The following is a 60948-nucleotide window of genomic DNA, read 5'->3' on the forward strand; positions in this document are numbered from 1 at the left end:
GCCGAAATATTCTTTTGACAATCGATCCACCATCTGATATGAAACCCAATCCAAAAATTTTCACGAACTAAACAAGCCACTGTATACATTACATAACATATTTTTCGGCTATAATTTTTTATTGAATATAATAATAATAATAATAATAATAATAATAATGCTTACTTTTAGTAAAATACTATTTAAATCTCATCTTTATTTGTCTTATCATTTAACTCAATATATACAATTATCAAAGTATAAGAAAGATACGAGCCAACACTATTCTCCAACAGTTTACTAACTGGGACAGAATTAATCTCCGTGATTGGATTGTAATACTACTGTACACATAACGGGAAGAGTAGTGATCACGATTCCATATGGCTCATATTGCAGGAACTGGTGCCACTCCTGTTTTTATCGTTCCTCTGGGCTTAGAGATATTGCAGTTGTAAGCAAAGGATCTCTCCATGATACAAACACTCGCACTGGTCAATGTACGCATGCACAACAAGACGAAATATTCAATCATCAAACTAAAGAAGAAAAGAATCAGAGTGTGACAGGAATTAAAGCAACAAAAACGGCCGACGACATAATCTGGCAAAACTAACAAGCTAGTAGTAGTTTTTTTTTTTTGAGAACAGGCTAGTAGTAGTATTTTGAACCACGGCAACACGAGTAATCTGGTCTAAGAAAGAAACATGGTCCGACGGGATTGACGAAACATTATCTAATTTTTTAATAGCTATTTGATTATATAAATGATAAAAAATACTATAAAATTAGAAAATATATTTTATAAATACGAGAGAATAAATTATAAAAAATATGTCGTTTGGCGGTTCAAAAATGTGGCTGCAAGAGTTAAAATAATAATCTATCTCAAATGAACACAACGATAGCACTTAAACATACATATAGTCATGTCAATGATCTTTAATTAGTTGAAATCATGGCCTTTTCGGCTCGATCACTCTAGCTTAATTATGTGTACGCACTTGCCGTTATGGACTAAAGCTATTAATTACTCACTTCAGATTTAACATTTAGATTTAGATTACGATTTGATCAACCTTGAACCAATGATCTTAATTCTATATTAAATAAGTTTATAAAGTCTAATAAATCTATGTATTAATATATTTTAAAGGTAAATCTGTGCATGTTTTTAACCAAACAATTACAGTAGTTTTTAATAGTTGAAGTTTCAAGAGTTTTACATAGTATTATTTTAAACTTCAAATATTTATGACCAAAAGTAAGTATAGCAGATTTAATTTGCCTGAGCCAAGAAAATACATGCAAGTTCCATATTAGGGTAAATAGATAAACAACGGTGTGACATCGCTGTATTAGAGCATATTCAAAGGTAGAGCCTAGTATTAACTCTTACCTCGTTTATATCAGCGATACTAACTCATTTTATAAGCGTATGTTTAAAGGTAGAGTACTTGTACTTGCCCTTAGGGTCATTCTAAACAGAGGTCCCAAACAACTAATTAGCCGTAGAAACAGGATCGACATATGAATAATTGATTATTAATTATTTAAAAATATGAAAATTAGATTTATTTATTATTTTAACGGAAAAATACCGTACAGTAGTTGAAAAATATGCCAACAAAAATCAAGAAGTAGGATTTTTTAATGTACTGCCGTCGCATAAAATATAATTATTTCTAGGATTTAAATTTTGTATCCTAATATATACATTTTTATACTAATTTTTATGATTTAATTATTCTAATAATTCCAGAACTAATCAGATGTTTATAAAGGAAATCGAATTAATTTAAAATTTAAAGATTGACCACTAAAATGATTAAAAAGGACATTTTGACGTAGAACCTAAAAATGCTTATCTTTTTGAACAGATGTAGGATTAGTTATCGGAGGGTCTAATAAACAAAATAAACAAATAAATCATCAATTATATTATGGATAATATGTTGTATGAGTTGTTTGCATATTATCTAGATATGACGTGGAAAATTGGGTGTGTGCAGGGCAGGTTATCAAATTCCAGTCGCTCATTGGGTGTGTAAACTTAAAGCTGTTTTTAAAAAGTTATGTTAATATATTTTTCAAGTTTTTTCATAGCAAATATTTAATTAATTTTATGTTAATCCATGTTGTGTTCTACGTGCCGGGAGGTTCCCCAACCCTCAAAACGAACACAGCTCAACTGTTGTCCAAAAAAAATCTCCCTACATAGTTAAAAACATCAGGTTTTTTTTTTTCTAATTTCAGGGTGCATTTCCAGAAAAATATTAATAATGGGATCAGAGATTGAGACCTAACTGTTTGGTCTTTTCTTACATTAAGACAAGATATGAGATCTCCCGCTTCCTTTCATCCTCCCCTCACTAGTCTTCTGAATTTGTTCTCCTATTATGTGAATTAATATACATGAGGGACTGTGGTTAAGAGAAATGACGTCTATTTTAACCAGAGTACATCAATAAAGTTGGTAACTCCTCTCGACATCGATCCTTGTACTGTTGTGTATTCTTTGGTTTGCATCGACTACAGAAGCAGAGTTGTTTAACAATTGAGTCGTGACAAAATCTATACTCCTATAAATATTGTTAGTGGTAATGGTTAGCGACGGTTAATCCACCGAAACACCACATTCGCTAACATGTGGGCCATGGATGCCAGCCGGATCGGTTGGCATCCCCCGGCCCATGTCCCAGTCAACACCGTTTCTTTCTCTTTTTTTTCTTTTTTCTCTAGTGATACGTTTGACGAAAGATTGGTTTTAATTTATAGTTAGTTGGCCAGTATTTAGCTCTATTTTTTCCTTTTACAAATGCTTTGGATAGAGGATAATAATGAAGTACTAATTATAATCACATATACATATTTACATTGTCAAAAATCTTAAGTCACTTTTGCGCAAGTGTTAACCAACAAATTCATAGATGCATGATGAATTCTTTTATTGAAACCTCATTACAACACATGAGCATTTAGCTAGAATAATCAAATGTTTGTTTTTGAGACAGGGATGCATAAAAAAAACGTGTTACATGGAAAAGGAGCTGCAATGGCATGAGTGACCCATGCGTAGACTAGATGTGTAGAGCAAATTGCAGTGTATCGACCATTGAAGAGCTCACAACCACAAGCAAATGACCTGTTCGATAAGTCATGATACAATGCGCAGTTAATGATGATAGGTAACGGTACATGGTTTAGACGATTCCTATCGGTATATAGGACTACCTTGTCTATTTAACTAGTGGATTTATAAATACAATAAATGATTTGATTATAAAAGGTTCATAGAATATCATACTCCCTACGTCCTATAATATAAGGTGTTACTACCCCTAACACAAAGATCATATAATATCATACTCCCTCCATCCTATAATATGAAGCGTAACTACCCCTAACACAAAAAATCAATAAATTTGGTAAAAGTTAAAGAAGTTTGGTTTTACAAAAGTAATAACATCTTATTTCCTCCGGTTGCATAATATTTAGCGTTTTAGATAAGGCTAAAGTTAAACATAACTCTAAAATATTTAATTTAGAAGTATAAGCATGTACTTGTAGAGATTAATCTTGAAAGGTAATTCAATAAATTGATATGTTTGTTGGCATTTATATATATACAATGCTATTTATTTGGGATTGTGACATTGTCCAAAATAACAAGTATTATGGAACATATATAGGAAGTATAATATAAAAAATGGGATGGAGTATATTATATGGGATTTTAGTATATCCCTATGGCTACTTCTGAGCCATTTCAGAAACCATGGAAATTTGATTGTTACATGATTGGTATGTCTGCATATGATTTACCCTGTCTGCTATTATGTTGTGTAAGTGATTCCTCTCTCATATGCCACATGAAAGAAAACCAAAGTAAATTAAATCTTCAAACATATAAATAACTTATATATCGTGCAAGGAGACTACAAAAAATTCATATTGCTTTGTTATTTTTATTAGGGCTAATCAATTTTCATGCCTTACATGTATATAACGGTATTTTTGAAAAATAGCTGTACCAGTGGTATATGGTAGAAACAATTAATGAACTCAACAACATACTATGGTAAGGGATAATGTAAATGTGAAATTATTGAACCAGAGCAAACTCAGTGGCATACCTAATATCCAACTAACACTATTCCATACTATAAGTTATTTTTAATTTTGTTCTAAGCAAAAAATCTATAATTTTGACCAACTTTATGAAAAATACTCTAACATCTACGACACTAAATTAGTTTATATCTAAACCAAACATAAAATATTTCTTCATATTGTTTTTATTATAGATCCTAATTTTTCTATAAAATGGATACAAGTTAATTAAAGAAATTCAATTTAGGACAAAACTAGATATCGAGTAATATTTGTCTTGAAAGTGAACCTGCAGTTGTTCTCATAGACACTTAATGAAGAAGGAAGAAAACGAATACCAATTTCCAATAATCATGCACATGTATATGGTTTTTTTTTTTAAGAACCACATGTATATGGGGTTGAAAAGGGAGAATATGATAGATAAAGGGGATGGGCGTGCAAAGTGATTGCAGAAGGACAAGCCCAGACCAAGAAAAAATAAAATAAAACTACGGCCCCATGCTCCCAAAAAAGCAAAGCAATCATCGGTCTACAAAAGGTTTTCCCACTCTAGAAGGAAAGAGCCGGCTGGCTGTATGGCAGATTCTTGTCCCTAGCTGCACAGTGGTCAAGCATTTGAGATTTGCTTCAACCAAACAAAAAATATTTTTAGATATCGGTATCTTACGGTATTAAATTATTTCTGATTGTTGTATCTAACAGTGCATATCCTACTCAGCTAGATCTAATGGTAGGAAATGATTTGGTACTTCAAGGTATCGGTACCTTGAGATGCTTTTTGTTGGACCGGAGCAAATCACCAAGTATTTACATGTCATCTGTCTAAGCATAGTGATTCACTTTTGAAGAAAAAACTTTGAATCAATATCGGAATCGGATGAGCTTGCTTTAATCAGGAGAAAGAAAACCTGGCAGAACTTTTTGGACTCCTCAAGGAACAAAATCAGGTGCAAATTAAACCAATCATGTGGCACAAATGTATGTATGCATGCATGCATGAAAAAGAAAAGTATATTGTTATGCGTATACACAAAGATGGCACATATATATATAATAACTCCCAGCTACAAAACCGAACGATGCGAATTCATGATCCTAACCTGAAATTAATGTGTAAAAGTGTTGGTATTGTCCACAATTTTGCCTTGGAGAAATATGATACTTGCTCACTATAAAATCCCCTTAGCAATGTATTTCATCTGTTTGAAACATATTTCCTAGCTCCCAAATATTTGAATTCAATTCGTATCTTCTGCTCCAAATGGTCCCTAGTTGGATTTCACCATCAGAGAAAACTTAGCAAACAAGTAGCTTCTCGAGAACTTTGAGCCCATTTTCTTTAGGTTCTGCAAAAAAAAAATAGTTCCATACATTCAATTGTGAATAAAGGTTTAAATTGCAAAGCAGCAAAAGTAGATATATACGAGTATATAGTGGGACAGGTGTACAAAGACATTGCAAAGAAGAACCTTACATGTGTACTACTGATTGAAAACTACACTACTGTGACATGAACCCAAAGAAAATGAAAAGCAATCACTGTACCGGTAAAGTTATTTTCTCAGGACGAACAAGTGTTGGCTACGGCAGATTCATCTCGCCCTTTGGAACTATAAAACCATCAATAATAAAGTTGTAGTATCAAGAACTAAGCTACCATCACTTTACTTTTAATGTCTTAATTAGATACATGCATCAAGATCTATTTCTGGATTAGAGTGCTGAACCTATAGGAGAGAGAAAGCAGCACTACATCTTTCAGAGAATGATCCAAGGAAGGAAGATCCGATGGAAAGCAATTCATTCAGAATTTTCTTTTTGTTAAACTGCAGGGTTGGAATGTCACAGTCGAGACACCTTGCGGTTGCAGCAGAGGTTAGTTGTCTCCAAACGACTGGACCTCACAGGCTTGAATGGATCATAATGCTTACACTGTTATAATAAAGAAGAAAAGTTGGTACATGGTTATTATCTACTACTTAGTTATTGTAGAGTGTTAAAAATGCTTGCAAATTGTAGTATAGATGTATATGTTTTTCTCGTGGCACTATAATGCAATCAAACAGGGAAGCAATATGATTTTAGAGTTATGGATGTATGACTATGTCTGACATGGTTTAAATTCTAGTATCTACAAATATTATGTATACGCGGTTGCGTTTTCAATAGGAATTTGCTCAAGCGAATAGATTTACCATTAGCCAATGTCTTGGATCTTTGAGTATGTACTAGACGACATATTCATGAATGTGTGGATGGGGTTCATATATCAACGGCGGTAACTGGACAATCATCCCTGCAGTACATCTAAATCCCACCTCTGTGTTACTTCTCAAGGACTGCAAAGTGTAAATTTAACCAGACTAACTGCTAATCACTGCAAGTACAAATAGGGCTACGTTTACTATATACCACAAATTAAAAAGAGTTTCTAGTAATTCATAGTTCATCTTTAGTGTGAAATCAGTTTGACTTCAAGATGTCCAGCGTGAAATCGATCTACAACAAGAGACGATGGAACAGATTGTGGCATCACATTACTGATCTCTATGACATGAATTTACAAAAGTACCCCTGTAACATAAAAAGATAAATTTAACCATTATATATTATAAAATAGTTAAGTTGAAAAATCAAATCATCTACATCCTTTTTATTCTTTATATGTAAGTATATATTGCTATTATAACATACTACTCTTATACGATTGTCGTGCATAAAAAAACTGAAACTTACTGATTTTCGATTTATAGGAAACGTTTCATTCCACCTCCAAATAAAAAAAACCAAGCGTTTAATCCCAACACTAATAATTTGAAAGCAAAATAAAGGGGGCTAAAATCATTTGTGTGCATTTCGAGGACTAAGCCCATGTTCGGTAGCGAGTACTATTGATCATATTTTCTCTTTTTTTATATACATGTTTCCTAAATTGCTAAAGATATATTTTTTAAAAAATATATATAAAAGTTACTTTAAAAATTCAGATTAACTCATTTATATAATCTTTTTATAGTTAATAATTATTTAATCATATAATAGTCTATTACTATGTTTTTTATACCAGTTACGCCAGCTAATAAACCCAGTGCCAAACGGGGCCTAAAACAAATACCTAATTAGTCTGCCATAAAAACGACACACATAAAAAAATAAGAAAATGAGATTAAACAATAATTCAGCTAGTGTATGGACCGACCGGCCTAGGAATGATGGCATGGGCCATCCAGGCACCAGCAGGATGTTTTTCCCAACTCACACATTAAATTTGAAAGCTCAGTGGTTCTCCCAATAGTTTAAATAGTGTAACCTTCAAGCATCAATACGAGCTTGTTGCTTACCAGCAAAATAAGAAGAAAAACCTGGCATCCATCCCAACCATACAAAATCCAACCAGCCACTGAGTACTCCTTCCGTCCCTAAATATTTAACGTCATTAACTTTTTTATACACAATTGATTACTTGTCTTATAAAAAAATTACATAATTAATAATTATTTTTATATATTTTTATTTATTGTTAAATATACTTTTATTCTTATATATATATAACTTACATATTTTAAAAAAATTAAACAAAATAAATGACAAACACAAACATAAGTCAAAGTCAGAAAGTTAATGGTATCAAACGTTTAAATACGGATCGGAGGGAGTACTGCAGTAGTACTGTAACTATAAATGATCCTCTATTTCATTACATATATTTTTTTTCCTTCAAGGGTGAATTAATTAAACTTTCTCTTTCTATATAAACGATGAGCCTTCCCGGCCGGCTTCCCCCACGATTCTGCAGATACGAGAGCTAGCTAGCGATCGAGCACCCGGTCTCTCCCTCCAAGCAAGCAAATAGTTAGCCAGCCAGCCTAGCTAGCTTGCTTCTGATTCAGGCCGGCCTGTTGCAGCGAGAGCTCGAATCAGTCGGCCGGCCATGGGGGTGTTGGACAGCCTCTCCGACATGTGCAGCCTGACAGAGACCAAGGAAGCGCTCAAGCTCAGGAAGAAGCGGCCACTGCAGGTGAGCTCAGCCTCGATCAGATGTATATCTATAGCCTTTGGTCGTAGTGATCATCGATCTGATCATGGAAGAATGAATTGATGGATGGATGCATGTATGTATGCAGACGGTGAACATAAAGGTGAAGATGGACTGCGAGGGGTGCGAGAGGAGGGTGAAGAACGCGGTGAGGTCGATGCGAGGGGTGACGAGCGTGGCGGTGAACCCGAAGCAGAGCCGGTGCACGGTGACGGGTTACGTGGAGGCGAGCAAGGTGCTGGAGCGGGTGAGGAGCACGGGGAAGGCGGCGGAGATGTGGCCCTACGTCCCCTACACCATGGCCACCTACCCCTACGTCGGCGGCGCCTACGACAAGAAGGCCCCCGCCGGCTTCGTCCGCGCCGCCCCGCAGGCCATGGCCGACCCCTCCGCCCCCGAGGTCCGCTACATGACCATGTTCAGCGACGACAACGTCAACTCCTGCTCCATCATGTAAATCAATCAATCAATCAATATATACAGCTCGCTCCGGCGACATGCTTGCTTGATGATAGATCATAGATGAGGTATCTAGCTAGCTAGCTGCGTACTGTGTATTCTATGGCTTATGTGTTATGTTAGTAGTGCGTGCTTTGTTTTGGATTATTATTGCTGAAATGGTTGCAGAAAGAGACTGAAGGCTGCCCTGGCTAGCTACGTGTTTTGTACTGTAATTACGTGTAAGAACTAGAAACGACACGTCTGTCTGTCTTCGAACGATTGTGTTTTTTTGTTTTTTGTTTTTTTTTGGGAGGAGGGGATGGGGGAGGGAGTTAATTAATCAATCACTTGTTTGGTTGAGCCGCTGGCTCTCTGTGATATGAACATGTATAAATCCCTGTCAGTGTCATGCACTGTGGCCTTCCACCTAATCACATCTTTCGTCTCCTTTGGAACGGGAATATCTTATCCTTTGAGCCAAAGGGAAGACAGATGACCCCTCTGACTCTGTGCTAAAATTTATTTGCTGCATCAAAATCACCAAGTAAAATCATTGCCTGTAAAGTGTAGAATGCCCTTTTAACCTGAGGAAAAACATAGTAGGGATTTTATAGTATTCCAATCCTACAAAATCTATTTCTATATATATAGACCTTCAAATAAACAATTGGACCCATATTGATATTCCTATAGAATGCATCACCCCATAAATCTTTAGAAAAGAAGTTAGCATTATGCCAAACCTCATAAAAACTTTTCTTAAGTCTCTGTCTGCTGTACTTCATGTGTTTTTCATACGGTCCATTTAAACAGCAATTTCTCACTGCTAGACTTTAAATCTAGTGTATAGGAGCAATAAAAAAAGGATTTACCGTCAGAAATTATATTCCTATAGGTGCACCGTCAAAAATACATCGCGCAAAAAAAATGCAATTTTTCTGCTGGTTTCAGTACAGAAATATAATTTCTTAGGGTGCTCTGTCGGTGGCCTCACAGAAAAATTCTAGCAAGCTTCAGATTTGTACGGTCCAGTTTCTGTCGTCTCACTGACAGAATTAGTTTTCTGTGTTTAGTACAGTCAGAAATATTACATATGACCAGGGAAAAATATTCCCCCATAATTAGTCCACTGTCCTGCATTTTCAGTTTTACATGCATTAATTGTGATAATCCAATCAACCAAAGTAATACTCTCTTCGTAACACACAAGAGCTAATTTGTTCATACAGTACAGGGCTATTATTATAGCTTATAAGGCAACTCAGTGCAGCACAAGGAAAATAAATTAGTACTGCAGCACTAGCACGTTGATCTTCGATGGTTTCTCTTGTTATTCAAACCTAGAGATCAACAAAGATATATGTTAATGAAATTTATCGACTCAGCATAAACTTGAAATAATAAGGCTGCGTTCCTTTTGCATAAACAATAAAATTAACTACTATACTTATATAGCAATATTTTTTAAAAGCACACCGTTTAATAGTTTAGAAAACGTGTACACAAAAGCCGAAGAATAATAAGAGGATAAGCTCCACCAACAAATGCATCCTAAGCACGTGTCGCGATGTGCATGAGATCAGATTGAAAGCTCTTGAGCACAATAAATGTGGTACGGTGTACCTAGACCAAACCAGAATAATTAACTTTTTTTCACTCTTACAAGTGGTGATAACAGATTTGTCACTAGACCCCATATGTCATAGATACATGAAAGTTCACATGTCATAGACAATGAGTGATAAATCTATTAGCTATCCAATCTTACGAGTGACAAATAGTTAAATGCCCCGACCAAACCAAGCAATGGATTCTCATATATAACAGGTGATGCCAAGTTATGCCCGGAAGAAAGTAAGGAGATTTAATGCTGGACAAAAGACGTTTTTCGGGCCTGTTTGGGGGAGCTTCTCCCAGCTGCAGCTTTTCTCAAAAGCTGCTTATGCCAGAAGTTGTCCCAAACGGTCCACAGCTTCTGAGAAATCTATAGTTACAGATTCTGGAAAATGAACTAAGAATGCAGAAGCTGGGTTTATGAGCTTTTCCATATTCTCAGAACCTGGCTACGAAGTAGCTGCTTCTTAGAATCTAAAGCTCCCCAAACAAGTCCTTCTATTCCTTCGACAGGAGACTCACAAGATATATAGAAGTAAAGAATAGGATAGCTAGAAGTGACCATGTTAATGCACAATTGACAGTTAGTTAATTCTTATTGTCAAAAATAGAAGCAATACATATTTAATTTAATTTATAAATAAATCATGACATTAAATAACAAGAATAATAGAACCATCTCATGCGATCTAGACATGTAAATTAAAGCACTGCATATGAATAGATCGAATATAAGAAACATCACTGAAATGTACCGACGATTCAGAATTAGATTCTAAACTGGAGCATTTGCAGTAGTAGTAGCACGAACCTTGCACAATAGCAAATGTTGATGACGTCGCACAGAAGCCGAAGAATGAAGACGTGTCGTGGTGAACGAATAGGGAGCAGTCGTGTGTAGCGCTTCCCAAAAACCTTATTTGCGCTCTCCAGGTGCAGGATGTCGAAGACGGATGTTCTAAAGATCTGCTCTCCCGATCTGTTGTTGCACGCCTGCGCAACATAGAGGAGGCAGCAAATTATAGATGTTTTTCACGTATTATGTGTGGAGGCTTGACTCGGTATTTATAGATCAGGACGCTTGAATTATCTCAACAACTCGTAACCAAACCAGATAAGCCTCACACACATGTCATGTAACCTATCTAGACTCCACGCGAACCAGATAAACAATAGTCCCAAAACAAACTCTAGATAAATCCGATAAGATTTGCAACAAAATAAAACTATGAAAGGAAGTTGTAACTACTCAAGAATGATGAGCCAATTTTGGTGGACCATTCACGTGCATGTTACGTGCGCGCCACTTGAGCCTGGCCAGGCAAGCGCATGCGTGTGGCTCTCTAGTTCTCTCTCACACCTGCTCAAATGGCTACGACACCACTCTTTCTTATAAGGAGTATCCATCTTATAGAATAAGTAAGGTGTGACTAAACTTCAAATGCATATCTTTTATGAGGTGGACTTTTGAGATTTTCTTATGAATTATTTCTCGTACGGGCTAAGTCTCATGACCTAATTCCTATAGTAGTTACCTATTAAAAGGGGATATGCATATGACTTTAGATATTGGCCCAACCATATACTTAAAACATGGCAACAATGGTAAGAAATATTACAATAAACGATATCAAGCATTATTCTTATATACGTTCCAATACTTGCATGTTTGTTGATGTGACAAAGCCTCCAAATAAGAATGACACCACAATAGTTTTTCAACACTACAAACTTGATGTGATTAATGTTGCAATTGATCAAGAATGATTGAGCTAGAAGACTAGTTGGGTTCTCAGGCTATAGATGTATTAACCCTTTATATTTCCGTGGATCCAAGTAGGGGTGATAATGGGCTCAAACTTTTTGCCTACAAAATTTAAGGGTTGAGTTCAAAATGGGTTGAAAATAAAATTGTATAGAGTTTTGAACTAAATTTTTTAATGATTAAATAGGGTTATGAAAGTACCCAAGGGCCATGGCCCATTACCACTCCTAGATCCAAGGCTTGAGTCATTTGATGTGCCAAAGGTATACACCCTTTTAGAGAAGTACTAGCAAATCGCTCGTGGTTTGCAATAAGATTTTATATTTTAAAAATATCATTAAGTGAGAGTAGTTGACACATGTAATTTTTCATTATTTTTTTCTTAAAAAATAGAATACAAATAAAAAAGAGGAGGCATTAGAAACTTTAAAAGCCCAGTAAAAATAAAAGTCCACAAAGCCCATTTAAAAACCCTAACCCTACTCTCACCCTCTCTCCCCTCACTCCCTCCCTCCCTCCCTCCATGTTCTGCAGCGGCGGCCCGGTGCCGGCGGCGGGGCAACGCGGCAATGGCGACGGTAGTCGGCAGTCCTCCTCCCAGCTTGTCTAGGCCCACATGAGGGCCCACATGTCATCCACTCTAGTGGGGGCGGTAGATTCACTACCACCACCATTAGGTTCTTTTATATATGGTATAGATTATCCTGCTAATTTTTCAAGTCAAGAAAGAGCCAATTAGATTGCCAATTACCACAGTTTCAGTTTGATGCATACAACCATCCAGACTTGAGTATTTTGCCATCTCTTGTTGACATAGCAAGCGAAGTACCGAACATTATAAGACAAGTAAAAATTGTTCTTATCCAATGGTGGATATATTGTTAAGATTAATCTTGATTCCTCTTGTGTCAATGGCAACTGCGGAGAGAGCCTTTTCAGCTATTAAGATTTTGAAGACATGTCTCAGAAATAAAATGGGAGATGGTTATCTATAGGATTATTTGTTAGTTTATGTTAAAAAGAGGATATAAGAGGATATATGGGTATATATGTTTGCTAGTCCACATTGGCCGCGTTCGGCTGCCCTCGTAAGTTAACTAATCTCCCTCGTTTTCCGCGCACACGCTTCTTGAACCATTAAACGGGGTATATTTTGAAAAAAAAGTTCTATAGGAAAGTTGTTTTAAAAAATCATATTAATCTATTTAATATTTTTTATAATTAATAATTAATTAATCATATACTAATCTTTTTCCGTGTCAGGGTAGACTAACTTACCACACCCTCAAATGAACACGGCCATTGTGGTGTTGCCAACAAAGTTTATCCGAGGAAAAAGACACTTGATTTCCTCTTGGTGTGGGACTATGTGTGCCTCTAGCAGTTGGCAAACCTCTTCTTTGTGATCACACGGCACAACAAACCAACAAACCTTTTCTTCGTGGCTTCGTGCTTGATGATGCCAGGCACAACCGCTGCTTGCCTCATGCGGCCACGCCCACGCGATGCAGCCACATGCCCGCCACTGGCCGGTTGGAACAATTGTGACGAACAGAAGGAAATGCAACGTTAAAAACAAATACGACAAAATTATGTATCGATTTATTGTGATCGTGCTATCTTCATTTGGCCTCAACTCATATATAGGGTGTCTGGTTTTTTTGCCTTGGTTCCACATTGATTATATCAAAATTTACACATTATTAATCCATGGCAGCTATGTATATCAGATATCAAATGGAAATGCTGTGGAAGGCCAACGAGGGAGGTGATGGAGAAGCAGCGCTGTTCGTGGAGTGCAGGCAACACCGTTAATTACATCGATCTGGACCAGTCGATCCTAATTTCCTAAACATAAAAGATCACTTAATTGATCTATGTGATGTGTCTTGGGGACATATCAGGAGAAAAGAAAATGGAAAAGATATTGAGAAAACTAGAAAATATGGTGAAAGTGGTGGCCCAAACCGAAATATGTTGGCCTTATTGAGAAGAAGTCTTGTTACACCTCAAAAGCTAGGCTAAAAGGTGAGGGACTCTCTCACTTTTAAGTTGGTGTAACTCTCACTTAATTTCAATGTGACACTATTTCAACAATATCGTCTGTAACACATTGGTACCCCTCAGTATTAACCGGCCTCACCCATCACACATTAGTGTCTCTCAATACTGACCGGCCCCACATACGAGTACAAACGTGCCTCACACCGACGGTCTATCGGGTTTTGGGCAAACACCATGTGAGTGTTCATGGCACTGGCGATCTATTGGGTTTTGGTCAAACACCATCTGAGAGTGCACGGTACTAAAGAGATCGTGGACCCAGCTCTGATACCACTTGTTGATCCAAAACTGCAAGAAATCAACCCAACTGGGAGTAAACTTTACTATATCCCAAAAAACTAGTTCAAGATATAACAGACTCCCCAATTCTAAGTTGGTACATCTCTTTTAATTTTTGACGTGGGACTATTCCAATAGAAATAGTTCGCCACTAAGACGGTAAAATACGAAAGTGATGCAAATTAGCAGGCAAATCATGAAAGTGATGAAAATTGAATGACAAATGATGAATATTCTCGATGAGGAGAGATGGTAGTGACAGGATAAGCATCGGGTAATTAAGGGGTATCATATTTTTTTTTCTTTTTTATGAATTATTTTCATCCTCCTATTTGCACTTGATGAAACGGCAGTGGTAAACGGAAATGGCGTTGGCCAAAACTAGTGGCAAATTTACGATCTGGTGCATGCTAAATTAGTTGTTTTACCTTCACGGGCTTATCATCTCACTCGCTTGCAGGTAGGAGTATTTATCTGTTGAGCCGAGAACCATCGAGCTACCAGCCCGTTGTAGAAGGTCTCTTTATTCTTTTATTACTGTTGAGGCCGTGATTATTTTCAAGGGATTTTCACTCAAGATTTGTGACAGTAGGATTGGGGGACACACACCAGAAATAGCAAATCTAGCCATGGAGAAATCGGCACATGAAAAGGAAGGGTGCAGAGACCAGGGTGACCGTGGGGTGGATTGTGTTAATACGGTTCGCTCTGTTAGTTACAAGAAAACAAACATGATGGCTCGTATATATTACGCGGCTAGCATCGTATCATTATAAATTGTATAAGGTCTCTTATCTTATTAATAATAGTTTTTAAATTGTTAATTTGAATTTAAAAATTTTCTAAATTTATTTTTACATAGAACCTCATTTACGTGTACGCTAAATTAATTTTAGATACTTCTAAATTGTATTTATATGTTGACTCTTTCTCTTAATTTTTTTTGATTAATGTGAGATTTTCTAGCCGGGGGAATAAATATGGTGGCTTCTTTTCCTATATTACTAATGTTATGCTACAACCATACATAAATACAAATATGATTGGGTTTCAACCTCGGATTTTTCCTTGTACGATTCTAAAAGACCTGATCTTTTAATCCAAATCTGAGACATGGACTTTCCTTATTTGATTGATCTTTTCTTTATTCAAAAATACGCGATCTTTTATTTTTATCTATTATAGAAACACTGAGATAAAATCTTGACATGTCCGATTGACGTGATCTTTCCTTTGATTGATCTCTTGACATGTCCAATTGACGTGATCTTTCCTTTGATTGATCTTTTCTTTTTTTTTGCTATATAATATTTTTCTTTTGTCGGATTGATCTTTTTTCTTTTATTTTTTCGATTAATCTTAGAATTTCTAGCCTATGAAAGACAATATGAGACTCATTTTCTTATTACTCTAAATATATAATAGATTTGGTTACGACCGAGCAATTTGATTTTGTTTTAGTTGGTTTAGTTCTTCGGTTATGATTGAAATATATGATAGTTGGACAAGATAAAAAAATCAAGCAAATTACAATAAATTTTTAGTGACATTTTTCTTTTTCTATGTCATGTTTTGTAAATTAAATAGCACATGGTAATAAAAAATAATGTATAGTGTAATAATTTACCAAGATAACATCAATCATACTTGCTATCAACCTATGCTCCAAATAAGCGAGATCCCTAAATTTACATGACATTTTTCCTAATGTCAGTTAGTTCGGTCATTTCTGTTAATGAATGATGATAACCAAATTACCATAATTAATTCCGGTTAAAGAAAAATGCTAACAAAAAATTCCAGTAAGAAACAAACACTATGATATTACATCTAGGAAATATTAGTTAGTAAATAGAAAAATTCGGCATGATGTTTGCAAATTGATATTCTAATATTTATAAATAACAATGTCCAATTGACCAATACATATACAACAATTGAATTTTTTGAAATTTAAATTTTATGTACGTAACATAATACTATATAACTAATAGAAGGTTTATAGTGTCTATTATGCAAATATTATAGTGTCTAAGATAGAATGATAAATGATATAACCAAATATTATCTATGACACGAATAGAGATATATAAAGAGGGTCATAAGTATCGGTGAGAACATGCCATGCACGCCGTTGGTTTCTTAAAATGTTTAAAAGTTTTAAAAATTGGAAGTAAGTATTATGAAAAAAATTATGATATAAGTATCCTTAAACATTTATTCATTTCTCAATCTATTTAGTTAGTTTTGGTTTATAATTTGATCGTAGAATTGTTTTTCTTAGAAAATTTTAACACCAAACTGCTTTACAAATACAATTTATTCGTAGAATTTTTTTTCATTTTTTACAAATATTATCAAAATTTTTAAACTTGGTTAAACTTTACAAATATTATTAAATTTTTTAAATTTAATAAAAACTTGTAGAGATGCTATCGTCGGTAACCGGATACTGCAGTAACCGAACCCTGGTCGTGCCCCACCCTTGTGCGCAGGATAACACACTCCGAGCCCGAGCAGCAGCAGAAGCCGCCGCGAGCCAAGAAATGGAGGCCGCGGCAGCCATGGCGACCATCTCCGCTTCTCCCTGCTCACCCTCCTCCTCCTCTCCGCCGTCCCTTTTCCTCGCTCCCAACTCGTGCTGCTGGAAGGCGGCGCCAAGAGCTACCGTCCGCGCATCGGTGGCGGCGGCCCAGCGGACGCTCTCCTCCCGGTGGGAGCTGCCCGGGCCGTCGGCGGCACGGCCTGCCGCAAGGAAGCCGCGCCTCGAGGAGCTGGACACCACCAACATGCTCCTTCGGCAGCGCATCGTCTTCCTGGGATCTCCGGTCTGTTAGTTTTCACCCTTCTAGCAGTTCTTGAGGGGGGGGGGGGGGGGGCTTCCTCTTCTGCCCCCAAATCTCATTGTCTGCATGTTTTCACCCTTCTAGCAGTTCTTGTTAAATTATTGATACAAAAATATTTCAGGGTGAATTTTATGGTTTCAACAAGTTGAGATGTGTAATTTCCTCGCCACTTTTTTTTTTAAAAAAAGAGACGAAGTGCACCAGTTTAAGAATATTAAAGGTATTTGATTAAAGGAAGAATAATAAATATTTGCATTTCGATTATTTCAAGCAGAATATAGTCCAATATGTTCTTTTGGTATGGCCATTGGCACATACTCGGGATGTTCTATATCGTAAGATTTTCTAGCTTCGTCGAGATTTATTCATTGATCAACGTATATTGTTTGTATATATGTCTAAATTCATTAGCACTTATATAAATCTAGATAAGGCTATAAAGTCTTTGTTTTCCTTGAGGATTATGCCTTCTTATATGCACATAGCAAAAGTGTATCGAGTTATGTTAACTTATGGTGTCTTAAATTAGTGTATCATTTCTAAAGTAGTATGCATAGAACTATAACCATTTTAGGAGCAATCAATGGGCATCCAAGATTTCGTATGGCATACTATGATAGCCTGCTAGTTTACATTATGCAATGTTATGTTGTCCAAATTATTCTTCTTGGTCTCATCTTGATTGATTTTTTTTTCTTATTACCTTTTTCTAGCTCAGAATGTGCATAAGATCAGCAAATGGGATATAGTTTCTTTTTCATTTTGCCAACCTTGTGAATATTTCATGCTGAGAAAGTGAGAAATGCATTCACATGACTGTTATTTGTTGATGGATTTTGACTGGTGTTTGTTGATGGAATCACATAAGTGGTATTTTTGATGGATTAGATGTTACCTTGGTTATTTTGTACCTTTTGTGGTGGATTACCTGCTTGAAATAACTAGGCTCAAGATTCAAGCCCTTCTTGAGTCATATGCTGTTTTACTTTCTTTCGCTTTTTCACTTGACTTACGACATCAATATACTCCGTCCCAAAATATAATAACTTCTCGCATTTAAAATTTGTCCCAATATATGACAACATCTATGCCTACATTCTCTCGTCAACCAGTCATAAACTTTGACCATTAAGGTTCTCACCTACTATATCTTCTCAACCAATCACAACCTTCCCCATTTAGGCTGCGTTCTTCGACATCACTAGAGGATGGAGATTGTCTTCGGCACAACAAAAGAGACAAGTCACTAGTGCATGATTAAGTATTAAGTATTAGTTATTTCAAACTTGAAAAACGGATTAATATGATTTTTTAAAGCAACTTTCCTATTGAAACCTTTTGCAAAAAATACACTATTTAGCAGTTCGGGAAGCATGCACACAAAAGCCGAGGAAAATTCTGGACTCTGTTCGATCGCAGCCTTAATTCCACCAACTTTCGTAATGCCCGTGCCCAGCTCTAAAACTCCTTATATTCTGGGATAGAGATAGTAGTTATTTATTGCAGATTGATGATTGCATGGGGGATATTTTCTTTGGTAGGAATAATTAGCAGAAGTGACCTCTGGAAAGACTTTGTCTGTTTGAACTAACACATTCTTGCTATGTCATGTTATATCAACATTACAGTCTGACAGTTTATTAATGATTTGCTCACTGATCAAGCACTATGCTTTATGTTCATGCTACTGTTTTCTGAACGAATTTCATGCTACTGTTATGTGTGGATAACAGCATTCTTATTATTCCATAAGTGACTACATGGTTATGTATCAATTGCTTCAATGCCTTGTGCTGACTAGGTGGATGATATGAGTGCTGATCTTATCATCAGCCAACTCTTGCTGCTGGATGCTGAGGATCAAACCAAGGACATCAAATTGTTTATTAACTCACCTGGAGGTTCCATAACAGCAGGTGTGTGTTCTCAACATCTTATTGTAAGAACTTATGCCTTGGGCTATTTGTTTTGATAGAAAGGAATTGGCGAACTTCATTTTAGGGTTATTGTAATGTAACTTGAGATTAAATCTGATGCATGCCATACAAGAATTCATGCCATTGAAAAGTTCTGGATCATTGAGGATATCCCCTTACATTCCTAATAAAAGAATTACAATAGTAGCAAGTAGATAAAAGGGTAAGATTTTGTTTTTTTGTAAGGATTGGCATATGGGGTAATATCGGTTTAAGAATCAATGAATTTCCAATGGCATATTTTCTTATATATAATAAAATGGCCTCCTATATGATTGGGTCATGGGGCAATTGGCTATGTAGTCATGCCAGAATTTACCCAAGTAAGGATTACACATTACAGTTACAGATGTCTATGGTCTACATATCTGCTGATGAGTTCATTATATTACTTAGAGTAAATTGCAGTTTACACAAGGTAAAATGCGTTTTGTTTCACTTTGCACCATGTTTTGCGCATAGTCTTTGCAGTAGGATATGTTGAAATAATTTTCACTTCGCATCAGGGAGTCCAAAATTTCACTGAAACCTTGCGAAACATGAGTGTCATGAGAGTATGAATTTTGAATATGCTTCATGAGGTATTGAGATTTCCTTTATGTTTTGTCAAATTTGAAGATATTTTCATTGATTTCATGGTAGACCCAAGGGCAAATAACTTCTTTTTTTTTGCATACCCTAGTCTATGTGAGATTACTTGCTAAACAAGGTGCAACGTGAAACAATATGAACATTGCATGTCCTCAGTGCTTTTTCTTTTTTTGGGTTTCAGAACATACGTCATACCATTGTGCATTTAGATGATGGAAACGAGTCAACAGTCAAGCATTAGTTAATGAAATCAATTCAAGTGAGAACTTTAAAATCACAGCAGAATTGAAAATAACTGTACTCACTTTTTTTTTTCATTGAACAGCTCTTTTATAATGAAAACCATCACAAAATACTCACATATAAGGTAAAACAGAGGAATCATATTTTGATTTTCCAGGATTTAATTGATATCATCTGCATAATTTTGATTTCTTTTTCTCTGTCTCCTTTAATCTTTTTTTGGTGTTTGAATATGCTCATATCTAATCTGGCCACAATAAACGGGGAATTTTTATGCTATGCAACAATGGCATCAACTTCATAACTATTCAAGCCAATTAGGTGCAACACAATGTTTTGCATATTAAGGAAATGTGTGCTCCAACAATAGGAATTTGATAAGAACTCATTTTTCCCTCGTTAACTTTTATGTTTCATAGTTTTTGCTGACGCATCTATCAAATTCATACATACATAAAAGGTGGTTTGCATGTTCGTCAAATACAAGAGGATTGCACCTGAAGTTACATTGTTTTTTTTTTCATCTTAAGACACATTTAATTCTGATATGAACTCAATCTTATCAGTTGTCACCAATTACTGCAAACATGGGAATAAATTGCAGAGCATCTCAAAACATCTAGAACATTTACTGAAATATGAAAGTAAACACATCTTGTATCCGATCTTCTTCACCCAAGTTCATCAAAACCTCGTCAGCTCAATCATCTTTGTTTCCTTTGTACTTAAGCTTTTCTAAGCCCCTCAATCTTTTAGGGTCCCTTTTATACTGGTGTTTTTCTAAGTCCAACCGCGTAAACTGAATTTGTTTCATGTTCCTGAATCTATTGTGTTTTTAGGTCTTGGTCACTTCATGCCAATCACCAGAGAAATATTTAGTTTTCTCTTATTGTTACCATTTTGGTATCATATGCTGCAATAATACATGGTTGAAATCAATATACAGGAATGGGAGTTTATGATGCCATGAAATTTTGCAAGGCTGATATATCAACTGTCTGCTTTGGACTGGCCGCTTCCATGGGTGCATTTTTGCTGGCTGCTGGGACGAAGGGGAAGAGATTTTGCATGCCTAATGCGAGAATTATGATTCATCAACCTTCAGGGGGTGCGGGTGGGAAGGTATAGATTTTACCAGTCAAACTTGGTCAGAATTGCCTAATTAATTGTGGTGAGGAACTCTGGCTTCAACCTAACATTCCTGAAAAAAAAAACTACAACTGCCATCTTATTTCATATTAAGACTATTGGATGATCATGGTCAATATTGCATTTTCTAAGGAATAATTCTCACTTGGCTTAAGTTCTGATCTTTGTGCAATATGGCAATATATCTTCTAGACTGCTACCATAATATGCAACACTACGTTCACAAATAGATCATCCTTTTTTCAGTATAACTAGTTTATACAGTCACACATTGGCCCGGCTATAAGCCCCATTTCTGTTGAATGTGTTTACTTATTATTTGTAAATCAGCTTAAATTTGCAATAAGAACCAACACATAAATATGTATTTGTAGAACGTACTTGGCAGGAAGTGCAGGTATAATATTAATAATGTTATCCTGATTTATACTAATACAATATTGTTGTGACAACAAATAATTTGACATCCCTTTGTGTGACCATCACTTGCTTCTTTGTTAATATTTTTAATGTGTCATTTATTGATATGAAATATACAGCACTATCGTAAGTTTGTAACAACAAATAAGCAACCGTGATTATGTTGGACTTGTATTGTAAAGCTTATATTCTTGTGTCAAAGCAAATTTACTATGTGTGTGTTGTATTAATTTCAAGTTAAGTAAACATGTGTCATAATTTTGTAGTAAAATAAATGTGAGAATCTAGTAAAATTTTACTTTATAATTTCAAATAAACATGGGGACTTATAAAATTTTGATTGGCATTCATTTTGAGCCATTTGATGTACATTTTGTTTGGCATGTTTACTTATATTATCGTACCCATCTAAGAATAGAACTGGTGTGTTCGCTATAAAACTTAAAAGTGCCAATTTAAATCTATAATGCACACTGATGGATATGTTTACTGGGTTACTTTGACACTACAACCGAGAAATATCATATATCAATTACTGGATGTACAATTCCTCTTTTTTGCTCTTTAGACCGAACCTTTGTGCAACAATGAATTATTAACTATACATTTCTTTTTAGTGATGCATGGTTACTTCTTGCATAGATCTGGATTTAAGTATTTTGATATTTAACATGAAGAGAGGTTATGAGTTAATGCTTTTTTAAGAACATGTGTGTATAGACAAACGTCCCATTACTTTGCTTAACCGAATATCTTTGCTGACTTGTGGTACACATATCTATCAGATAGATATTATTATTCTTTTTATTTTTATTTTTTAAAATTTTCATTTTTGTCATGTGGTTAGGCCCAAATCAACTCCACCACCGGCAGTTGCTCATGTTGTACTAAGTTGTATAATTGGTCAGTTGTTAAAACAAAAAATTCCTAAGAGTTTCTAAATAAATACTCCTCCATTTGATATTATAAGACTTTCTAGCATTGCGCAGATTCATCCATTAATCAATATATATAGTTTGTATATGTGTCTAGATTCATCATATTCATATGAATTTAGACAATAGTAAAAAATCTTACCTTGTGAAACAGAGGAAATATCTAGTTCGTATAGTACCTTGAATACTAAATGGACCAGCACAGTGATACTCTAGGAAACATTTATTATTTGTTATGGAGGTGGTCAGTCATCTTCGGTTCTATTGTCGCAAGCACAAAGCACCTTCTATCTTTCCAGTTTCACCTCCCTCTCGTAGGTGTCGGCTCTTTCATCTACTGCAGCACTCAACGTGGCTGTAAGGAAAGAGACTCTTGGCGGACCATGGGTGATATAGGCAGCGTGTCCTCTGATGGTCTTCCCCGCTGACGGTATAGGCAGCAAATGGAGAGCAGGCACCAGCTGCAGGGTCTGGGGCAGATCGTTTCTCTACAATCCATTCTGGTGATGCCGGTGCGAATAGCTGAGTGGATCCAGCTGGTGCCATCTCATGCACCTGAACCTCCTCATCCACTTTGCCACCTTCGGCTTATTCACTGCCATCCTGTCGCTGCATTTTCATCGTCATTCTTACCAGTGCCTTCTCCAAATCCCCAATCCGAGTGTTGGCACCCGTAGCAGTGTGGGAGGTGAACATGGCTAGTGAGGACTGGGGAGATGTGGATGGGAGCAGCTGTGGCTGAGCTCTTTTTTTTTTCATTTTACCTGTTCTCTCTCTTCTGGAAGCCTTGTGGGTCTAACTTTCTCGATTCATTGTTCGCTATTTTGTCTCTTTATCAATCTAACGGCCAGTATTTATCACATGACGTGGTATCTTCTAATTGTATTTTTGGGTTTCAATTTTCACCTGTTAAGATATGTTAATTTATGTCATTTGGCAGGTCACAGAGATGGGATTACAGATACGAGAGATGATGTACGAGAAGATAAAGATCAATAAAATATTGTCAAGAATCACTGGGAAGCCTGAAGAGCAGGTAACTCCTTGAGAGCTTGTCATATGGCTTGAGAACTTGTAATACGATGTATCGCTTGAGTCAAAAAACATCGTACTGATCTACTGCTTGCCATTTCTTGTAGATTGATGAGGACACGAAGTTCGACTATTTCATGAGCCCTTGGGAAGCCAAGGATTATGGCATAGTTGACAGTGTCATAGATGAAGGGAAGCCGGGATTGGTTGCTCCTTTGGCAGGAGCTGTGCCACCTCCAAAATCACGCGTGTGGTACTTGTGGAACGCTTCAGGACCAACTAGAAAAATCATGAAAAATCTACCTTCGGAGGAGAAGCTCATTCAAAACGGCAATGGCAGTGCAAGTGGGGACGATGGCAAGCTCAAGGAGGCCTCAGCAACTTGAGGTATGTCTGTCTGCCAGGTTACGCTGTCGCCATTGGTCTATGATCAAAGGATAGATCGGCTTGCTATGTTAGCTTAATTACAGTGCACAACTTTGCATTTCTGCTTCATCAATTGATTACGCACATTGTGAAGCTTTAGAAAAGAATGTCCAGTAGCTGTAGGGCTCCTTAATTTCATAGGCTGCAAGAAACGTTCTTCCAGTGCAATGACTAATATGTACATTGTTTTGTTTTCATTTTGCCATTATATTCTGTTGAATTGTTGTTCTTGCTAGCTGCCATACTACACACACAACATACCACCAGCATTTCCTGCCAGGTTATATCACACTGTTAGGTTGTCTCTTAAACAGGTATAGGACCCAGAACAAATCGATGTGGTTACTGTTTTCAGCTTTCATTGAGCTTTGTGTTGGAAGCAAATTCAAAATTAACACATGCAGACTGCAGAGCATGGAAAACGACTGGTATAGATCAGATGGAACTCTAAACAACAAACATTTTGGATTTTGCACACGTCTGCATGGTTTCCAAGACTATTATAATTCACATCGTTCCAAATTACTAATACCTTTTAGTAAGACTCTGTTTGGATTAAAAAAAAAAAGTCCCTGGGACTTCTAAGTAAAAAGTCACTCCCTCAAAAATCAGTAGTCCCTTAGGAGAGACTTAGGGACTTTTTCTCTCTTTCCACACGTTGCCTCTCCTCTGCCGACACCCACCCGACGCTCCCGCCCGCCTGTCCCAGCCTGCCGGCATCGTCCTGCTTGCCCGCCCACCGGCTCTGCCCTCACCCGATGTGCGCCGTCCCTGCTAGCCGGCGCCGTCCACCTGCCTGCTGGCCGGCACCGTCCCTGCCCGATACGTGCCGGTGCTGTCCGCCCGCCCGCCCATCCCCTCTTCTCCCTACTCCACAGGTGGTAGTAGATCCGATCGGTGGAAGTTGGAGGAGGTAGTATCTCACGGGTACTATAGTACTTGTATCCTGTAGGAAGACACTTTTACTCCCTCTTTCCAAACATGAGGGACTATAAAAATGTTCTAGAAACTACTAGAAAAAAGTTCATGGTCCCTGAATCTAAACGGTCTCTAAGCATGATTTGGTCGAAGATTTGACAGGCATTCTGAAATGGAAAGGACATGGCCACATGGCCACATGTTGGCCACTTCAGCCGGACTAGCGCGGGAGCGGAGAGTGGGTCCAACTTTCCCCTGCACATCTGAATCTGACACGCTGGCACCGCACGCGAAGATCAGCAAAATCATACCAATGTTATAAACGAAAATAATTACTACACCGAAAAAAATTCATAAACAAAGCAAATACACACCTATATTTGAAGAAACTATACAAGAAATTTGGTCTCAATAAATTTATAAATTATGTACATAAAAATAAATAAATTGAATTTTTTCCTCCTCTCTCTCTCTACACTAAATCTAGAGATACCAACCCAAAGAACAAATTGGTCAAACAGGTACAAATCGTTACAAATAGGACATCAAGGTCATACGCAACGGTTTGAAACCACTAGCCATTAATATGATCCCATCGGTAAGAGGTCTTCATTCACCATTCATAGGCTTTGTGACCTATTAGCGATAAGAATTTATGTGGTAGTTGTCACGCCTAGAAATTCCTCACACGAATTTCTGAACTTAATTGTGTATTAAATCCCTGTCCAGGACCAGCCAGGGTACACAAAAAGACAATGTTGATTATATAACCATCGTTCTTAGAAACAACTGAAAATTACACTTATTCTAGCGGAAATGCAGCGGAAAGAAAAAGGTAGACTAGCTCCAGCGGGTACGGCTCCAGTCCACAGGCAAAGCTTCGACGACGGAACAGCTCACTCCTGAGAGGCACCTCCATCGGACTCAACTTCAAGCTCTGGATTGGGAAAGTTAAGCAAGGCTGAGTACAAACCACCGTACTCAACAAGTAACACGGAAAAGGGGAGATAAATGATGCATAGGGATTAACAAGGACAGGCTAGGGTTAGTTGCAATAGAGCAGCAGTTAACCAAATAACAGAGATTTGCAAAGAGTAAAGGTAATTGAATACAGTAAAGAACAAGTAAATAACAATTGTCAAATACCACAACACTGTCCAACGTTACACCACGTTGCAACAGGCCCAACCACTACTCAACGTTACACCACGTTGCAGTAGTCCCGAGTGGAAACCAATTTACTCAAGTTATTAAGGGTTCACTAATCACAGTGAAGCTGGGAGCTCGCCCGTAACCGTGGGCACGGCTATTCGAATAGTTTATACTCTGATCAGAGGTGTACTACTGTACCCACAAGAAACGACTCCACTACACTTGAACGTGCGCCGACATACCACCATGGTATACTAGAAAGGAGACCGTGATAGGACCCCTCACATAACCCTCCCTATTTAATCGCACCACACTTCAGGTTTCACCCCCTCCTTTACACCAAGTCGGGCAGTCCCCTCTTGTGCCTTGGTAGATCCGGAAGCAGCAGAGGATTTCGTTACACCACGATTGCCCGTCCATACTCCATCACGCCCACCCTTGCCACGGTACGTCAAATAGTTCGAAGTCATGCTTCAAATCCCACCTTACCCATTTCAGCATGTGGTTAGCACTTAATTACTTCCAGGGTTTCCCGTGAACCGGTCCTTAATTGCCATGGGTGCGACTCGCAAAACCATGCACCCACAGCCCACCATTACCAATATTTTAGTTGACATTAACCCGAACCGGGTAATGAATCAATATCTCAGCTGTTTAGAACTACGCATGATTTAATGTGATCCCATGAGCTACTTGTTCTAAGCACGGCTAAGCATTAACCTAAGCCTAACTCTAATCAAGTTACCCCTGGTCCATCAATGAATAAGGTCGGATAAACAACGGCATAATAATAAGGTTTATCCGAAGAAAATAAATACAGTAAATACTTTAATTAAAACAATGCATATTTGAATAAATAAAGTGGGGAATTTGCAATAATGGGTTCAATATGATCAAAGATGAGTGTCACTTGCCTTGCTCTGGCCCCTGGGAATTTCGGCGACGATCTTGAAGTAAACCGGCTCTTCGGCGGGGTCCGAATCTAAGCGACAAAGCACAAAAATAAATAAAACAGGCATAAACTCTACTGAAACAGCAAAAGAAACTATTTTTAATGGATTCTTGACAATTTTATGAATGTAATGAAATTTGAATGGACCTAAACGGAGACTAGATGAATTACTTATGAATTTTAGAAGTTTTCTGGGTTTTTTAGCTAAACAGAAAAGTCCTAAATCAATTATTGCGCAATTAATGGGGCTGCTGACGTCAGCGAGGAGAGAGGAGGCTGACGACTGACAGGTGGGGACCACCTGTCGGTGAGGGAGAGGGGGAGGGAGAGACTGACACACGGGCCCGGGGAGGAGAGAGAGGAAGGGAGGGCGCGGTCGCGACTGACGAGTGGGCCCCGTCGGTCGGTGACACTAGAACAGAGAGGAGGGGAGCGGAGAGCGTGGCCGGCGACGGGAGCTGCGGGCGGCGCGGCGGCGGCGGCGCATGGCGACGGCGACGACAGCGACGATGGCGCGACGGCGATGGCGCAACGGTGACGACGGCGTCCGGCGACAGCGCGTGGCGCGCGACCGAGTGCGGCGCACGGCGACGACGGCACGGCGACAGCGGGCGGGCGCGGAAAGCGGCCATGCGGGAAGGCGCGGGTGGCGCGAGGACAGCGTGACGACGGCGGAGTTGGGCGACGGTCTGGCAGGGGCTGCCGGCGACCGGCGGAGTTCGACGGCGACGGTGCGGGGGAGAGCTCGGCGGCGATGATGGAGGGAACGGGAGAGGGAGAGGGGAAACGCTCACCGGCGGCGACAGAGACGACGGCGCGTCGGCGAGGGCGAGGCGGAGGTGATGACGCAGACGCGCGGTGACGAGATCGGCGAATGACGGCGAGGCGGCGAGGCGCTGCGGTGGAGAGGTCGGAGGAGCGGCGAAGGGCGCGAGGCGTCCACCGGCGGCGACGGGTGCCGGGGAAGGGTTGGCGACGCCGAGGCGGAGGCGATGACGCGGCTGGACGACGACGACTGGCGGCTGGCGGCGAGATCAACCGGCGGCGGCGAACGACGACAGCGCGGCGGCGACTCGGGCGGAGGCGGAAAGTGGGCGACGGCGCGCGGCGGCTCGGGATTTAAAGGGTGGCGGCGCCGGCTAGGGCGGGGCGGAGGTTGGAGACCGAGTCGGGCGCGACGCGGTCTCGCGGCGGCGGTTGCGGCGGCGGCGCGGACTCGGACTCGACGCGGCGAGCTGGGCCGAGCGGCGGCCCAGGCGAAGGGAGGAGCGCGCGCGGGAGGAGGCCGGTCGGCTCGGCTGGGCTAGCCTGGAGGAAGAGGTGGTGGGCCGGCTCGGCTGGGCCGGCCCGGGAAGGAGGAGAGGAAAAAGAAAAAGAAAAAAAAGTAAAAGAAAAGAAAGGGAGGAAAATTGGACTTCGGCCCAATTTGAGAAGGAAGGGAAAAAGAAAGGAAAAAGGAGGGAAAAAGGAAAATCTCACTTTTGCCGAGTTTTAAATTAATTTGTTTGCCAAATTTTATACTTCTGCAATTTGAATTTAAATCCAGTTAGTCGATTTGCGAGCTTCGATTTAATTAAATTAGGTTCTTTTAGAGGGATTCTTCCTGAATTAATTAAGCCAATTGTTATTTACGAATTTCTTTTTACGATTTTAGGCTTAGGATGAAACTCCAAGTGTGACAGTAGTGTAGTATGGGTTAATCCATCCACGTATAAATATCATAATGAACTCAGGGCTTGTTTGGATTGCTACTATGCCAAAATGTTAGTAATGGTAAAACAAAGTCAAGTTTTTGTCAATACTAATATTTCGGTAACATATGCAAGTTATAGATAAATATTGACCACAAACCAAATAATGGCCAAATTATTATTCATTGTGACAATATTTTGGTATGACAAATTTTAGCTTCAAATCAAACATACACTCGCTCCACAAAACAACCCTCCCACGCACACACGTATGCTATCTTGGTAACGGTTGGTTAGCACTAAGGACAAATTTAGGCTTCTCATAGTCATGCTATCATTTTAGTATTTATTCGTATCAGACTTTCCTTCGATCGAATTCTCCAACAACAGATTGTTCAAGTCGGCATCTAATCGACTAGGTACTTAATCGACTAGCATATGTATATACTCCCCCTATCCCAAAATAACATTATTTTTCACACATACCAATACAAAACAAAAAGACTAGAATACCGTCAACATTATCAAATCCCAATGCAATTGTCTTTCAATGTATCTACTTCCAATTCATCAATTCTCCACTTTCAAAAACTCCGATGCAATGATTGCCCTTGTGCGCTTGGCGCCGTGGCCCGCCTCTCACTCGCCCTCAGCACTGCCACCACTTTGTCGGCAGCCTCCTTGCACGCCTCCGCCTCCACGTCATGCACCGTCTATCCGCAAGGCCCCGGTCGAGGATGGGGGTCAACCAGGGTTAGGGTCGTTCTCGACCAACCTAGGCCTGACCCACCCCGTTCCCAACCCTAGGCCCTTGGTCCAACTGGGGGACGTGGTGCGGCGAAGGAGAAGGCGTTGCTGGTATTTTGTCCGCCAGGGAAATTGGCGTCGTTGCCATTGCTGTCATCGTTGTGGTTGTTGTTGCTGCCACCATTCTTCTTCTTGTTTCCACTGCTACCACTTTTGTGTGCGTGGCCACCGGTACTGGCAGAGGGACAAGACCTCTGAAGAACATGAGGAGGCAGTGTTGCTTCCCATGACGAGGGCGGTCTTTGTCTGGACTTTTGCCTCATTGGCTAGATGGAGTTCCATGAGGATGAGAGTGTTCCTAGTTGAGGTAAAGGATGGGAGCATAGGGGCGCTTCAATTGTGTCCACCGTGCTAGAGAAGTGAGAGTTGACGCCACGTAGGAGGTTGAGGATCAACTAAGACTCCGTGACAGGGTGGCTGACGTCATAGAGAGCATCAGGCACTGTCTTCGTGCGTTGGCAGTAGGCAGAGATGGACAGATTGCCTTGAGTCATGGAGTGGAACTCGTGATGAAGGAATATCGCACACGGTTCCTTGCTCACTTGGAAGAGGGTGTTGATTGCGATCCAGAGGACCTAGGCCGTCTGATCTAGCTCCATGGCTTGCTCCTAGGATGCGCCAGAGTCGACGGGTGGAGCGGCGTCGAGGTGATCGATCTAGCTCCATCGAATAAGGTCTTTCATTTTTCGAAGTTAGGGTTGCAGATAAATGAATTTTATAATAGAAAAATAATGCAAGAAAATTGGAACTATCCATTTAAATAACATATAAACTTCGAATGACTATATCTTGATCACTTGAACTCTAAATTGACCCGTTCAAATCTCTAATTTTCTAAAAATGCAAGGAAACCATTTATGTCCATTGTAGCCCATGTTTGTGTGGTTTTATTAGTGTATTTTGTTTTATTTTTGTTGTGTAGACCATGAGTATTTTTACTTAGGTGTGATTAGGACTACTCGGATCGTATCCATCTTATGTCCCTAGTTATATAGAACAATCGGACTCCCGAGGCTATAAATACAGGACCTCGCAAGAGAAGAGGGACAAATGATCTCAACTCAGGGCAAGCTAACACAAGCCCCACATCTTATCTCATATAGCCGACATTAGAGGAGCCTGACTAAATCTAGCCTTCAACCACCATGCTGTAGCTCTACGTCGATATTATGGTAAACTAGATTAGGATTTTCCCCTCTATAATTTTGGTCATCAAGAACACAGGACCGGTCGGCTGTGAACAATATTGTAGACAAACCATTCAGCCTCGGCAATGGCTGAAATTGTCAACAAATCTACAAAAGCACAAATCATAGAAATCTTCCAAAAATTTGGTGATGAAAAAAATCACATAAATTGTCCAAACATCAAAACAGACACATAAAATCTAGACAAGGTGGAGGCGACGGCAACCTCTCTAGATCTACACCTCATGGTTCCCCTTCACCCATCACTGGTCTCTGTAGTGCAGGAGACTGTTGGTGGGTGACATTTGCAAAATCATTGGCCAATGTGTCGTTACGACAGTCATTGGGGTGACAAAAGATCTAGCGGCCAGGCATCCACCACCTGCTACCAAGACTTGTTGCAAACACCTTCTGGCTCTCCTTCGGTGGGCTGCAGTCATGGCTGATTGGCTGTGGCTCGGAGGCTGTTGTGTAGCACCATCGATCCATGATCGATGATGGGGCTGGTCGAAGAGGAGGCATGATTGACACATGGTGGGGTTGTCAAAGAGCAGGAGGAGGATGGTGAGGAAGCCAAGGAGGCGAATGGTGTGGGGAGGTAGAGGAGGCAGGTGGCAATACCAACTTGGCGCTGGGATACTAGGAGGAGGGGACCAAGAGGACAATGAGCCACCAAATCAGTGGTGGAGGACCCAGTGTGGCCAGGTATGGCTCATGACATATCTCACCTCAACCACCGGTACATAACTCTTTCTCAAGTCCAGAACCTCAGTCATTACTTCGCTGTCAATCCACCATAGATAAACACATACGAACTACAACCTATAATCTGACATATGAAAATAAGTAGAGGCCAAGACCTGTTTGCAATTGGTTGTAGACTTATTAATATCATTAATTTTTGCTGGGGGAGAAAAAGAGTACTCCCTCAGTCACAAAAAAAACTTTATTTTTAGCCTGCTGGCAAGGAAACGGCAACCAAGTGCATACGACTAGGTACCTATGAGACAACAAGGACAATGCTTGAGCCAAGAAGCTAAGCAAGCAAGAACTAATTCCTAATTCTTTATTTCTAAAATGGATAGAGCATGCACATTGTAAATTTATGATTCCAATTGCTCTTCTTGGTACAAAATTGATTGGAATAGTTGTGATACATAGCTTGTTCATGAGGTTTAAAATGTCTACTAGCACAAGCCAGGTTAGGAGAGCTTGTCTTTAGGCAACATTGTTTTTCTTCATTGTCAGCCCACGTTTGGCAGCACCATCTTCCCAACCTATATTATCTCGTTTTCTACGTGCACGCTTCCCAAACTGTTAAACGGTACATTTTTTGCAAAAAAGAAATTATATAAAAGTTGTCTTAAAAATCATATCAATCCATTTTTCTAGTTTTTATACCTAATAATTAATTAATCAAATAATAATCTACTGCCATGTTTTTCGTGTCGGTTACATAACCAACAAACAAACACAATCTCAATGTTATCTCCAATCTCCAACACTTCACCACATAGGGTTGGCAGTTGTTAATCAAATGGGCTATGCCTAATTAAGGTTAATTAAAATTCCACTGGCCCACGATGAATGGTAGAGACAATAATACCACCTTGCAGAATTAAAGTGGAGAACCTCAACTTAAATAGAGAGGTAGAAGAGACTCTCTGTTGACTGGTTGAAACGGTAGGAAGACCGCCACACGCGCGCGCGTGCGGGCGCCGGCCGGCCGGTTCGGTCCGTGGTGTGGCGAGGCTCGGCTCGGCTCGTCCAGCTACGCCCGCCACCCCTTCCTTTTTGCAACGGCTGGGAATTGAAGGAAAGAATATTTGAATCCCCGTGATTGCCTCCTGTAACATCCGCAGTGATAATTGCGCGGGAATCGCACAATCGGGGGGCGTGGAATCGGGGGGCGCAGATTCGGGTTTCCATATTCCTCCTTCTTCTTCCCGAGGCCACGACGGTTCCTCTCCATTGCTTTTGCTCCTCTCTGGTTTTCTCGAGTTCTTGCGCTGCCTCTGTGTCTCCCCGGTTCTGTTCTCTTGCGCGCACGAGGGTTCAGAACGAGCAGGCCTCGGAAACCCCTCTCACCAGAGTACCTACACAGGGAGGCGGGTGCTAAGGTTTTCGAGGAGTGCGTTTGCACGACTGCTCGCTGCATCATGTCTTCCAATGGCGGCGGCAATGGTGGTGGTGCTGGTGCGCACGGTGACAGCGACGGCGTGCGCAACAACGACGGAAACGTCAACGTCAATGGGAACAACAACACTAACGGAGGTAGTACTGCCTCAAACACCAGCGGAGGGCCATTTTCACGGTATACCGCATTCTTCTCCGTTCTATTTACTGTTGTAGAATGCCTGATAGCAATGGTTTCATTGCTATATCATGATCAAATGGATGCTTGTGCTTATCATATATTAAGCATGTTGTTAGATGTTATGTTCATAATCATTACATTATTCCCTAATGTTTGTCGTGCCTATTGTCTTATTATTTTGGATTAAAATATGTCTAAATGTGACCATATTTCCAACAATCCAAAAACCTTATAGCTCCTTTTCGGTAGTTGGTTTTACTGCTACTCTGAAACCGCATGCATTTGATGGTTCAAATTATAAGAGATGGAAAGCACGTGCGCTACTGTGGTTGACTGTCATGCAATGTTTCTTTGTCTCACGGGACAAACCGACCGAAAGGCTTCTCACACCTGAGGAGGAGGCCAAATTTGAGTCGGCGGATTGCCTGTTTCGTGGGGCATTGATCAGTGTGCTGGCCGACAACATAGTGGACGTGTATATGCACATGCCTTCAAGGAAGGAGATGTGGGATGCACTTGAGGCCAAGTTCAGAGTTTCCGATGCTGGCAGCGAGCTATATGTCATGGAGCAGTTCTATGACTACAAAATGATCGATGACCGTTCTGTAGTGAAACAGGCTCATGAGATTCAGATGCTGGCAAAGGAACTTGAGAACAACCGTTGTGAGTTGCCTGACAAGTTTGTGGCTGGTGGCATTATTGCCAAACTACCACCCTCTTGGTCAAATTTTGCTACTTCTCTAAAACACAAGAGACAGGAGTTCAGTGTTACTGATCTCATTGGCTCTTTGGGTGTGTTGAGGAGAAGGCAAGGGCAAAAGACAGCAAAGGCAAAAAGGTAGAGGGAGGTTCTAGCGCCAATTTGATGCAGAAGAAGAACCCTCATGCATCCCACAACAACAAGAAGAAAGTCAAGCCTGACGTCAAACCAAATGCCATTACCGCCTTTAAGAAGAAAGGCAAGGAAAATGCCAAGGGTGACTGCTTTATGTGCGGTAAACTTGGGCGTTGGGCCAAGAACTGTCCTGATCATAAGGACAAGAAGGCTGCCAACATGGTCATTAGTGAGGGCGGAGGAACATCGGGATATGGTAATCTTTTACCTGCTGTTTTTTCTGTTTTTCATTTACCTAATTGGTGGATTGATACTGGTGCTAATATTCATGTATGTGCTGACATTTCCCTATTTTCTTCTTATCAGGTCGGGAGAGGTTCCTCCTTGTTGATGGGAAACGGGTTACTTGTGGTTGTTCATGGTGTTGATACGATCGATCTGAAGTTTACTTCGGGAAAGACCGTGCAACTCAAGAACGTGCAGCATGTCCCTTCAATAAAGAAGAATCTAGTTAGTAGCTCTCTATTGTGTAGAGATGGTTTTAGAGTTGTGTTTGAGTCCAAGAAATGTGTTGTTTCAATGTATGGAACTTTTATTGGTAAAGGCTATGACAGCGGAGGCTTATTCCGCTTTTCTTTGGATGATATGTGTAATAATAAAGTTGTGAACCATATTTGTGAGAATGATGAGTCCAATATGTGGCATTCGCGACTCTGTCATGTGAATTTCAGTTGTATGATGCGCTTAGCCAACATGAGTTTAATTCCAAAATTCACTTTAGCCAAAGGTTCTAAGTGCCATACTTGTGTTCAGTCGAAATAACCTCGCAAGCCTCACAAGGCAGCAGAGGCGAGGAATTTGGCACCTCTAGAACTTGTTCATTCAGATTTGTGTGAAATGAACAGTGTGTTGACTAAAGGTGGAAAGAAATACTTCATGACACTGATAGATGATTGCAGTAGATTTTGCTATGTGTATTTGTTAAAATCAAAAGATGAAGCACTGCATTACTTTAAGATTTATAAGGCTGAGGTAGAAAACCAGCTAGAGAGGAAAATCAAACGGTTGAGGTCTGACAGAGGTGGAGAATATTTTTCTAATGAGTTTACATCCTTTTGCGAAGAGCTTGGAATTATTCATGAGAGAACGTCTCCCTATTCACCCCAGTCGAACGAGGTAGCCGAAAGAAAGAACCGCACTCTAACTGAGATGGTGAATGCCATATTAGATATCGCGGGACTATCTAAGGAATGGTGGGGTGAGACAATTTTGACTGCTTGTGAGACAATTTTAACTGCTTGTCATGTCCTGAATAAAATTCCAATGAAGCATAAGCAAGTAACACCATTCGAGGAATGGGAAAAGAAGAAGTTAAATATCTCCTACCTACGCACATGGGGTTGTTTGGCAAGGGTGAATGTACCTATTGTCAAAAAGCGAAAACTTGGACCAAAAACCGTTGACTGTGTGTTACTTGGTTATGTTATCCACAGCGTTGATTATAGATTCTTAATAGTAAACTCTGGTGTACCAGACATGCCTGTAGGTACAATTTTTGAGTCCAAAGATGCTATATTTTTGGAGAATGAATTTCCCATGAAGGCTACACCTAGCACTTCTACTCAAGAACCTGTTACATCCCGTGAGCTCTTTGAATCGATAGAACACGATGATCAAATTGTTGAGGAAAATCTCGAGGAGAATAACATTGTAGATACTCGAAAGAGTAAGAGACAAAGGATTGTAAAATCTTTTGGAGATGACTACATTGTATATCTCATAGATGACACTCCAAGAACCATAGAAGAGGCATATTCATCTTCTGATGCTGACTATTGGAAGGAAGCAGTACGTAGTGAGATGGATTCTATTATCTCTAATGGTACTTGGGAAGTCGTTGAGCGTCCATATGAGTGCAAGCCTGTTGGATGCAAATGGGTTTTCAAGAAAAAGCTTAGGCCTGATAGTACAATTGAAAAGTACAAGGCAAGGCTTGTAGCCAAGGGTTATACCCAGAAGGAAGACGAGGACTTCTTTGATACTTACTCATCAGTTGCTCGCTTGACCACAATTAGGGTACTGTTAGCTCTGGTAGCCTTTCATGGTCTTTTCGTCCATCAGATGGATGTTAAGACAGCTTTCCTAAACGGAGAGCTAGAGGAGGAGATCTATACGAATCAACCAGATGGCTATGTACTAGAAGGTCAGGAGGGAATGGTGTGTAAATTGTTGAAATCCTTGTATGGTCTCAAGCAAGCACCTAAGCAATGGCATGAGAAGTTTGACACAACACTCACATCTGTTGACTTTGTTATGAATGAAGCTGTTGACATTGTTATGAATGAAGCTAACAAATGTGTGTACTATCGCTATGGTGGGGGAGGAGGAGTAATCTTGTGTCTATCTGTCGATGACATATTGATCTTTGGAACTAGCCTCAATGTAATTGGGGAGGTTAAGAACTTTCTGTCCAAAAACTTTGAAATAAAGGACTTGTGAGTGGCTGATGTTATTGATGTTATTCTTAACACTAAGCTACTGAGAGGAGATGAGAGTGGGATTACACTTGTGCAATCTCACTATGTGGACAAGATCATGAGTCGCTTTGGGTTTAGTGACTGCAAGTCAGCTCCTACTCCTTATGATCCTAGCGTGCTATTAAGGAAAAACCAAAGGATAGTAAGGGATCAGTTAAGATACTCCCAAATCATTGGCTTATTGATGTACTTAGCTAGTTCAACAAGGCCTGACATCTCATTTGCTATTGGCAAACCGAGTCGATTTGTTTCAAATCCAGGAGATGATCACTGGCGGGCTCTAAAAAGAGTTATGCGCTATCTAAAAGGGACAATGAGTTTTGGCATTCACTATACTGGGTACCCAAAAGTATGAAAAGGGTATAGTGATTCTAACTGGATATCTGATACTGATGAGATAATGGCCACAAGTGGATATGTGTTCACACTTGGAGGTGGCGCTGTTTCCTGAAAGTCTTGCAAGCAGACCATCTTAACGAGGTCAACAATGGAAGCAGAACTCACAGCACTAGATACTGCCACAGTTGAGGCCGAGTGGCTTCGTGAACTCCTGATGGACTTGCCGGTGGTTGAAAAACTGGTACCAGCAATTCTGATGAACTGTGATAATCAAACCGTGATTATTAAGGTGAACAGTTTAAAGGACAACATGAAGTCATCTAGACATGTAAAGAGAAGACTCAAGTCTGTCAGGAAACAGAAAAACTCCAGAGTGATAGCACTGGACTATGTTCAGACAGCTAAAAACCTGGCAAATCAGTTTACCAAGGGACTATCACGTAATGTGATAGACAATGCATCGAGGGAAATAGGCTTGAGACCCACTTAAAATTGCGCAATAGTGAAAACCTATCCATTGTGATCGGAGATCCCATTGTATAACTGAGAGAAGAGACCCTTAAAAAGGACTCATTTCCCTAGTGTATTTCTCTCCTACTCTGTATGGTACGATGGCTTATGCCTTAATGTGATCCGAGTGGCTTTTCTCAAAGCAGAGATGTTGACCTACAGAACATATTAGAAGGAACACACCTATATCAGTTCGACTGCTAGTCACAGTCTATGAGATTTGGGTAATCTCTAGATACTCATGAAAGGGCCTGGAGTATCAGTAAAGGTTCTGAGTGAAATCTGACCGCACAAGACTGACAATTCAAGGCATAGTCCATTGTTTAGTTGTGGTCTGATGTAGCTCTTTACCTAGGTGAAAGTTCAACTTAACAGTCTTCACCGAAACACTGGTATAATAAATAAGTTAAGTCTTGAGAACTTTTCCTGTGGGCTATGAAATTTGGTGGGATTATTAATCAAATGGGCTAGACCTAATTAAGGTTAATTAAAATTCCACTAGCCCACAATGAGTGGTAGAGACAATCAGGGTTCCCCTTACTGCGCAAGCCGCCAAAACCGCGGTACCGCGCTCCCGCGGACATGGTAATCGCAAAAGCCGCAAAAACAGTGATGAATTTGAATCCAAAAAATTTGAATTTAAACTCACGCGGTTTTTGCGGTTTACCGCGCGGTTTGCCGCGGTTACCACAGTAACTACTTGCTGGAACAGCACATGAGAATGGCGGTTACCGCGCGGTTTTTTAGCCGAAACTGCGGTTATCACGAGGAAACCGCGGTTAGAGCGAGGAGACCGCGGGTGTGATGTCAAATGCAAAAAAAACTTTAAAAAATCTAAAAAAATACATGAAAGATAGGAAAATATTTTGTGACTATATTTATAACATAGGAAAAATAGGACATGTTATAAGGAAAACAAGAAAAGTTTCACATGACATTTTCTAAATTCTTGATATTGCAATATACAAACCTACACCGTCATATCACCCTTCACCAAATAATTCACACCAATAACTTCATTTTGATTGTTGCGTCACAACTATACCTACTATCCATTATTATGAATAAAACTATTATGTGTACTAAGATGCACGTATAATTTTTCTCTATACATATTTTCCATATATCCATCGTCGTATATTTGTATTTCAACATTATGTACCCTAGTGTCTAGTGTAAATAATAATGACTCAACACAAAATATTTTTAACCATCTTCCTATGAAATATTACTTGCAATAGGTTATTTTTTGTTTTTGTTTCCTGAAATACTCGTTTATGATTTTTAATTACGCCGAGAATACATTTTTTCATTAATTTCTTTGACAAAACTACACTATATATCAACATATACAACATATATTTTTTTATTAAATTTCCTCAAATTTTTTAAATTCTCCTCAAATTTAAACTCGGTTACCGCTGCTTACCGAAGCCGTGCCTCCGCGGAGGTCGCAGTTACCGCGGTTACCGTGGCGATAACCGCGGTAACGTAAACCCTGGAGACAATAATACCACCTTGGAGAATTAAAGTGGAGAATCTCAACTTAAATAAAGAGGTAGAAGAGACACTCTGTTGTAGTTGAAACAGTAGGAAGACCGCAACACACGCGTGCGTCGGCCGGTCCGGTCCGAGACGTGGCGCGGTGTCGGCTCGTCCGGCCGCTCCGCCCCTTCCTTTTTGCAACGCCTGGGAATTGAAGGAAAGGATATTCGAATTAGCCTGATTGCCTCCCATAACGTCCGCAGCGATAATTGCGTGATTCGATTGCACGGTAATCATGTAACAGAATCGCGGAATCGAGGGGCGCGGATTCGCGTTTCCATTTTCCTCCTTCCAGAGGCCAGGGCGGTTCCTCCCCATTGCTTTTGCTCCTCTCTGGTTTTCTCGAGTTCTTGCTCTTCCTCTCTGTCTCCCCAGTTCTGTTCTCTTGCGCGCACGAGGATTTGGAATGAGCAGGCCTCCGGAACCCTTCTCGCCAGAGTACCTGCTCGGTTAGGCGGGTGCTAAGTTTTTCGGGGAGAGCGTTCGCACGACTGCTCACTGCATCATGTGTTCCGATGGCGGCGGCAATGGTGGTGGTGCTGGTGCGCACAGCGACGGCGATGGCGTGCGCAACAACGGCGAAAACGTTAACGTCAACGGGAACAACAACTCCAACGGAGGCAGTACTGCCTCAAACACCAGCGGAGGGACATTTTCAGGGTATACCGCATTCTAGTCCATTCTGTTTACTGTTTTAGAATGCCTGATAGCAATGGTTTCATTGCTATATCATGATCAAATGGATGCTTGTGCTTATCATATATTAAGTATGCTGCTAGATGTTCTGTTCATAATCATTACATTATTCCCTATGTTTGTCATGCCTATTGTCTTATTATTTTGGATTAAAATATGTCGAAATGTGACCATATTTCGAACAGCAGTTTCCCCACGGGGCCGGGGCCATAGGAGATATTTCCCCCCATAGGGGAGTAGGCTTGGGGCCAAGTAATTGCCAAGGTGGCAACGGGGAATCCAATTCACCCATGGGGAGCCTGCGGGGACATGGAGCCTATATAACCCTCTCATCAAAAAATAGCCTACTAGAAAAAAACTCAATAGGCTCAACATACTTAAGGTGTATATAAAACTCTAAACCCTAATTATTTTTTCATTCTATTATCCTTCTCTCCCTGTTTCCACTTCCCAGCCGCTGCCACCCGTGGATCTCACCCTTACCGTGCCAGCCGCCGGCCACCCGTGAGTCTGCACCGACCATCGCCGCGCATGTCGGTTGACCACCGTCATCGTAGCCCTTGAGTCCACGACCGTTCTCAACCCGACTATCGCCGCCTCTACCAGTCTACGGGCTCCGCCATCTATGTGTCAGGCCTTGGTCGGGGTCAGGGACAGGGCATGCTTTGGCCCTGCTTTTGGCTTCAAGGCTAGGGGTGGGGCCAGGGCCGTTCTTGACCAACCCGGTCCCGACCAGCCTCATTGCCAACCATATTGCTACATTTTTTTTCTGTCCTTCAGCTCTACAGCAACTCGCTGGTTTGGGAGAGGAGATCAACTCCTCCAGTCCAGACCACATGCTAAACTAGGGTTTGGTAGATGGGTTGCACTGGTGAGCTTGGACCTTATGACAAATTCGGATTATTCGTCAAACTCGGTTAACCATGGGTGGTGACTTAGATCATATTCTTTTCTAGCTGAAGATAAAAGATAAAATATTATTTGACACAGTGTAAATAACAAAATTGACTACTATTTAACAGCATAGTACATAGTTTTGAAAATTTACTTTAGAAAAACAAGATGATGAACTTTGATATAGGAACTTTTTGCAAAATGAATCGACACCATTTAAAAATAGGGAAGCGTACGCGCAAAAGCGAAGACAAAAACTAAAAATAATCAAGAAAAAGAACACATGCGCCTTAATTGATTGAATAAAATTTAGCTATCCACTAGTCCTCAAGGCCAAATTTACTAACCGAGTTCCTTGGTCACGGTTATGTTCTTTTTGGTTGGGTCCTATTTTGCCCACCCCGTGTTCGCCATCGCCATTGGCACGACGTTTCTTGCGCGCATAGCTATCTAACTTGATACGCACTCCACTCAGGGCACACATAGTGCTCCTACGTGGCGAGGAACTCTAGCTCGCCACATAGGAGCTGGTCCGCTAGGTCGATGTGGACCGTGCCCCAGCCGGGGTGCATGTCCCTTCACGAGGAAGGGTGGCTCTATCAGAGAGAGGAGAGATAAACCGGAGAGAAGAAAGAGAGAAGAGAGAGAGGCCGCCCCTGCCCCGTCGGCGTCGACGCCGACGCCGCCCCCGCACCATCGATGCCGATGTCGGCCCGGATCCACGACGTGCCTCTGCCCGGATCCGGTGTCCTCGACGCGCCGCCGCCGGATCCGGCATCCGTCGCCGCCCGACGCCCGGATCCGTCGCCATTGGCCATCTAGGTCGCCGCCGTGGCCGTGGCCGTCGCCATTGCCCGCCGAGGTCGCCCGTCGCCACCCGGTCTATGGGCGCCGCTGTCGCCCACCGAGGTCGCTGCCGCGGCCGTTGCTCGCTGTTGACGCTGAAAATGACAATCAACGGTCACACACGTAGGCCTGAGAATCAATCTTAGACCATTCCAGTGCGGGACATAATTCTTAGAAATACTGGGCGTACCAGTCAGTTTGTTCTTGTAACTGACAAGATATAGCATAGAAAACAGTTAACACCGAAACCGCTATTGGCCAGATAGCCGATACCGTCCTAGGACCCTAGCCGATGGACTAGACGATCGGTTTTACAGGAATTTCATGATAGTGAATGTAAATACGCCCAATCGGTTGAGTCAGAAGCATGATAAATACGAAACAGACCAGTCAGCCAATTAATCTTAAAAGATCGGACTTAACCGAGACAATCTTAAGACTAATCAGCCGATCAGACCACTTCAGGACTTATCGCGCGTAAAATCGACAGCCAATACGAGACTAAATGTGGAATTAAACATAAATCGGGATGCTATACCAATTACCAGCATAAAATAATAACAACTAACAGCACGCGTTCCCATACTAGATCTAGAAGATCGAACCTAATCGAAACGGTACAGATCTAAGCATAATCACACATAAGATCAATTGATTATTATAATGTGCGAATAATATGATAGCAAACCAGCGCAATCTACCAACTCGCCTATTAAACTCAATCGATCGGACAAACTTCTATGAGTAGATCGCACCAACATACATACATCAGACCTAACCGAGACAGTATGCAAGCCAACACGATATAAGCATAGAAACAGGAAGATCGACGAACCTAATAAGAAAATCAACAGATTACTCAAGATAATGCTGGCTAGAACTCTAGCGATAAACCCTCACAAGCCCCCGATCTAATCTGACAACATAAATCCAATCAACCAGATTGATCGCACCGAACCGAGATAGAACCAAGTTGACCGAAACCATGCTATCGGATCAAACAGAAGAACTCGCGAGGATTTGATCGAGAACTATCACTACTTTAAACTAGAATAGTCCAAAGAAATAATAGAACTCAGCTCGCCGATCAACTAGGCAGGAGATCGGACTTAATCGAGACAGTCCTTTTCTAGTCGATCGATGGGTTTTAACCAGCAGGAACTTACATTATAAAACTGACAAACCCCGCGCCGAGAGCTCAAGCATGAGGCGATGCGCCAAATCAGATTGATCTAGAGATAATTTACAAGGACCCCGGACATACATATTTATAGCCCCGGGTATTAACTAACCTAACCGGATAATAACTCGGTACTAATAACTTGTAGGGTTCGGACCCCAACTAAATATAAGAATCCTAACCAAAATATAAGATAAAGCCTAATTACTCTACAGGGACTCAGATTTAAAACCGAATCTATCTCTAAACTTTATGCCCAATCGGACTCCAACTCCTGTCCGATTTAGACTCTATCGGCACCGCATCCAATCTCCTGCCTCTAGCCGATTCGCGCCTTTTTGTCTGATTTGGTCTTCAACTGTGTTTCAATCCATAACGTTGATTTGCCAAAATCTTGCGTTAACACCTGCCCAGATCCGCCGAGCTACGCCGGACAGCCCCGCCGCCTGAGCGCCGATCTTAGCCACGTCGTCCGGGAGTGAGAGAGAGGGAGGGGGCGTGGGCATCGGTTCTTACAAAGAGAGAAATTGTGGGTCCCACTCCTATCAAGTGTATTGTGGGTCGCGTGTAGGGATGAAAACGGTCGAACACGGTCGGACAACATCTCAACCGTTTTCTACTTCTATATTTGAATACGAAAGCGAAAACGAAATCGGTAAAGTCGAACACGAAAACGAAAACGAACTTACGGAATATCTAGAATATCGGAATCGAACCAATTCGAACGGAAATATGTCGAACACGGTCGGTATACGAAAATATAATGCGGAACATCAACTTATCGACAGACAAATACATGTGTTGTACCCAATGATGAACTAGCTTAACGGAGTAAAATTAAAGCACAACTGCTAATCAAGCTATGAACCAACTGCTGCACATAATAAATAAACAACCCAATTGCTGCACAAAATAAATAATAATATGAACTAACTGCTAATCAAATCAACATATTGCCAACTATACTGCCATTGAAACGCTCACCGAGTCACCGCTCGCGGGAGGAGGAGGTGCAGGACTAGGAGCCGGAGCCGGCTCGCCGCTCGTGGTCGCGGGAGGAGGGCCAGCACGACTGCAGGACGACAACGTCGACGATTCACCAAAGCCGGAGCAGCTACCGGCGAGGAGCTTGGTGCGGTCTGTCGGCGGGGAGCTTGTGTGGTCTGCGCCGGCGAGTAGACGAGGCGGCGGCGCCGGCAGCGAGATGACGCGGCGTCGACAGGGAGATGCGGCGGCGCCGGGGGGGTGGGGGGGAGATGCGGCAGGCAGCGGCACCGGCGCCGGGTGGAGATGCGGCGGCGGCGCCGAGGGCAGAAGAGGCGGGCAGCGGCGGCGCGGGGAGAAGAGGCGGCGGCGGATGGATGAGGAGCCGTCGCCCGTCAGCCGTGTGGTCGTCTCTCTCTCGTCGCTCTTGACGTTGTCTGGGCGGCGGTAGGCGGAGCCGCGGATGGATGGACGCTCGGCAGCAGCCAGCTCGGTGGATGGATGGGGTTTTTCTTCTAAATGGGCCAGGCTTTGTCTGTGAGTATGGGCCAAATTCGGTTTTAAACGAATTTGGAAATACGGAATGTTCCGAATATAATATAGAAATATGGAAATCGGTCGAACAGTCGTAAAACCGTTTTCGTATTCCGAATTTTGAGTTCCTATTTGAATTTTAATATTTCAAATTTGTCTGAAAATACGAATTCGATCGGATCAAATATAGAAAACGGTTTGGTTTGGTTCGGGATATTTTCGTACCGTTTTCATCCCTAATCACGTGGTCTACTAGTATCTTTATCCTACGTCGAGGATAAGGATGTACGTTGAGGGTCCATGCACTGTGCATGCCCTCAGCAGCTAGCTTCCTTCGTCCCGGGCCGGCCCACGCTAGATGTGCTAGGGAAACGCCGGGAACCGACAACCATGTCCGTCTCACGCATGCCCTGTAATATGGCCAAACCAACAACTGAGCCTTTTGTCACACTCTAGCTCAACCATGATACGCCCACGTGAGCAATCAATCATCTTTTTCTTCTTCCATCTTTTCTTCTCTCGCTAGCCGCGGCACGGGCAGGGCGGCAGAACTGATCACTAGCTAGTCGATCATGGGCCACCGTCTCGCCGCTGCGACGGTTCTTCTGCTGGCCTTGGTAGCTGGAGCGGCCGCGGCGGGGGAGCAAGCCGTGGGCGCCGGCGTCGAGGAGGCCGGGAAGAGTGCAGCATGGACCGGCGGGCTGAGCCGGCGGAGCTTCCCGGCGGGGTTCGTGTTCGGTACGGCGGCGTCGGCGTATCAGGTGGAGGGCATGGCGCTCAAGGATGGCCGCGGGCCTAGCATTTGGGACGCTTTCGTCAAGATCCCCGGTGAGCAAACTGGAGGCCCATTTAAATTTAGGAATAATTAATTCTATGACACCAAATTAATGACCCCTGACTTTATATAATATACTATCGTAAATATTTATAGGTAAACTCTAAATACCATGCAAAAAGATTCACTCACAAAGATGTATGGACAGTAGCAATGGTTTTGTCATCGAAGTAAATTACACTGCTAGGAGTTTTGATATACTCTATCCGTTTTTTCAATAATTATTCATCTCATTTTATATAATTATTAAATAGTTTTTATAATTTGATTTATTACTCAAAGAATTCTAATTTTTATATAGTTGTATAAAATTTTTAAATAAGACGAATGGTCGATCAAATTTAGATCCCAAATGCAGCAGGGTTAAAAAAATAGAGAGAGTATCTTGTACGAGTTATGCTGCATTATGTGCAAACTTAATTCATGGAATTACCCATGAACCATGATTAGTGTTAAGAACGTACATAAATAAATTTTATCAAAAGAATATGAAAAAGGAAGAACCGAGGAAAAGAAAAACCTCTCCCTTTATATTTGTGCATTGTGCAAACTTGTGGGACATATGTGAGGACTTACTAGTGATTGCCATTTCTTTTGACCAGGTGAAATCGCAAATAATGCCACGGCAGATGTTACTGTTGATGAGTACCACCGTTACAAGGTGAAAAGTTTTCTCATTGTCCAGCACAATCACAAAACATAGGTTATGGTACACCTATCTTTCATTTCTATTTATACTTATAATCAATTTTAAACTTTAAACTTGAAGTTAATTTTTGGTTTTTTCGATCGAAGTTTATTTTCTAGGCTTAACTCGTACAAGATTAGTTCACAATACGTATATAATTTTTTTATTCATAAATTAGTTTTTATTTACAAACAATCTACCCCAGAGAATGAAGATTTTAAATGAGAAATGCATCTCGTGCGGTGGATTTCTCTGTGGGTGTTATTCTTCTTTAACAGGCTGCTGGTGATTCAAGCATAAAATTGGCTTTTCTCTGTGGGTGTTATTCTTCTTTAACAGGACGCAGTGACGCAGTCACATTCCTTTGCCTATACAAGAGTCCAATTAGAAGTATCCAAAATTGAGTTGAAAGTTTCAAATATGAATTGTTAGTTTAAAATCTGAGCTGAAAGTTTTAATTTTTGAATTGAATATTTCAAGATTGAGTTGAAACTGGTATAGTTTTTCAAATTCTCAGTTGAAACTTTTAAGTTGAATGTTTCAAAAATTGAACTAAAATATTCAAATTTTGAGTTGATAGTTTTGGAAGTTTTTTAAATTTGAAATGATACATCCTATTGAAATGCTCTAAAAAATCTAGTCAAGTTCAATTTATACAACATTCAAAACAGTCCAAATCTTTTAAATAGAAAAATCTGAATAATTTCCCATCTAATATTACAAAAAAAAAAAGATCCAGCCCATAAGGCCTTGACTCTAGGTAGAAAAAATGTATTGCACATAAAACACAGGGGAGCTATTATAAATTTTTGAGAAAACATATTTTTATGTATGTCATCTAAATAGTTATACAAAAATAATAAAAAATTATTAAGAAAAATTAATACTAAATATACAACTCTATAAATATGCAGTTCAAATATGACTTCTATAAATTATAACAAAAATAAAAAATATGACTATAAACATACGTATGCTATTCAGAGTTTAATTTTTTATTTTTACACACATTCACCTCTAAGAACACGTGCACACAACATACTTCTATAAGGACATTTGAAGATGGGGTTGTACAGATTTTATAATGCCTTCTCCCAATGCATAATGAACCACATTATTTTCCAAAAGAAAGTTCTACCTCGCCAATATCACGTAGTATTAATAAATATACATCCTATATACAATGTACCTTTTTTTTCATAACTGTGAGAAATTATAGTCAGTGAGTTTTGGAAAAATTGCACGGTATTCTCTTGCAACTGTGATACTCGCTCTTTTTTTATTTGACACCGTTAACTTTAGATTTACGTTTGGTCTTTCCTTCTGTTCGAATTATTTTTGCAAATATGAAAAATGCTAAGTCATGATTGAAATTTATTTAGTACTAACTCCATCCTAAAATAAGTTTATTTTTTAGTTTTTGGATACAATGTTTTGACTCTTCGTCCTATTTGAAATTTTTTTGTGATTAATATTTTTATTGTTACTAGATGATAAAACATAAATAGCTAGTATTTTATGCGTGACTAATTTTTTAAGTTTTTTATAAGTTTTTCAAATAAGACGAATTGTCAAAGTTTGGATAAAAAATCGAAAAATAAAGTTATTATGAGCGGAGGTAGCATCAAATAAAATCATAATAAATAATTAGTAATTGTATAAAAAATTTGAATAAGAAGAATGGTCAAACATATACTCAAAAGTCAACGATGTTAAATAAAAGAACATAGATGGTGTATTATGGATGATTTAGAATGGTATAGCAGATTCCGTTAGCCATATAGAATAAAACAAATGACATACAACCAGAGAATTATTGCAAACTGTTCTGAGAATTATTGCAAACTGTTCTTGCAGGAGGACGTGGACATCATGAAAAGGATGGGTTTTGATGCCTACCGCTTCTCAATATCTTGGTCAAGAATATTCCCAAGTAATGTTCGTTACATTGCTCATCTTAATCTAATACAATTTCATTATTTCGGACTTGATTTCTCAAAGTGATGACAACCTAAATTATATTTCTGTTGGATGGCTGTTCACTGTTATAGCTGGAACTGGAAAAGTAAATTGGAAAGGTGTGGCATACTACAACAGATTGATAAACTACATGCTGAAGATAGGTATGCCACATACATATTGTAATATTTCATTAGATATCGACCAAAGGCCATGTTTAGTTACCAAAAACTTTTCCCAAAAATATCATATCAAATCTTTAGACACTTAAATAAAACATTAAATATACATGAACATTAAAACTAATTATGCAATTACGGGGAAAATCACGAGACGAACCTTTTGAGCCTAATTAGGACGTCATTAGCCATAAGTGCTATAGTAACCAACATATGCTAATAACGGATTAATTAGACTCAAAAAATTCGTCTCACGGTTTTCTGGTGGAATCTGATATTTGTTTTTTCATTCGTGTCCGAAAACTCTTTTCGACATCCGGTCAAACGTTCGACGTGACGTTTTTTCCAACTAAACACCACCCAAAAGTATTTCACTCGATGAATGCAAAATGTTTCAACTCAAATGCTGCAAGTTGATGTGCTTAAATTAACAGGCATTACACCTTACGCCAATTTGTATCACTATGACTTGCCGGAGGCACTAGAGGTGCAATATGGAGGACTTTTGAACAGAAAAATTGTGTAAGTATTGTTGTTTAATTAATTCAAGAGGATGCACAGTTTTGCCATATATAAAAGGGTTAATTCGTTCCATGCCACTGCAAATATGGCTATTCAGAAAAATGCCATTACAATTCGCGTCTTTGGATGAGTGCCACTACTATTTTTCCAAATTGGATCAATGCCACTGCAGTGACTTTTTCCATCTATCTGCCTTCTTCCTTCCGTTTTCTTCCCTCTCCTCCTTCTCCGTCAGACTCATCACCACCTCGGCAGTCGTGGAGGTGAGGGCGGCGACGGTGAGCAGCGAGGCGGGATGGGGCGGGAGGTCGGCGACGGGGCGGGCGAAGGTCGGTGGCGAGCGTGCGGAACGGGCGAAGGCCGCCGGCGGGGCGGACTTGGCGTGCGGAGGCCGACGGCGAGCGTGCGGGGCAGGGCGAAGGTCGGCGATGACGACGTACCCCCAGAAGACGACTCTTGAACGGTGGCGGCGACCGACTTCCGGCCAGATCTGGACGGCGGAAGCGGCGGCGGTGGCCTGGCCGGGCGGTGGTCGGACTTCGGCGGCGGCCGAACGGACGACAACTCAGTGGCGACCGGAAGTAGGGGAGATGACAGGGTGGATGGAAAAAGTCACGGCAGTGGTGTGGATCCAATTTAGAAAAATAGCGGTGGCACCCATCAAATACGCGAATTATAATGACATTTTTCTGAATAGTCATATTTGCAGTGGCATGGAACGAATTAACCCAGCTTTTTTACTATTCTTGAAAAGTACCTTGAGGTACCAAAATTTTTAGTGTAAAATTTTAGTACCTTGAGATACAATTTTACACTGAAAAATGTGATAACTTGAGATATTTTTTTCAAGGATGTTAAAGCTAACTCAAAATGATGGGTGGAGGAAACATGTCAATACTGTATGCGACAGTACATTCTCAGTACACACAGTCGTTTTCTGAATAAATTCCAGACAAATCTCGGAAGTAATAGGAAAATGCCCCATAATTATTGATATATATGTTTGAATTCTATAGACAAATGTAAGACGAAGACTTGTGTTATCTAATATCAAATAATATCATAAATTAAGCTCGTAGAGTTGGATATGCGGATCCATATGGTAAACGTGCCTACTGGACCAACTAAAATATAATTTCAACTGGAAAAGATTACAAACGAGTGCCGCCCAAAATCCTGCAAACCACAAGAGTTATAGCAATTATGTATATTTTTTCTTATACTTATTTCTCTAAATCAACAAGCGAAAGAAGATTGCGAAAAACTTAAAATTGTAGATCAAGATGATCCATTGTAATGTCTGCTGGGTTCACTTGCTGAATCATGCAGGGAAGCATTCGCAGACTATGCTGAATTTTGCTTCAAGACGTTTGGTGACAGAGTGAAGAACTGGATGACATTCAACGAACCAAGGGTCGTTGCAGCCCTCGGATACGACGACGGAGCATTCGCTCCAGGAAGGTGCACAAAATGCAAGGCTGGAAACTCTGCAACCGAGCCCTACATTGTTGCACATCACCTCATTCTTTCCCATGCTGCTGCTGCCCAGATATACCGGCACAAGTATCAGGTAAAAGCAAATCCCTGATAATTGGTGTAGGCTAAGCAGGGTTACAAGAACTTCAAAGAATGTACTCCTATGAGGAATAAGTGATTATCTTTTAGCTCTGTAAGTAAAATTGTTACAGCTGTGAGGTAGGTATCAACAAGAGATAGAAGTATAGAACTCTTATCAAATTCAGAAGTGGCTGACTCGGTGCATTTTACTGGTGGTAGAATTTAACTCGTATCATTGATATATTTTTATCGGATGACTATAATTAAATTATACTACCAATAATATTAGGTGTAGTAGAAATTTGAAGGGGTAATTCACCCTTTTATTGTGCTCTTTATTGCAAAACAAACAAAATTACAAAATACTACTAATTAAGTAATTAACAAAATATAAAAGTATTTTTTATTGATAGTATAATACTACCAGTAAAATGCACCGAAGAGTTGTCCAATTCAGAACTGGTCGTCAAAATGCTTGACACACTTTTCAGCACGTACAAAAGGGAAGGATTGGGATACTTCTGGATTTTGTCTGGTACGAGGGTCTTACTAATTCAACGGCCGATCAAGATGCAGCACAAAGATCAAGAGACTTCCACGTTGGATGGTAAACTCTGCTTCAAACCCGTTTATCTGTTTCTTCTGAACCTTTTCTTATTTTAATTCAAGTCAACAATCAGCAAACTGCCGGATTATGTTGCTCGTAAAGCAAATGATGACGAGATTTAAGGCTGTCTAAGACTTCATAAGTGATGACAAGTTTTTCTTAGGCCAGTCTCAATGGGTTTCGTGTATATATCATACACATTAGATGGTACATCGGTATAAAAGAAAATATTTGCATAAAATTGTAGAGAGAGAATTCGTTTCATGACCATAAAACATTTAGGCAGCATTACCAAGTTCTCGGTAACGCCGTGAAACTCGTATTAAGGGGCTTGAGGTGTTTAATGAAACGATGTCCGCATGCAATCAAACTTTCAGTAGTAATTAAATGTTTTATTTAGCTTTTAAAATGGTACGATGAAACGCTACATTGTGAGTAGTTATTTCATGCATTGTTTAATCGAGTTAGCTATTTTATAAATTATGCAGTGAAACTGAGTATTGCGACTGACCTTTTATCTCCATCGCAAAACGTCGATCTCTAATAACTGGACAATCATTTACTAATTCTGTTGGAACTGTAGATATACTAATCACGTCACAACAAATCCCTACGCATATCTCTAACCATGTTGATCTGAACTTTTTAGGTTTCTGCACCCAATCATCTATGGCGAGTACCCGAAATCACTGCAGGTGATTGTCAAAGAACGGCTTCCGAGGTTCACGGCCGATGAAATCCAGATGGTGAAGGGCTCCATCGACTACGTTGGCATCAATCAGTATACTGCTTATTATGTCCGTGATCAGCAGCCCAATGCGACGACTATCCCCAGTTACTCATCTGACTGGCATGCTGCATTTGCTTGTGAGTAATTTCTCCAATTTAGTTACCAAGTAGTAAATGGGGACATTCTTTGCTGATCCTCTAAATATAGCTTTAAAACCAGATCAATTTTACCATCCTTAATAAGGTATCTTAGATTTAAGAAGATATTAAATTTTACATAGAAAACAGTAGTACCTCATGTTACCCGGTAATATCTATCACGAGGACAACGAGTTTTCTGACATTCTTTGCCCCTCTCGGTGCTGCAGATGAACGCAATGGCGTGCCAATTGGGCCCAGGGTACGCCGTTGCTTATTTCTACCGCGGATACTAAATTATAGTAGCATGATTAGTGTTTCAATTGCGTGTATTATTTTTTTTTCTGAAACATATATCTCTTCTTGCAGGCGAATTCAGACTGGCTTTACATTGTACCGTGGGGTTTGTACAAGGCTGTCACATATGTCAAGGAGAAGTATGGTAACCCCACGATGTTACTATCTGAAAATGGTACAGTTTGATCGTTGCTTGAACTCCCTCCAATTCTTTTATGTTTGATTTTGATGATATTTTAGATCAACATTTCACCGTTTCTTTATTCATATTTCTATGCAAATACATAAAATTATAAGTCATACTTAAAATTGTTTTAATGATAAAAGTCTAAAAAAATAAATAATAATTACGTATTTATTTTAAATAATACGAATGATCAAACCTAGATTTAAAAACCAACATCGCCAAACATAAAAAAACCAAATCAAGCACCTACAATTTCTATTTTTCTTTTTGCAAGGATGCTTTCCTATTACTTTGTTTTACGATCGGTAAGAACAATGGAAGCAAAATTTGGTTTTCAGGCATGGATGATCCTGGGAACGTCACCGTTGCCCAGGGGGTGCACGACACGGCGAGGGTCGCCTACTACAGGAGCTACATCACCAAGCTGAAGGAGGCGATCGACGACGGCGCCAACTGCGTCGGGTACTTCGCCTGGTCGATGCTCGACAACTTCGAGTGGAAGCTCGGCTACACGTCCAGGTTTGGCCTGGTGTACGTGGATTTCGCAACTCTCCGGAGGTATCCCAAGGCGTCGGCCTACTGGTTCAGGGACGTTGTCACCGGCAAAAACTGAGTTGGGTTTTCAACAATGATATGCCCCCTTCTTTTTCTTGTTTGGTTGCTCTTTGGGTGGTGCCTATTGTAGTAAATATACCAATAAAAAGTGTGGGGAAGTAATAAATAATAAATAGTTCTTGCATCTCGAATTATGCGAAGAGTTTTTATGGTACATGGGGAAATAATAAGTTTTTATGGTACTCAATAAAGAGCAGAACTTTCTGCATATGAAATCTCTGGTCCAGTTATTTCGACTCGGAGTAAAGTTTCCTCACGGATATTGGAAACTTTGTACTGAAATAATTCCAATAAAAATAATTTTTTTCTAACACATATCCATTCCCCACTAGCTTTATTAATTCGCGCAGCACAACTATCACATTCCTCTTTGTCGAATATATTTATGTATTATGTTGTTATTATTTTAAATATATAATAATATGTCTAACAATATAAATAAGTGTTCGTAGAGCATATTTTATCGATAGTGTAGTTATCACATTAACAAATTCATCCTGCTCCCTCCGCGCACTTAACTTTTGAATCTATGACATGTCATTTTATTCAATTTTTTATAAATATGCAAAATAATAAGTCACGCTTAAAATGTCTTAGTAATAAATTAAATCATAATAAAATAATTAATAATTATATATTTTTTAATAACACGAATGATCAAATATAAATCCAATAATCAATGGTGTCAAATAAAAAAAAGCAATGACAGTAATTTGTGATTAGGAATAATGTGTCGGATGGCTAATATTCATTTAATGGTGTGGCACATCCTATGAGCATTTTAGGGAAGAACTTTCATTTAAAGAGATATAATAAGTTTTTTTAAACACGTGCATAAGAATTAAGAAAGTAGTGCATATGACCTTGTTTCCCTCTGTGAGAGTGGTAAATTTATTTAGAAGGGGGAACAAAGAAAAAAAAAGATGAACACATATAATTTCTGAAAAGACTTATATTTGCAAGGCAAATCGAAGAAGGAACTTTTTTAGACATACGAAATTGCTTTACATGTTAAACATGACAAATGTGGCAAAGCCCAAAAAGAATAACGCCACCCAGCTACAAAGGCAAATTTCTAGGGGAAAATCATGAGAAGTGCGCTTTTATGTGCAAAATCTCCATGACTTTGACTCGTAATCTTCATAAGTCAGGATTTGGCTACATATTCGTGGAAATAGCTATCATATTCCCTATCTAGGTTATTCTCCTCACTCTTTCTTTTTTCGAAAGCAAAAGGCAAATGAAAGAAAAAAAACAAACTATTTGCTTTATCCGAACAAATCATTGGATCATGGAGAAGACACCGGAGTTGATGTGCTACAGCGCGGACCGAATGTTTCATTCTGGTGGGCTGGGAATCATATTCCTCATCCTTAAAGCAGAAATTGATATACCGCTTATAGACAGTTCCGGTAAATTGCATGCTGAGTTTGAATTCAAGAAGGAATTGTCGACCGGCATATGTGATCGAGTCGGTCACGTTCGGCTGTGTTCTTTAGCTAAGTTTTTTTTTCAGATTTTTTCTCTGTTTTTGCGCATACGCTTTAACTACTAAGCGGTATATTTTTTTTATAGAAAGTTTGTGTATAGAAATATATCATCTTGGAAATAGCAGAGGATGTCATATCTAACAAACCGAAACATATTCACCTTGGCACCCTTCCTGAGTGACTGTTCTGCTTCATCTTTCCTCCACAGTGGCACATCTGACAGGTCCCTCTTCGGTGCATTTTACTGGTAGTATTATACTTCTAGTAGAACTAATCTCAGCCATTGATTAAAAGATTTTTTTTACTTTGTTAATTAATTGATTAGTAGTATTTTATAATTTTGTTTTTAAATAAATATCACAATAAAAAGACGAACTCCTTCAAATTTCTAATATATCTAATATTATTGGTAGTATAATTTAATCACAATCATTCGATAAAAATAGATCAACGGTATCGATTAAATTATACTACCAGTATAATATACCGGAGAACACCTCCTCTAGGTATTGTTGTAGGTTGCACACAACATGTGCTCAAGTGTGCCCTGACACTTTTTGGTGCCAACACACAATTTGGTAAATCTATTTATCAAAATATTTGATTTATCTGAATAATCGAGTAGACAATCTGCAGTAATAACATATTTAATAATCTAAATCAAACAGGGCAACCCAAACTAGGCACAGCTTGATCAATTGATCGTAGCCTCGTAGGGGTTGTTGCTTGACACCCTCTTTGCCTGTGACTGGTTGCTACTGGCCATCTTTCAAGCTCAGGGCTGTCTCATGGGTTCATAACGTTCAACACCCCTGGCCTGCTCCTTCTTTGACCTGCTTGACGAATTGGATGAACTGCCACCACACGACGGTACTCCTTGATGAGTTGAGAGTAAAAATTTGGGCCAACAAGATGACGTAGGACATGGGAACTCAATGGATAGTTAAGCCATTCATAATGCGATGACCCGGCGAGCGGTCTTATCGGGCCACGTCGAGTGACTGCTATCGTGAAGGAGAGATTGGGCAGAGGGTGTATCTTAAGTCGTGTGCGCCTTATAGAAATTGTGCAATGCCTCACCCAAAAATAACAAAGACTTAGCAATCTCCTTCCTCGAGCATGCATGCATCACTCTAATTCAAGCAAAATCTTCTAGCAACGTACTTCATGCCGTCCAGCTCAATGCTCCTAGAGCTCCACTAGCCCCCACCATCTCGATCTATGCCACCCCAAGCTCCATCAGCCGCTACTGTGTTGATTCGTGCCGATACAAACCCTGCCGATGACCACTAGACGGAGGAGTTGAGGACCGCCCTAGGTTGGTGGAGGGTATATCGATAATAGGGGATAGAAGACAAGGTTTCCGCCTGCTTCATTACTGCCCCTTCTAGATCTAGAGGAACAGCATCCACCTCGAGCTTGTCACCTCCACCGTAGGCACTCGTGTTTAGGGGAGCGTCGCTGGTGGACCATCGGAAGAGCCGAAGAGGGGAATGGGAGATGTCGAGAGAAAGAGGGAGCAGAGAGAGAGTAGAGGGAAAATATAATATTTTCTAGATTTTATAGTGTTTAATATACACTTTGGTAATTAAAGCCACTCACCAGGCCACTGTGGATGAATAACCATCTCTTCCACCTATGTGGCACTATGAGGCTAGTTGAATAAGGAGCTTGCACTATGAATGGACAGTGGACGCTAGTCCTTTAGATGTAAATGGACGGTGGATGCTCAAACTACAACTACTGAGGTAGGATGCTTTGTGCCATACCTGCCTTGCCCGCAACCAGCGATCAGAAAAGTCATTCTCTGGCATATAGATGATGTAAGCTCGTTGCCTGTGTCTTCTTTCTATGTTTTTAGCCTTTTAGGACATCTACTACTAGGAGTGATGCATAACATAAGACAACGTGCCACATAGATTAAAACTGCACCCTCACTTTCATGGTGCAAGGTGCTTAAGTTGCAGTTTTAATTTTGCATGTCAAAATTTGCATATATGAACTCCATTATATATTTTACACCAAACAGCATAAACCAGTAACAATTATAAAGTTCCTCTCCCCTCCACACTCCATTTTACTTATCGCTAGCCCCGATCTCCACATACTAGTCGATTGGCGTTGCTTTCCATACCCTTCAATGAGCATCGCCTTCTCTAGTCCCTTCTCTGGCTAGATCGAGGCGGTGACCTTGATAGTGGACCACGGAGCTCTAACAGTGACCAGATCGGGACATCACCGGCGCTGTCGCCTTCTCGGCATGGGTGATGATACGGACTTGCAAAACAAGAAGCAAATCATGTGTCATCATCTCTCCTTTTCACAGTCTCACCGCCCACCCTTATCCTCATGGCCCAAAGCTGCAGGAGAAGCACGGCTGGCCACTGGCCACTTTGCACCGATGACCTTGCCAGATCTAGGCTAGGGCTTTGTCCGATTTGACCTTGAGCTCGTTAAATATAGCTTAAGCTAGCTTGTTGGATCTACACAATAATTACTGTGACGGTTTATGAGGGCTTGTTTCTTGTCTTCCGAACCAATTCATCTAGTGGCTTCACCCTAATGGGATCTCTAGTGTCATACTAAAGGGACGAGGGGCCTCCTAGGGCATGACTTACACTAATGTAGAGAGGAATATCTAGTATGGTATGGTAAAATAATATTTCATATAAGTACATCGTGAACGGTCTTACGTATTTGGGAGATAAGGTTCGAAACCTTCTCCTACAAACGTAAAATGGGATGATTTATTAGCACACAATTATTTAAATGTTAGTTAAAAAATTTAAAAAAAAGTAATATTATTTTATAACAATTTTTCTAAAGATTTATTTAAAAAAAATACAATTTTTAGTAATTTGGACGACATACACACACGAGAAAGTAGCGAGGGGGAGTTGCAATTAACCCGGCTGAAGTGATATTTAGAGCAATAATTTAATAACTAAGACCCTGTTTGGATGTTATAGGACTTTTTTTTGTCCCTATTTATTAGATATAGACTATTAATAAAATCCACCTCATACTTTGGACTATTTCGCGAGACAAATCTATTAAGCATAATTAGTCCATAATTAGCGAATGTGATGCTACATTAAACATTTGATAATCATGGTTTAATTAGGCTTAAAAATTTGTCTAATGAAATAGTCTTTATTTATGCAATTAGTTTTGTTATCCGTATATATTTAATACTCTAATTAACGTCCAAACATTCGATATATCCATGACTAAAAAAATCCCTAGTCCCAAAAACCATCTATCTAAAAGAAGACACGAGTATTTGACATTCTCAATTCCACAGCACGCGAAAAGCACAGGCAACGGCAAGTCTACAAGTCGACAACCCCTCGGCAGTCAGCACGTCGGCCCTCGGCGTGGATAGGCGCGGCGCCGGACGTCAGCGCGCATGTGTCACGCCCCGCACGACACACCCCCCCGGCACGCGGATCGCGCCCGCGAGTTTAAAAGCCGTCGCCCGTCCACGTACGACTCCATCTACCGATAGCTGTCACTACGTCTATTTGCGCTCCATTTGTTTTTCTATCACAGTACCAAAATAATAAAAAGTGTTCAATGCGAAGCTGTGGTAATGGCAACTTGCATAGTTAAACTTGTCGTGTTTAGTTCCAAAAATTTTTCATGCAAAAACATCACATCAAATCTTTTGACATTTCAATAAAATATTAAATATAAATGAAACAAAAAATTAATTATACAGTTATAGACAAAATCGTGAGATGAATCTTTTGAGTCTAATCAGTTCATGATTAGCCATAAGTGCTACAGTAACCAATATGCACTGATGACGGGTTAGTTAGGCTCAAAAGATTTGTATAGTGGTTTCTAGGCGAATCATGAAATTCGTTTTTTTATTCATGTTCGAAAACATCCGGTCAAACGTCTAATGTGACACTCAAAAATTTTCATTTCCCCAACTAAACACCCCCTTAGGCCTTGTTTAGTTCCAAAAATTTTCCAAAAATATCACATCAAATACTTGAAAATTTAAATGTAGCATTAACCATATACGAAAATAAAAACTAATTACACAGTTATGAGGGAAATCGTGAGACGGATTTTTTAAGCCTAATTAGTCCATGATTAGCCATAAATTCTACAGTAACTCATATGTGCTAACGATGAACTAATTAGCTTCAAAAGATTGGTCTTACGGTTTCTAGACGAGTTGTAAAATTCGTTTTTTCATTCGTATTCGAAAACCCCTTCTAACGTGCAACTAAACATTTGACGTGATATTTTTACCAAATTTTTTTTAACTAAACAAGGCCTTACAAAAGTCGAAAAATCATGTGAGCGCAGCGTGGCCCCCACCGCACCACGTACGTCACCGACCGTCGATCCACACCGTAACAACAGTTAACACCGACGGCTCATGGTGCCACCGTGTGAGGACGCTGCTGCCGTCAGCGTGTACAGCACGGAGCGACGTAACTGCAGACGTAAAGGAACAGCTAGCCGATCGAGCAGCTAGCCAGCAGACCGCGAGTCCCCATTCCAAGAAACGATGATGAGAAGAATGGGCCAACCGCACCGGCACGTACTGCGCGGTGCCCACCACCACCACCGCGTGTCGGCGCGGCGCCGCACACGCACGCGCGTCCGCGACTCCCGCACGCAGAAAGGAATAGCGAGCCAGCCAGCCAGCCAGCCAGCGAGCGCGAGCGGTGTGTGTGTGTGTCCTATTTTAACGCGGAGACGCGCGCCGCCTCGCCTCTCTCATGGATCTCACGATCCCCACCGCCACGCATACCTCCTTGGCCGAGCAGCGGCGCCGGCCACGGCTCGTCGACGGGCACGCGATGGATCAGCAGCAGCAGCCGCGGCAGCGGAGATCAAGGAAGAGGGAACGGCCGCCGCCGCCGCCGGGGCGGAGTGGCCAGCAAGAAGAGGAGGCGCGGGAGGAGGACGTCGACAGGTTCTTCGCGCTGCTGGCCGACGTCAGGGAGATGAGGGAGCTGTGGCGGCGGAACGGCGGCGGCGAGGCCGCGGCCCAGCGGACGACGAGGGTGGACGATCGCCCAAGCCAGGATCAGCGGCAGCTGTGGCGGCCGACGTTCGTGATGGAGGACTTCGCCTTCGAGTTGAAGGGAAGCGAGGTCCAAGCGGAGAAGAAGAAGGTCGACGACGCGCCTAATCTCGACCTAAGTTTATCTATGTGATCATTTTTTTTCTTTGTCATGCCTACATTGGAAATGAGAATTAATACAATGTTTGTTTGTTAATTTGCTCACTCTATTGTGTGTAATTTAAGAGAATTTTGCTCCCATGTCGCATAATTAGTGGCAACTGAAGAAACTAATTTGGGAAGGGGATCATGTCGGAACTTTTTCTTTATCGGCTATGCTAGTTCACTCCTTTTGATATTCTGGGGGTTATTTGGCTGTCCAAGTGTACTCGCCTAGCAAATATAATTCATCTAGGCTAAATTTGGCTTGGCCAGGTAGATGCAATGTGGGTGTTTAGTTGGATAGTTGATCAAGGTTCGTTTGAGATGTTGTTTGGTTAGGTTGGATACAATAACATTATGTGCACGAGACTTTTCTAGATAATAAAATTTAGGGGGCTGCTAGACACCAGGATCCCGTCCCAAGCGTCTGGCACGGTACTACAACAACAACGCTTGGTGTACTGTTCCATAGCCGTTTATTCTGACCATGATTTCGGTAGCAAATAAGACACTCGCGCGCTGCTGTATGCGACACGCTCCTCTGCTCGGTGCCGACCGTGCTTCTCGCCATTGCGACGCCGAATTCTTGGCGCCACGCTCCTCGCCGTTGTGACGCTAATTCTTGCCGATGCAGCGCTCCTCGCTGCCGATGCATGTCGCTCGCGCTCCTCTTGCTGTCCGATTGCTGCTCGGTCTCGCGCGTCTCCACGTGCTCAACCTCACTCAATGACGCCGACAAGGAGCGCATCCGCTGCAGGCAGTTGCACGAATAGGCTTTCGGCGATTCTTGCTCGGTCTCGCGCGCCTTTGCGCGCTCAACCTCGCTCAACGGTGCAAACGAGTAGAGAAAAGAGTTGTGATACTTGTGGATGTGTTTGGTTTGTGCTCACCATATGTTTGATGAAATGTCTAGGTAACATGGTACCCTAGGTAACAAGCTTGGTAACATAAGTGCAACCTGAAGGGTACGAGGCATGCTAACTCCAAGGTAATAAGCTTGGTAACATGGGTGCTATCTAAAGGGTACCAGGCTTGTAACATGGTCAGGTAACATTGTACCCCCTAGGTACCATGTTACCTCACATATACCATGTATGATACCTCAAGGTACTAGGCATGGTACCTCGCACGTACAGATGTACCATATCAGAGTGCAAGCTCCTCAAGCGGGAGTTCACCGAACCCCCTTTTTCGATTCGGCCCAAGGGTGCAGGGTCAAGGTTTTTGGGAAGGAATAAACACAGGAGAGATTATACAGGTTCAAGCCGCCAGAAGGCGTAATACCCTACTCCTGTTACTTGGTCACTATATGGCAAGTGAGTATGAGCCTTCTTTGGGAAGGTTTTTCTCGGGCTGAGCGAGGCTCAATCTCTCCCTCCCTTTCTAAGTGGGGCAGAACCTCCTTTTATAGTAGTAAGGGGTCTCCACAGTTGCCTCAGTCCTACCTCCTACAGGTGAATAGGTCATCATATGCTATGGCAGCTGGTTCGTTGCCTTGCTGGGTCACTCTCGTGGCGACCCGCCGTTGTCTTGTCGGCCTTAGTCCGCCAGAGGGTAGGTGGACGTGTCAGCCATATTGTCCTTGCTTGATCCCATAGGTCAGAGGGTTGACGGAGGCGGCGGCCATGCTCCCCTTGCTTGGTCCCGTCGGTCAGTGTCTCATCCTAGGGGTGGGTGACCATTCCAAGCAACGGGGTAGTCGCTCTCCTTCCTCCTACTGTTTGTCAGCTGCATTAAATGCGACTAGGATGGAGCGGGGCTTGGTACCCTAACATGGTTGAGGGGTGTCTGCCTTGCCAGAGGTACTCGCCCACTCTTTGCCTCTTTTTCTGCGGAAGGTGCCACCAGGGGCGCATGTATGCCTACCCAGGATTAATTACGGGCCAGGCACACATCTTCTTCTGCCACACGGGTAACGCGTTCTCCAGGTTCTCTCCCATCGCATTAAATGCGAAGGTTGAATCCCAGAGGTGCGTCCCCCTCCTTGACACGTGGGCCTTGCAGCAGTCTAGAGACGCCGAGGATCAAGGTGGTCCGACCCCGACCGCTTGATCCGGCAGCTAACTCTGGGGCCCGCCACGGGGGCACGTGTCTCTTGGGGCCCGACCACCTTGCCAG

General features: G+C 40.8%; 4 protein-coding genes across 4 annotated transcripts; all 4 read left to right on the top strand.

Annotated features, from left to right (window-relative positions):
• Positions 1-7862: 7862 nt before the first annotated feature.
• LOC102712942 (heavy metal-associated isoprenylated plant protein 20-like) lies at positions 7863-8848 on the top strand. The gene is made up of 2 exons (XM_006644152.3): positions 7863-8113; positions 8220-8848. The coding sequence occupies exons 1-2, from the start codon at positions 8027-8029 to the stop codon at positions 8586-8588; spliced, it is 456 nt and encodes a 151-aa protein (XP_006644215.2). The 5' UTR covers positions 7863-8026; the 3' UTR covers positions 8589-8848.
• Positions 8849-16774: 7926 nt separating this feature from the next.
• On the top strand, positions 16775-24109 carry LOC102712669 (ATP-dependent Clp protease proteolytic subunit 3, chloroplastic). Its single transcript, XM_006644151.3, has 5 exons — positions 16775-17122; positions 18942-19056; positions 20897-21072; positions 23395-23490; positions 23594-24109. The coding sequence occupies exons 1-5, from the start codon at positions 16841-16843 to the stop codon at positions 23870-23872; spliced, it is 948 nt and encodes a 315-aa protein (XP_006644214.1). The 5' UTR covers positions 16775-16840; the 3' UTR covers positions 23873-24109.
• A 20233-nt stretch (positions 24110-44342) lies between these two features.
• On the top strand, positions 44343-52413 carry LOC102712397 (beta-glucosidase 1). The gene is made up of 11 exons (XM_006644150.3): positions 44343-44664; positions 45274-45332; positions 47217-47292; positions 47411-47482; positions 47932-48019; positions 49349-49589; positions 50068-50183; positions 50833-51050; positions 51281-51312; positions 51420-51522; positions 51873-52413. Exons 1-11 carry the CDS (start codon positions 44409-44411, stop codon positions 52145-52147), a joined length of 1536 nt encoding a protein of 511 aa, XP_006644213.1. The 5' UTR covers positions 44343-44408; the 3' UTR covers positions 52148-52413.
• A 5885-nt stretch (positions 52414-58298) lies between these two features.
• LOC107304800 (NRR repressor homolog 3-like) lies at positions 58299-59136 on the top strand. Its single transcript, XM_015840419.2, has one exon. It carries the CDS (start codon positions 58382-58384, stop codon positions 58820-58822), a length of 441 nt encoding a protein of 146 aa, XP_015695905.1. The 5' UTR covers positions 58299-58381; the 3' UTR covers positions 58823-59136.
• Positions 59137-60948: the final 1812 nt, after the last annotated feature.

The sequence above is a fragment of the Oryza brachyantha genome, chromosome 1, assembly GCF_000231095.2.
Source record: "Oryza brachyantha chromosome 1, ObraRS2, whole genome shotgun sequence".
Lineage (NCBI taxonomy): Eukaryota > Viridiplantae > Streptophyta > Magnoliopsida > Poales > Poaceae > Oryza > Oryza brachyantha.

What these genes read in the sequence shown, in the direction of transcription:
- LOC102712669 (XM_006644151.3), top strand. Translation starts at nt 16,841, where the DNA reads ATGGAGGCCGCGGCAGCCATGGCGACCATCTCCGCTTCTCCCTGCTCA. An exon ending in TCGTCTTCCTGGGATCTCCG is followed by an intron (nt 17,123 to 18,941) that starts GTCTGTTAGTTT and finishes TGTGCTGACTAG; the next exon opens with GTGGATGATATGAGTGCTGA. An exon ending in CAGGGGGTGCGGGTGGGAAG is followed by an intron (nt 21,073 to 23,394) that starts GTATAGATTTTA and finishes GTCATTTGGCAG; the next exon opens with GTCACAGAGATGGGATTACA.
- LOC107304800 (XM_015840419.2), top strand. Translation starts at nt 58,382, where the DNA reads ATGGATCTCACGATCCCCACCGCCACGCATACCTCCTTGGCCGAGCAG.
- LOC102712942 (XM_006644152.3), top strand. Translation starts at nt 8,027, where the DNA reads ATGGGGGTGTTGGACAGCCTCTCCGACATGTGCAGCCTGACAGAGACC. An exon ending in GGAAGAAGCGGCCACTGCAG is followed by an intron (nt 8,114 to 8,219) that starts GTGAGCTCAGCC and finishes GTATGTATGCAG; the next exon opens with ACGGTGAACATAAAGGTGAA.
- LOC102712397 (XM_006644150.3), top strand. Translation starts at nt 44,409, where the DNA reads ATGGGCCACCGTCTCGCCGCTGCGACGGTTCTTCTGCTGGCCTTGGTA. An exon ending in ATGAGTACCACCGTTACAAG is followed by an intron (nt 45,333 to 47,216) that starts GTGAAAAGTTTT and finishes CTGTTCTTGCAG; the next exon opens with GAGGACGTGGACATCATGAA. An exon ending in GCGTGCCAATTGGGCCCAGG is followed by an intron (nt 51,313 to 51,419) that starts GTACGCCGTTGC and finishes CTCTTCTTGCAG; the next exon opens with GCGAATTCAGACTGGCTTTA.